We start from the raw sequence: 72,089 nt of genomic DNA on the forward strand, positions 1-72,089 counted from the left end.
TTAAATTAAATTTCCTATATAAAATTTTCTCTAGTAAATATTTTCGAATAAATTTCATTAATTATTGTTAAGATTTTTTCATTAAATATTTATTGAACATTTATACTGATATTGAACTGAAAATATTTCCGTTCTATTTACCGTTATTATTTTTATAATCATTTCAATGCAACTTATGTGTGAGCAGAGTGTGTTTATTATTTTGTAAAGGTCACTGTATATTTCTCGGCTTGAAATCAATTCGTTTACCTTGTAGCAATTTATCCGCAGGTGTGAATTCAAGCGTACACAGGTATGAATGTTGTTATTTGGAAAGGATAGACAGAAAGAATCAGAACGAGTATGCCGTATTTAATACACTAAGATTTAATACACGATGTGAATAAAGATAAAATAATTAAATTGTGGAAATTAATTGAAAATAAAATTCAAACAGATTCGTAATTCCGAAAGTGTATAAAAATAAAATGAAAACATTTTTGATTACTTTCTTAGCGGCAATTACCTTAAAGATTCAAATATGAAGTGAAAAACAGTACGTTTAATCTTTAATAAAAACTGTATGTAATATTTCCCAATTTGATAAGGATATTTATCGGTCGTCCAACTGTCTATATCAATCTGCTCAGCTCTTAATAAAACTACATATCACGGTTTTGTGACGTCAAATACGTTGACCTGGCCTTAATAACTTTGCACAACTGTTTGATATACTTTACCGGAACTTCTTAACCTGTAGTCGAATCTGTGTTCAAATGCCAAAAGTCGTCAAACTATCGCAATTTAAAAGTTTTTAATTAAAAAAAAGTACAACATACAACATGCATGATTTGTTTAAGTTTCTTTTAAACATTTCATTCTTACATAATTGAATTCATTGGACAATCATTTACACGAATTATTTATGAAAAGAATACCAATGATCGTTTTTTTCAATAATGGATATACTTACAATATAATAAATTTAAGCTAATAAATTATTTTGTTTTGAGGAATTTTTAACATTTTTTTTTTAATTCTATGATAATATTTGTGCAATGATTATGTTGAACATGATAGCCGTCATTAATCAAAATAAGTAATACAGTTGTTGTAGTAAAACTTATATTTTAGTCATGCATAACTGATATTGACGAATTTAGAAATCAATTTAGAATAGTTCGTCCCTACATCGTTGTTCTTGAAACAATCTTTACTAGTATACATGTAAGTTTCCTGACATCTAAGCGCCATAGAGGATACGCTCCAGAGGAAACAGACTAGTAGCGTTTCGTTAGTTTGTTTGTTTGGAAAGGAGAGGACATGCAACCACATGTACAGATAAACGAAAAAATCACCTTACAAGCATTTATAGTCAACACAATCAGAAACAGTTCCCATTTTGGACGGGGAATATGAAGGTTTCCAAGAATGAACAAGTGACATGTCTGACTCTGAACAGTTAGTAAACGGACTATCGACATCGATCGCTTGTTCTTGATATTTTAAAACTGCATGCATATAAGTATACGTTTATGATAGTGATGAGTTCTTGCTTCTGACGATTGCTAAATTCCTGCATGGTTATATCTTGCCATACGTTTATATTGGTTTGGTAGGTGATCACTCAAAATCGTTATTTAAAAATCCTGTTTGTGAGATGTAGATTCTAATCAATACCGAAATTTCGGCTATATATTAAGTGTATAACACGGAAAAGCTCTGAAGGTACATCACTCCCCTTTTGTTTGTGTGTGGACCATCGATGTTTATAGCAATATCAAAAAATAAGATGATGATGGTAGAAAGAACTATTGGCGACATGTGGCAAATATTACATGCATATCGGACCATGAGTTGTCAATTTATATGAAAATTTAAGATTTCCAATACAACCATGTTTGAGATGGAATGTTTACATGCTATACTCTCGTACTAGTATTACATGGTTCTTGTGTCGTTTACCTTAGACATACATCTTTTAAACGATGTTTAAAAAAAGACCCTTTTTTAATATGACTATAAGTCTGTTATCTGGCAAAAATATCCCATAAAGCGGACAGGCAGATTATTATGTTTTCTGTTATTAAATACCTAGAAAGAAAATAAGTCCCGAAATTAATTTGAAACTTTGATACTCAATAGTTTTCTAGCAAAATATTCACATCCCTTGGGGATATTAAGTGTACATCCAGTGGCATATATATAACATGCATGTCGGAACAGGAAATGTGGCATACAGTACTTTCAGAATTATGTTAATTTTATTATACATTATACCAAACAATTGTGATGATGATGAATTCCTTCCTTTGTTCGAGAACAATCTTATTGAAATATAAATCTGTAATTTTACTATGTCCATAACTTCTATGAACCAAAGCAAGTTAAATATCGACCTGTATTTAATTCAAATTGGTTCTCTTCTTCTTTTTCTTCTTTTGTATACAATAGTCCATCGCCATCCCATGACACCTATACTGTTGTTATTTATATTTACAAAACTTTTATCCCAAATTAAACAATGTGTATGTTTCTTTCTTAAGTTCAATGTAAAAATGTATATAATTTTAAATTGCAACTATCTATAGTTCCCTAACTTTCTTTCTAGGCCTATAAACGAATGGTCGACAAGTGCGTACATTTTTGTTAAATTGATATTTCTTGTGTGTTTCAAACTGTCCTTCACTTTTGACAACAAGTACTCACATTTTCCCAAATATACCTTTAGAAAAAATGTGCAAACAGATTTTTTATTTTATCAAATCTTTTTGTTTGTTTGTTGTAATTATTTAGATTTTTAAAATAATATTCTTTACACTAGAAATGTTATTTATAAACAAGGGTATGCGTATTAGTAATGAGTAGTATATCACTATCGGACACGCACGACAGAGCTGTATATTATACACCTGATAGTTAAAAATGGAAAGTTTCAAGTTATCGGCCGTGTACACTGATCAATACCCTCAGAAGTGAAACGATGCATGAACTTACAAGCCCGACAGGAAATCGCTTGAATACCTCGACGTGTCACCTCGCAATACCTTTGGGAGTAATACCTTTAGCCATGCTGATGATCAGATAAGGGAATGTCCGAATTTATTTAAATAAGTCTATTACATAAAAGAATCATGAAGAAATTAGATTTTCGAAAACAATTTTCACGGAACACTTATTTATGATCATTTATGACTTTGAACTTTGACTTTTTAACTAATTCCTATATAAACAGTTTTAAAACGATAGACCATTGTTATTTAAGAATTAATAACTTTTTTACGTATCAAGTTAGTTAGTCGGATATAACAACCGTACGATATCATTGACAAGATATCGACACGCAATTACGACTACATTAGGTTACTATGGTTTTGGTCCTTTGTGGTTTATTATAGACATATCGTGGTGTCTAGATCGGAGGAGATGTCAAAATGGCGGCACGCAGAGAAATGATACTCTAAATTTAAAATCGATGGTGATCTATAAATTTGAGCATTTTTATACAGAATGGACATAATATCAATTTTTGATTTTTTGCGGAGTTTCCTTCAAACATGTTTGTGAGATCTCAACCCTCCCCCTATACCTCTAGCCAATGCAGAAAAGTAAACGCATAACAATACGCACATTAAAATTCACTTCAAGAGAAGTCCGAGTCTGATGTCAGAAGATGTAACCAAAGAAAATATAAACAAAATGACAATAATACATAAATAACACCAGACTACTAGCAGTTAACGGACATGCCAGCTCCAGACTTCAAATAAACTGATTGAAAAATTATGTCTTCATCATATGGATATCAGGCACAATCCTCCCCGTGAGGGGTTTAGTATCATACCATCATGACATATATGAGAAGAACATAACCCGTGTCATGCCAACGACTGGTTTATAAATAATAAATGTGTTTAGTTCCGATGCAAAGACCCTATAAGTTAATCAATATTAACGCCAAAATATGCAATCTTTAATGATCTGACAACAGTATCGTAACTATATCCCTTCTTAATAAGTCTATTTAAAGGTTTTGTTAGCTTCTGAGGTGAATACTGACATTTTTGTGTTTTATAAAGAATATTTCCATAAAATATTGGATGTGAAATACCTGAACGTATATGAAGTCTGCATGTTGAGCTATATTTCCGAATGATGTCCTTATACCGATGATAACATTTAGTAAATGTTTTGACTAGCTTGTGATATCGTGTATAGATACATTTGATTTCTGTTTAATATGGGCATATTACGGAAAATATTGTTCCGAGCCGTGTCAAAAGAGGTATGAACAACTTCCACCCTCTTTTTTGAAACTGGCTTAATCTGCTCCTGTTTTTTGCATTATGGTTCACAGGAAGATTAATAATACAACTAAAAATAAAGGTTAAATTAGAGTAAACGATTTTTGATTAAATAATTAAAATAAGTTCTCCTTCATTTTCATTTTTAGGTTATGCTGTGAGGATGCCTACCCCACGAAATTTCAGTTGCATTATATATATGTTAACGCATTTAAAAGAGACAAACCGACGAGCAATATTTAATTCTGGATTACGGAACTATGTAGAGTCAATTTTAAAAAGACATGTGTACGAACATGACACAATTTGCTTAAAATGCAAAACAAGAATTCAACGAGAAATTCAGGCTAACAAATTAGTTCACAATGTGAGTGTTGCAGAAAAAAATAAAAGCAATGAAAAAAAAAACAACCAAGCTTTGGAGGCGTCCTTAGTAAAAAAAAACATACAACTTCCAATATGTTCTACCACAAAATCACACCGTATGTGTATTGTTTGTAAGAAGCAGACTTCAAATAGGCATAAACTTATTGTTGTTCCCGATAAAGCCAAGACACAAACATTTATAGACAAGGGTATCTTTATTTCCACGAACAGTAGGGTGTTGTTCTGATCACCTTGTTGGTAAATACTTCAAGCAAGAGGCCATGAAAGCATTAAAGCATACTTCTCCGTCGACATTCTTCAACCGTACGGATGTAAACAACTTGTTGGATAGAACCAGGTCAATGCTAAAAGATGTTGGAAAACTTAATTTCGATGTCCAGTTATCTATGTCAGATGACGATTTTGTTAATCTCACTGGACTCACCAAACAACAGTTTGACGTTGTCGCCACACACGTTACAGACTTGAAAAACTATGAAGTACGCTCAATAATAACATTTCTTGCTATTCTCCTTGTAAAATCACGCACTGGATTATCAAACACGATCTTGGGAACTCTTTTCAGCCTTATGTCCTACAATATACGGCGAGCCGTACACTCAGCTCGAGAATCTTTAATTAAAAATTTTGTTTCAACATTTTTAGGATTTAACCATTTGACTCATTCCACTTTTGTCCAGAGTCATACAACTCCAACTGCCGAAACATTGTTTACAGGAAACAATGAAGACATAGCTGTTCTGATCCTAAATGGGACATATATATACATACAGAAAAGTTCATACCAGAAGTTCCAGAAGAAAACCTACAGTATGCACAAAAATCGACCTTTAGCCAAGCCCATGATTATAGTTGGATCTGATGGCTACATTTTGAGTGTCTTGGGCCATATTATGCCAATGCCCACAACAACGATGCCTCAATTACCAAGCATTTATTTAAAACCAATGCTGAAGATATAAAGCAATGGTCAAAGGACCATGACGTATTAGTAGTCGACAGAGGTTTCAGAGATGCTCAAGCTTTCCTTAAGAGTTTGAACTTGAAAGTAGAGATGCCTTGTTTCACCAAAAAGGGACAAAAACAACACACTACCGAGGAGGCAAATTCTTCACCACTTATAACAAAAGATCGGTGGGAAGTTGAAAGCGCCAATGGACGCATTAAACAGTGGCGCTTTCTCGACAAAGTCGTTTCAAACCACTTCGTTCCTAATATTGGAGATTTTGTCAGAATTTTTTCTGCATTTATTAATTGCTTCCGGGCTCCACTAATTAATGATTTTTGCAATGAAGAGATTGGCCAAACTATTTTGGATAAAGCACAGCTTGGTAACCAAGTACAGAAGTATGTGGAGGACAATAATTTAGTTCGCAAAAAGGCTATTTATTCTGAAGTAAATGGCACGGAAAACGTTTTAGATTTTCCTAAACTTACTCTCCAACAAATCAGAGATATTACTATGGGAGTATATCAACTGAAGCAAGCCCCAAGATATACAGAAAGCCATCTATCAGATGACAATTACATGCTCCAGACTTGCCGTGACCGTCCTAATCTATTACGAGTAAAACTAACATCCAGACATTCGTCCTCAAGAGTGTACAGTCTACGGATTGAATTTAGTGGAGATGAAGTCACTGGTTGGTATTGCACATGTAAAGTTGGCGCCCGGGTGGTTGGTTGTTGTGCGCATATTGCATCTACAATGTGGTACCTTGGTTATAGCAGGTGGGAACTAGAGACACCAAGCACGTGTAAATAATTATGCAGATTTAATTTTGTATGCAAAAGATGTGCCACTTGTAACCGATTCCGATTCTGATAGTGACGATTTCATTTAGGGGTGAATCTCTTACACTCATATTTATTGACAGAGGTTAAGATGTAAATGCACAAAAATAGTGAATTTATTTAACAGGGGGTGGTTTTTTTTCATTGTTGTCTTAACAACCAATTTTTTTTCGGAGATCAGCATTCGATTATAATTGTTCTTGTCTTGCGGAATTCTTTTAGATTTTAATGTTGAATACGTTTTTTTCTTGCTGATCGTACATACTCTACTGTTAATTATCTGCTATTTAATTAAGAATAAGAATATGTTTGTACACATTTTTAGTCACATGTCAGATATATAAAAAAGAAGTGTTATGATTGCCAATGTGTTTTAGTCATATCTTAGGTATCAGTCTTTTTACTCTTACTGAACATACTCTACATTAAACAATATATAACTCTAAATAATTAACTACAATTATACTGAAATAAAAGATAGTTTGGTATCCCTTGTCAGCAAATCTGGTTAAAGCTTTTCCTCCAAGGATCTGATTGACGTGTGAAAATCACGTGTGATGCTATGTGTCTTTAATAAACAAGACTTTGGTCACTTGGGAGATTACCCTGTTTATGTAGTATTACGTACAAATATACCAAAAGGAATGTGTTGATATATGATTATGCACTATGATAGGTTTATCTAATTACCTTCACTTTTAAAACAGACATCCGACAGTTTTGATTCAGACCAATGGCGTACATTTTGTTGTCTATGTTACACTATATCTTAAGATGCTTTTAACACGTTTGTGCGTAATATATACTTAACCTAGTAAGTTATACCTGTTTGGCGGTTTATACTCTATATTCAGATTGTTGTCTCTTTGACATGCATATTCCCCATTTCAATTTTATCTATATGCAGTGAAACATTTTACAAAGGATGATTTTCATTTGTTCCACGAAAATTCACAGAACATTGTGTAATTTTGTCAAAGCAAACTGCTTGTTATTTCATTGTTTATATAATTGTTTGATTATTGAATAAATCAATAGTTCCAGTAATGAATTCTGTTTTTTAACTTAACTGCTATTGTACAAAGGTATAACATAATACTTATGATATAATGATGAGAAGGCCTTGAAGGTCATTGTTACTTTGATTTTTTTATTTTAACTTTTTCGTAAGACTTTATTATTTGTTTTTTTTTTATGGGTTGGAGGTTTTTTTTTCGTTTAGTAAACACCAAGCTTCTTCAATCCATAGTTGGATAGTGATAAATCTACAAAATATCAATACCGTATAGATGACAAATTAACATAAGAAAAGTAAAATATCAGCGTAAATCATATACAGAAAGGTCGTTGCTATGCAATGGATACGGTTGCTAGGTAGTTTCTAAGCATTAAAAAGGTAACAAAATGTAAGTTATTTACAATTGTCATGTAATCCCCTAACAATAGATACCTAGCTTTGGTTAACACATGAGGGGTTGCATAAACCTGGAAGAGATATTAAAGGCTGTGGTTGCTTAGTATACAGTGCTGTTGCTAAGGGTCATTCTGGTGGCTAAGATATGATAAATACTCGTATTTAATAATTCTGATATATAAGACATTACTGTTTGATATTTCCATATATGTATTGTACAATAATACATTTTTATTCAAATAAAAAAGACACATTTTTAATGAATATGGTTAAAAATAGCGCATAAAAAGCAGATTTTAAATATGTTGCTAGGCAACCAACAAATGATAATTACAAAAAAAAATGTCTTTTTTTTAAGCTTCTATATTTAGTCTATTAAAATTATAAAATTCAATTCATTTGGAGAGGGGGCCAAAAATGGCCCGTATTGTACCTTGTCCTTTGTTTAATACTATCCTCATTCATCATCCGTGTTTTATCTACAACATAACAATAAAAATAATTTTCCATGGAGAAAGATAGAAAGGGTCTGATAATTTATAGATTCATGTCATTTTTAGTGAATAACAGAAGGATTCAATCTGAGGCATCTTTAGTCTACCAGTATCAAATGATCCAATTAGAACATTTCTTTTAATTTTATCTGGTTTACCATTCCATAGAAACCTAAAAAAAATATTTTCAATTTTCTTAACATTTTGAAAAGAGGGATTTGGCAATATTATTAATGACTGAATGAGAATTGGCAATATTATTAATGACTGAATGAGAATTGGCAATGCTTAAGACTTTATGACTGTAATTTTTCTTAGGTAAGAAAGATCTTGGTAAATCTAAGTATTTAATTATGCCTTTTTTCAAGTTTCTCTTCCAAAATTTTAGACAGTCTTGCCGACAGCAAAAAGATCAGAGTTTATACATAAAAGTTTAAATTTCCCTTTCTGATTCCAGTTTATTCTTTCTCCTTGCTAAACATTCCCTTGAATGGGCTTTTGACCCAATCCAAATGGCTTCCGGTTTTTTTTTCTAAGTTTGCTTGCAAATCAGAACACTCAGAGAACTTTTCTAAAATATATAGATATATAAAAGAAGATGTGATATGATTGACAATGACAAAACTGTCCACAAGAGACTAAAATGACACAGACATTAACAACTATAGGCCATCGTATGGCCTTCAACAATGAGCAAAGCCCATACCGCATTGTCAGCAATTAAAGGCCCCGAAATGACAATGTAAAACAATTCAAACGAGAAAACTTACGGCATAATTTATGTACAAAAATGAACGAAAAACAAATATATAACAACAACCACTGATTACAGGCTCAGACTCCTGACTTGGGACAGGCACATACATACATAATGTTGCGGAGTTAAACATGTTAGCAGGATCCCAACCCTCCCCTAACGTGGGACAGTGTTATAACAGTGCAACATAAGAACGAACTATCAAAATCAGTTGAAAAAGGCTTAACTCATTAGATGGACAACAATACAAGTGGAAGTGGTCGGGTACTTGTATATTCCAACAACAAAATGACACTCGGAGGAGATCTGAGAGTACTCGCAGTTATCTGACATCTAGTTTAAAGCCACTAACAACTAATAAAAACAAATCATGCATCTAAGACTAAAATATCAAACCATACACATCCAACATCCAATGGATTTAGTGTAAAGACGGCATAAACAGTCAGAGAAAAAACATGACTTTGTGCAATGCGTAGATACAGGTATCGACCGTTTGTTTATCCATGAATGTGTATATATGTATATAGCATATTATTAATATTTAGTTTGCTTTTCATTTATTGATAAGAAACCTAATATTTATACCAATAAAAACACTATTCAATGATCTTAGTACAGTGTTGAATTAGTAACCTTTCAGATTAAGTTTATCTTATCGTTTAACAACATTTCCGTGAAAGTGAGGATGTGCTATCCCGTTTGAAATACATTTTCTAAGGGTAAAACCAAACCTCAAAACCAAATCTTTATTTCTATGGAAAAATTTAGTAAAGGATTTTAGTAACTTATAGTAACGATATCCCTGGTTTAATAATTTACCAGTAATACATAGATTACGTTCGCTTAATTCAAAAACGTCACAACAGACACGGGCATAGCGAACGAGCTGTGAAATATCAACATCGTAAGATGGTGCCAAAGGAACATTACCATCTAAAAATGGAAAATTAACAATAATGAGCGAAAACTCGTCCCTTTTGACGTATATTTTAGTGTGGAGTTTCCCATTTGAAACCGAAATATCTAAATCTTGGAAAGAACAGTTATTACCGTTTTTATTTGATTTATTTAAAGTAAGTTCCTCGGGGTAAATTTCAGCAGTATATTGAGAAATTTCAGACTGTTTAAACGATTTTTAATCCTCATTTAAAAGAGGATCGAAAGATGCCAGGGACAGTCAAGGTTATAAAATTAAGGTTGAATCATATGCATATTGACTAAGCTAATATTCAGAGTTGTCTATCTTAATACCATAAATATCTGTGTTAATTTGCATTGCTACACCCGTCAGTTCCGAAGCCAGTACAAAAAGTTACGGGGATAAAATGACGAAACCCTATTTTTATATTAAAAAACTAGAGCCATGACCATTATTTATGATACAACTTTCGATATTGAAATATACAGATTTTACACAATCCCGTAAATCAGGACCAAAACCTAAGAATACAAAAGCTTTATGTATGAACTACCATTCAAGAGTTTCCCATGATTTTTTCAAAATCTAAAAGGAGTTAAAGTTCTGGAATATTTTCTTCTTCAGTTCTTTCTATGAAATCAAAAATAAGTCTTGTAATTCCCTAATGTAACTACATTTAATAAATCCTAACTGTGTTTCATTAATTATATGTTTGAGCAAAGGTTAAATTCTATTTGCAAGAGAGGCGGAACATATTTTTATATCAGCATTTAAAAAGTCGCCAGTTCTTTAGAAAAACTTAGATTTCCGTCTTTTGGGATACATGTAACAATGCCTTGTCTTTGCGAAATTAAAAAAGATCCTTCTTCAAAGCTAAAATTAAAGGAATAAGTAAATAGAACTTAAGGTCATTCCAGAAAAATGTATAAAACTCTGCTGTGTACCTATCTAACTCTGGTGATTTATTATTTTTCATGTTTTTAAGGCATTTAGACATTCTTTAAAATGATAAATTCTTTGTTAATATGTAAAAAGAAACATACAAAAGAAACAGTAATATTTAAACAACTAAACGTCACCGTACGGCCATTTAAGATTAAGCAAAGCCCATACTGTCGCGAAGGACGCGAGTTTATTTTATTAACTGACATTCTGTGAACAATACTTTTCTTTATGGACTATTAATAATTCAATTCAGTTTAACTTTACATTTAATATCGGAAATTTGTGATACTTATTTTAGCAAGTTTTTTAATAGAAAGAAATTATCTCCCTTGAAAACGTGGGCTGAACAAAAACAATTTAGAACTTTAAATCAGTATCAATGTGGACTGTGTATTGTTGTAACATCTATAATATTAATAGAACATTAATCAGAAACTAATAGTTTATTCTTTCGCCACACATACCGCATAGCCACTTATTAATGGTATAATTGTATAACATTTTTATCGAGAAAACTGACGACCTAATTGATGAACAAAGAATTGAACGAATAAAAAATATATAAACCTTATTATATTGTGCTGTATTTGTGTTCTGATATGCATTTTTCTATCCCGAATGTCTTGCATTTATTTGTAATGTATTCTTGTCATGTGATGTTGTCATTTCAGTGGTATTTGTAACATTGCGATATAAGCTGGAGGTTTGTCTAGCCACAAAACCAGGTTCAACCCACCAATTTCTTTAAAATATCATATACAAAGTCAGGAATATGGCAGGTGTTATCAAATAGTTCGTTTCTATGTATGTTTGCGTTTATTCTTGTTGCCGTTCAGTGTTCCTGTTGTTCCTGTTGTTCCTTTGTTTTCCTTTTATAGTTGTTGTGTTTCCCTAAGTTTTACTTTGTATCCCGGATTCGTTTTTCGCAGTCGATTTTTAATTTGTTAACAGTGGTATATTACTGTTGCCTTTATTTAACACAGTTACAAACGATAACAATTACAGGCTTTTGACTTGGGACAGGCACATACGTTCAGAGTGTGGCGGATTTTAAACATACTAGCGGGATCCAAGCCCTCTGCTAATCTGTGAAAGTGGTGTAAAAGAAAAAAATAAGAATGAACTATCAAAATCAATTAAAAAAGCTGCACTCTATCTGACGGATACGAATAGAAATGTATCTAACAAAATACAGAATGTACTTGGCTGAGTACTTGTACACCCTAACAACAGACATATATATGCTGAGTACACTGAATACTGAGAGTTCTCGCAGTTGACAGCTAGTTGGAAGCCTATAACAACTAATTATAAACAAATTTGATATCTTAGACTAAATTATCAATCTTTACACCTCAAAAATCCAATGGAGATAGCTAAGGCGTCATAGAAAGTCAGAAAAAAACACGACCTTGTGTAATGTCAAGGTACGGGTATCGACAGTAAACTTTTAGAATGAGTTTATCTAGGGTCGTTTGTATACAAGGTACAACGAAACTTCAAAATCAATCTTTATATCTCTGGAAGAATTTAGTAAAGGTTTTAAGTTATTTATGGTATCGAAATCTCAGACTTAATAATTTACCAGTAATACATAATTTACGTTTATTAAAATACAAACCTAACAACAGACAAGGACATATCGAACAAGTTGTTATATATAAACACCGTAAGATGGTGACAAAGGAACTTCAATATCCAAAAAATGAATCGAAAATAGAGAACGAAAATCGTCCCTTTTGTCGTAAATTTATGTGTGGAGTTAATATAAATATCTAAATCTAAGAAAGGACAATTATTACTGTTTACATTTGATTTTTTAAAATGAAATTTCCTTTGGGTAAATATCTAAATCTAAGAAAGGACAATTATTACTGTTTACATTTGATTTTTTAAAATGAAATTTCCTTTGGGTAAATTTAGGCAGTATATTTAGAAATTTCTTGATCATTTATATAGATAATATGATCAAGATAACGGTAAGGGTTACGTTTAACAATTAAATGCACTTTAGACGAGTCTTTACTGACTCTACCGAATAAGACTATTGACCGGATTTGTATTAACACAAGCAACACGACGCGTGCTCCTGGAGCACCTGAGATCAACCCCAGTTTTTGGTGGGGTTCGTGTTGCTAAGTCTTTAGTTTCTAAGATGTGCCTTGTGTACTGTTATTTGTCTGTTTGTCTTTTTTCATTTTTAGCCATGGCATTGCCAGTTTATTTTCGATCTTTTGAGTGACTGTCAATTTGGTATCTTTCGACCCTCCTTTACTGATTCTGTCATAAACTGTGATTCTTGCTAATAAAGAGGCGCAATAAGGGCCAATAGAAATACCTACAATCTATCCCAAAGGAACATGGAAGATAAAATATACGAGGGCCTTCGTTACATATCGGGATTTGTTATGAAAGGGTACTTTAGTAACTATACCGACACGACAGCTTAGAATTAGTGTAAACAATCTAATGTGACATTAGAAATATCATATCATAAGGAAAATGTGTACTAAGTTTCAAGTTGATTGGACTCCAATTTCATCAAACACTACTTTGACTAAAAACTTTAACCTTAATCGTACCGGCGGACAAACGAACGAAAGAACGGACGCACAGACCAGTAACCACAATGCCCATATATGGGGAATAAAAATTGCTTTTACGTCATTTGGTGTCCGGTAGAATGTCTTATTTTCGTATTTGTATATTGCCACGTGATCATCCAAGGCTCGAGAAAAAACAATGGGTTCTTATTAAAACATTACTTTTCTATGTTTGCACAACCTCTTCTGTAGTAATTCACGAATAATCAGGTACAAATGTAATTTTTGTGATTAAGGATTTAGTTATGGAATGAATTATCTACATATTAGATATATAAAAACTAAAACAACGTTTTAGTTTATATATGTTGAATTAATATTGTTAATTGATAATTAGTTGTTATATAATAAATGTATATTTCATTTAATTGTTTTACCAGTGTTTCACTTTATTTACAATTTGCAATTAGGAAATTCATGTCTCGTTTAACAAACAATAAAACAAATACTGTTAAGCATCGGAGTACAAGCTCAAATAGATAAGCTGGAAATGATTAGTTAGTATAGTCTAAATGGTTAGGGTAGTGTTGACAGTTTAATTTCATAAAGATATCAAATTTTAGCATGATTTTTAAAGGAGAAGGCTGGGTTTGGGACTATTTTGGTCAGTTTAGCTGATGACATATTCGTTTTAAACTTTTTAACACTTAAGGGTCTATGTCAGTCGATTCGATTAGTTATATACAAGATTTTAACTGATTTGGTCATAAAAGACGCTCAAATTCCAGCTTATTTATGAAAAATCTATCAAATATGCCATAAAACGTCACTTTTCAGATGTTTTTTGTCTGAAATGTAATTGGCCACATTCATGTTTCCGTCTCAATCGTTTTTATTATATGTTATGTATTATTATCAAACACGACATAGATATACATCGATCATTTCAATTTTAGAAAGAAAATAAATTGTGAAGATTTCAGTAATTTTGCATAAATTAATGATGCTAGATCATTGTTTTGTCAAACACAGCACATATTTATGTAACAAATTAAAGTATTCTCCTTTTTAATAAGTGGCTAAAACAAGTAAAAACTGCTATATTTTGGGGCTAAACAAGGGTTTTAGCGGGCTTCCTCCTAAAATGTGCCTTCAAATTTAATTGTTTCAAAATCTAGAGAACTCGTCAGTGTGAATAAACTCATCAAAGATGTGAGACACGTTTTAAAAAGTGACCGTATAGCGGATTATTTTCGCGAGTGTAAAACTTCGCGATTTTCATTTGATTAGGTATACGAAATATTTTGGCGGTTATTATCTTTAGCGGATTTAAAACATTAATCGATACCTTTGCATTTGCACTTTTAAATTGGCGATATTGCGTTATCTGAAAAAATAACCGAAAATTTACACTCCGTGAAAACAACCCGCTATACGGTATGTCGACATTTAATCAACGGCGTGTAAAGGATTACGTTTAAAATAAATCAATGTTTAACTATTATAAGTTATAGGGTTCGCGCTGACACCCTACGGATCCAAAGTGGGATAGTTAATCCATAGCGTATGAGGCAAAAGACCGAATCTTCTATGGATTTTATTCATCCTCTATGGTATGTAGGGTCTCATTATTGTATCGCATAACGCATTTATCGCACGCGGTACTTTTTCTGCTGGATTTTGTAGAAAAAATAATAATAAAACACAACATTAATAAATGACCTATCGAAGATTTTTTTCTGAATAATCAGTAAGAATGTGAAGTAGTTTACATTGTTCCTGGGATGAATATGGCTGAATTTTATTTTTGCCTTGCAATTCAGTTGTTTTGTTACACATTTGATTTAGTAGTCAATAGTTTAGAAGTGCGCAATTCCAAAGATATAACTGATATGAGAGCTTTTAATCAAAGGACTTTAAACAGCAAGAATGGCGTCTTTGTATTGAAATAAAACAGTATTGTGTTCAAATATTTATTTTGTTTAAAAGATCATGCAGTAGATATTCCATGCACAAGTAAAATTGTAGGTTTAAATAGTCATCTCAAGTTACTTATTGTAATAACGGATCAATTGGCCTCTTTTGTATCTAAAGTACGACACATCCAGTCTAGTTCCTTTTAGAGTTCAAGCAAATTCCTTAGTTTTTCTGCTTACTTTATATCTCCAACACAGATTTAATTTTGTGGCCTTAACATGCTTAAGATACAATTGAATCAAATAGTAAGGTATTCTACAGCTTGTGTATTGTAGTCAAAAATATGTTGGCATTCTAAAATGAAGGTTGACATTTCATTGTTAAATGAGTTACCTTTGTTAAATAAAGAATTTTTTATTATTTTAATACAAGTATTGAAAGGACCTTTTAGTTTGAACATGTTTAAACGATTGAAGAATAAGTTGATACATGATAGTTAATATAACAAATAAACGGGTTGACCCTTATTTACAATCTGTAACCAAGAAATAATGGAACAACTTACATATAAAGAAGGTTAGTTTTTTATGTATCGAAGTACACACTCAAATATATCAGCTGTAAAAGATAGACAAAAGTCTACCGTTTAAGTATGCCTGGAAATTCAATTGTTTCCAAATCCTCAGTGTCAGATATTTTTCAAACAATGGTATCAACATCTAATTAACGGCGTTTATGTGAAAGCTTGTCAAATGATTCAAGGTTTAACCTAAATGTTAAATGTGTATTTTTAGGATTGCAAAAGTTGAGTTATCATTGGCATTGAAAGGAACGGATGTGAAAACAATACTAGGTTGGTGCTTGTATTTGATCAATCTGAAACGTCTAAAAACCTTATGAAAAAATTCAGGAAACATGAAGGTTTTTTTTTAAACATACAAAATGAATTGTTTACAAGGTGTGATTATCCGGTCTTTACAATTGTATGGATAGGATTCAAATGAGTTTGATTAAAAAGCTTGATTACAGACCGTATTTTCAGTATTTCCTAACGAAAGACAAGTTAAAGAAACCGAAGGGACATTCAAACTTATAAAATATTAAATAACATGCGCAAGTATATATTTGTTTATTCAGCATATTGGTAGAATGCCAGTTAGCTGACTTTACTATTGTACATTAGTCCAAAGTTTGATAGTTCACAATTTCAAAGATACAATTGATATAAAAGCTTTAGATCACATGACTTCAACATAATAACTGTAAGTAGGTACTCTTTGTATTTTGACAGAACAACACTGCGTGTAAACATTTAACAAAGTTTGTTATAAAGTTTGTGCATTATATATGGTCATTCCACATGAACAATATAACTAAAGGTTTAAATCAAACAACGACAGATCTTAAATTACTCATTGTTATTGGCCTCTTTTGTATTTAAAGTGATACAATATTTGGTATATATTATTACTAACATTTCTTTGTGCACAAGTTAGAGACGATGGTATATTAACAAATTAATTATTCGACTGGCACAAGTGGAACAAGAGGTCGAGACATGAAGTCATTAATATCAAGACATGTGTTTTGAGTTGAAAGTTTAGTTGCAAATGGTGTAGTAACGATATAAGAAATGATATGTACAAACTGAATTTCAAAGCAAAGAGTAAAAAAGTATAGCTAAATACTTAACTCTAAATGTTTCAAGATACATTTTGAATATCTTGTTTTATATGCTAAAGATGCATTTGATGATCTTATAATTGCTAATGGAGATAGGAAATAAAGTTAAAAGTCAAAGATATTTTAAAAATCGCTTTTGTATTACTTTTCAAAGTAAACTTTAAATAATGAAGATACACATTTTCATGCAATTTACTATACTTATCCAATAATTTGAATAGTTAGTATTGGATCCATCAAAATTTATATATTATTTGGTTGTCACATTTAACGGCTTAGTAATGATTACGAAACTAAGGTCCAACTCTCCCAGGCAAGTTGAATTTTTCTATTATATTTCAGTTTTTATTTCTTAGTATTCAAGTTTGTAAAGTTGTAATACATGTTTAAGTTGGGATGTTCCTGATGAAAGTAATATCAGAAAACCATCGCGGACGCATGACATTATAAACCAAAGGCTTTCCATGTATAAAGTACATTTTAGTCTTTATAATTATGTACTCACCTCTTCAAGTGTCTAGCTATATTGTCAACTACGTTACTAGCAGTCCATAGTTCGGTAGTGAATAATTTCAGGTATACAGTCTGTATATTCTGATTGTTACCTGAATGTCTCTCAGTTACGTTTATAGCAGTCCATAGTTTCATTGCCAATTTCACTCATACAGTCTGTTTATTTTGTTTGTTATTAGAATGTAACCCAGTTACGTTGCTAAACCATAGCTTAGTAGTGCACCATATATCACTTATGCAATTTATTACAAAGCTTTTAATCAACTAACTTCAAAATGAACACTATGAGTATTCCGTCTTTGTATTTAGATAGAACAGTTTTGCGTTTAAACATTAATCAAAGTGTGTGAAGAAGTATAATAAGATCAGATAAACATCTTAAATAACTTATTGTAACTACTGCTCTATTCGTCCCTATTGTATTGAAGGATATATGATATTGATATCATTGTCATTATTAGTATTGCAACAGTTACAGATGGTTCATTATTGACAAATTGACAAGTTAATGGGACCACAGTACAATATTTATTTAAATGGGTAATTGTATTATGCTACCTTATTCCTTATATTACAGTGTACTTAAGACTGTTATATTTAGGGATAGCTTATAATGTTCAAAAATAACAAAAAAGCACTCAATGATTTGCATGCATACGAAGTAATATTATAAGAGTATTAAAGGTACTACAGATAAAGCAGATCACAAGTTAACATCTTTGCATTTTGTATCGGTCTAAATTCCAGAATTGTTTGATCATCGACTTCAAAGTAGGTATAGTGTCCGGCTAGAATCGTGGTTTTTCGAGTGATTTGGTCCGTTTTTTTAGTGTAGTTCGGGCTTTTCGAGTGAAACAACATGCGATAAGGTCAATTAACTGCTATTTCGTAATTATTTCAGTTTTGTTTTTATGACTACCCAACTTATTTTGGTTACTATACATGTTTTGATAAGCAAAGAAGCACAATTTCCTTGTATCTAACAAATAAAATGAGTGTTTGTTATTGTCCGTGCTTTTTCGAGAGCAACTGTGAAATCGTCCGGATTTTTAACAAATAATCCAGGTTTGTTTAAAAGAAAATTGTGACAAAAAAAAGGTATTCTTGACTTGAAAAAAATACTTTTTTCTGGTTTATAACTGTAATCAAGTGAAGGACAATATCATATCTTCCCAACAAATTACAACAAAAGTATTACTACAGTGATTAAAATTAAACTTTTTCAATTCTGATCGGAAAACGTTCTACAACAACTTTAAGTGTTAAGTAAGAAATTATTGGTTCCTTTATAAAAAGGTCTTTAGAACATTGTGCAGGGGACTGATAATCTTTTCAACTTTATTTCATGGTTCGTTTGTTATCATAGTCAATTACATTTTTAATTGTAGTTTTTTGAGGTATTCACTTTTTCGAAATTCATAGGTTTTAGATTTTACGTTTCCGAGTTATTAGATTTTATTAAACAAACTAGAGCATGTGGATGCTTTGTAGGTGGCACGGTAGTATTTGCATTCCAGAATTTAGGTTGCTCTTTTGTGTACCCTACTTAGGTAAATGTATCTAAACAGTGTGATTGGACAAAAAATACAGTATCAACTGAACATACTTTCCCAAACTGAGGAATGAATCAGGTGTAGAAAAATATGAAATAATTTTACAAACAGATGAAAATGAATTTTTTAGAATTTTTTTAAATTTTGTATTCACTGGAGGTGTAATACCACCATTGATTTTCCCCTATTAGTCTTTGTTAAATTTGCACTTTTCAAAAAATTGTGTAGAATTTATCTTTGTTTCAAATAAAGAAATACTTGGCATGAGTAAAGTTTTATCCTGTCCAGTTCTATAGAAAAAGTTTCACATAACATTTCATTGCATATAAGAAAATAACCATCATTGGAAGTTAACCAATCAAATTTCTCCCCTTATTCTATCTGTGTACAAGGTTTAGTCACCATGTAACCTCAAGATTACAAAATTTTCTATAGAAATCACAAATAAAAAATAATGGTGTTTTGAAATACCCAAGACATATGATTATGACTCAGAAATAGTTTTACTGCAATAAAATGTAGGATTAATTACCTACAACGGTCAAATTCAAGGGAATATTTTTTTAGACCTACTTTCGTATGCAACCGGATGTGCCGTACCATGATTTGGTGGTATTACACCTAAAGAAGACCTTTTTGTTCAATAAACTGAATGTTACTTTTTCCCTTTGTAATACTGGTTATTTCAAGCATTTCTGTCAAGTTTTGTCATAATCAGTTCAATAGTTTGAGAAAAATCTAGTATATTGAAAGACGACATCTACAGCAATTCGATGAAAATTTCTTCGACAAATCGAAACCAAGCCGCATCAAGATAGAATAGAGTGTGGACCAATAAATGATCAAATATCTATCTTATCTGCCTACAAACAGTTGAAAATGATACACAAGATGATTTTAGGAAGATAAAATACCACTATAAACCTCTTTATCTTCTTTATAAGGTCTCTTTGGGTCAATTTATACCTCTCATTTCCTCAAAATTTTAACTTTTCAGGCCAATAAATAAAAATATTGGGGTAACTTTCACTCATTTATGGTAGAAATGTTATAAGAAATGAGTAATTGAAGGCTTTTAGCAGAATGAACAATCCATATAAAAGTTTACTGTCTCCAAGGCGGTTTCAATAAGTCCTTACTTAAAAATTAAATTTACGCCGCGTTCCAAAAAGGGACATAAAAGGCTTCTCTTTTAGTGAATAACTTGTCGTTACAACATTAAAAATAATTTCATCTACTTATAACTATATATTTATTTAAGTATTACCTAGGAAAATGTTATATCATAGCAAAATATAAGAAATAAGGAGAAAAAGCCCACCCCCCTCCAAAAAAATAAATATATATACTTAGTATGGCTTGTTCTGTCAACTGAATATTCATGGTACAGTCCTATTAAAAGACAATTTTCTCATAAAATGTGTTTTAGAGACTCAATCCACTCAGAATATTTCATTTTTTGTATTATTTCACTTAAATAGCAAGAAATTTTAACACATGAGATTACACACAAGGCCATAGGTGCATGTACAGCTTCCCATATTAGGTGTAATACCACCATTGATTTTCCCCTATTAGTCTTTGTTAAATTTGCACTTTTCAAAAAATTGTGTAGAATTTATCTTTGTTTCAAATAAAGAAATACTTGGCATGAGTAAAGTTTTATCCTGTCCAGTTCTATAGAAAAAGTTTCACATAACATTTCATTGCATATAAGAAAATAACCATCATTGGAAGTTAACCAATCAAATTTCTCCCCTTATTCTATCTGTGTACAAGGTTTAGTCACCATGTAACCTCAAGATTACAAAATTTTCTATAGAAATCACAAATAAAAAATAATGGTGTTTTGAAATACCCAAGACATATGATTATGACTCAGAAATAGTTTTACTGCAATAAAATGTAGGATTAATTACCTACAACGGTCAAATTCAAGGGAATATTTTTTTAGACCTACTTTCGTATGCAACCGGATGTGCCGTACCATGATTTGGTGGTATTACACCTGCACCTTAAAAGACCTAAAAGTACTAGTGGCCTTAGGTTTTTAAAAATAGCAAAAAAAGTAAACGGTCATGATACATATTCAAATTCATTTCTGAATAGTAAAATGAAAGTACTTCAGTTTACTGTGAATGTAGAATTTTTTGCAGTGTTAGAAAGTGGTGAAAATTCTAAAAAGGCTATCATTATCCCTTATGGGCCAGGAAATACTACCGTGCCACCTATAGAGCATGTGTCAATCACCTTGGTCTATGCCCTGCAGTGCATATTAAACAAAAGACACTTTTCAATATTGAAGACAAGAAAAGAATTCATGACAAAATTCGCTTGTTATTGCTTGTAAATCGTACTTTACTGAACATTATTGCTTACCAATTAACATGAAAGTTCAGAGAGATGTTTATATCTTTTGATGTATTCACCCTTTCAGAATTCATAAGTTTTAGATTTTACGTTTCCGAGTTATTGGATTTTATTAAACAAACTAGAGGCTCTACAGAGCAGGTGTCACCCACCTTGATCTATGCGCTGCAGTGCATATTAAACAAAGGACACTTTCCAACATTGAAGACAAGAATATAATTCATGAGAAAATTCTTTTGTTATTGCTTGTAAATCGTACTTGACTGAATATTATTGCTGTTTACAGTTATTTGTATCTATAATAAACTTGGTCCAGTAGATTCAGAGGGCATGATTTTTGTAAAAGTAAACGGACGACGAAGACTGAAAGCGACGATAGCCAAGTGATTGTAAAAATATCACTTGACCCTTTTTGGCCAGATGAGCTAAAAGGGGTAATTTAACAGTTTTCCGACAATATTTTTTATGTGAAGTTTTCACGAAATTTTGGTGACTGATTTACATAGACTAAGGTAACCTCCCTTGAGTTGTTCATAAATTTGTGATGTGGCATTGATAAATCATGTATAGGTTTCATAACAAGTTAGAACGGATATCGCTTGATATCAACTCTAGTTATTTAATTTCAATATAATACGGCTAGTTTATTCTATTTGTATTAAATAACGAGAGTTGATATCAAACGGTATACCATTCTCATCAATGACCTAACGAATAGCCAATGAGATGTCGTAAAATCATCTGATGGATGAGCATTTCAAATTAACGAAGATTTTCATATCACTTATGGACCGCTCAGGATAAAGTTCGAATATCCCGGCCCAGGGCATGTGTAAATTTCAAACAAATCTATGGCTCCGATGACTTTATCCTGAGCGGCCCAAGACATGTGTAAATTTACAAACAAATCTGTGGCTTCCATGAATTATTTCGATTCTAATAGGACAAATACGGTCATTTAAAAACTGAAGCGAGGGAGAGACTGCCGTGAATGTTGCTGTTATTTTTTACTCCCTGTTAGATAAAGATTTAATTGTCTAATAAATCTGCAGCTTGCATGAATTATTTCGTAAATAACTGCTAGAAAAAATGAAATTTAGTCTCATGATTCACAAACCCTACATTTGCCATTATTAATCTTCAGGTTTTTCCCGTAAGCTACCATTTGATGAAGAGTCAACTACTAAATTTTAAATAGTGACATATTTTGGCCTCACCTTGAATTTTAAAGTCGAACAAATCATTTCGTTTTTTGTTTGTTACTCACTGTGTATCATAGTACAGCGGATATATGTACTAATCAAGCGGGCATGATCGATTTTGAACGGACACGGTAATGAACATCTTTGTTCTGTTTTATCAACATTCAGTGTACATTTCTCAACATCTGAAATTCCTGCTCCAAAATAATTCTCGCATCGATTTTATCCTATTTATAAGACAACTTTTATATTCTAATAAGAACAATTAACTTGTAAATGTGCAAATAGTTGTGCATGTCAACACCAACTTTCAATTTCGATACAATTGTAGAGACATTTACATGTTTTACCTGAAAGAAAGCTAATACAGGGCACACGTAATAGTTATCAATCATAAACCTACCTGTGAATACTCTTTTCTTGAAAATTTTTGGGTAATAAACGAGTATGAAAATAAAGTTTTGGTGTACGGTGTACAGCAACTTAATTATGCACCGTACAGAAGGATTTATGTGGTCAGCTAAACACCGTACACAATGCTTCTTTTATGAATAAAATAATGAAAAAAACATATGCATCATGCCAATTATTGATACAACTATACTTATTACACACGCACAGTGGCCTTCTATCAGAACATGAGCTGCGATGAATATAGGATAATATCGGATGAGACGAGTGCCAACTTCTTTGACAAGTATTTTTACATGTTTTTAGTAATCGTTCTTGTTTTTGGAAAATGATGAGACATCTCTAATCATCAACCTACGACCAAATCATTTCTGAAAACAACAATAATGTTTAGATTGAGATACACATTGATATTATGTGAACAAAACACAGATTTTCGTTACCGTGTGAGGTCAAAATCGATCACTCCAGCTTTGTTAGTACCTATATCCGCTGTACTGATGATACACGGTGGCTACGTTCAAATCCAAAGATGACGTTTCGGAACTAAGGAGCCGCCATGTTGACTTGCTGAAATCAGAAAATATGCGAATACTGCATTATAATAGAAAATAAAACACCTACCTCAAAGAATCTTTGTAATGAAATTGTAATCGAATTTCAATGGTTTACGTTTAGAAAAACATTTAGCTTTAACGTTTTCATTTGTATGACGTCATGTTTTGAAATGACTTAAAATGTGCCAAAAGCATTCACGAACTTTCGCGGAATTTTATTTTATTTTGATTGATAGATTTCTCCGATCTCTCTTGTGCATTAAATCTTTTGATATGCAGTTGAAAAAAATAAACGTTCTGTAGTCTTATTACAATTTCAGGTTTTAAAACAAAATATCGACATATAGCGTTTGTAAATAGGTTCTGATTCATGTGGATTTACGTAGGAGGTATATTGTAACATCCATTACTGTGTATCTCTCTGATTCTGCGCCAAGTATAGATATATCGAGAATTTTATCACGGTGTTGTTTACAAAGCGAAAGAAGCACGTCATATTAGAATTTTTCGTATCACACTCTGTGCTGTTTGCTACGAGAAATGTCTATTTATTTAAGATATAGATAATAAGAGAACGAACTTTATTCCTTGAAAACGCTACGGGCGTAGCATACACTCATTGCACGGCTATTTATAAAAAACGCAGTAAGAAACCTACTGGACAGCAGATAAGAATCATAAAAATGCTATGTGATAAGAAATATTCTAATGAAATAAGTCTGCGGCTGCCTCTACAAAATCAAATCATTAAAAACTAAAACAAAAAACATACACTCACTAAATCTGACTAAATTTTATTCCAACTTACAATAAAATTTAAATTAAATTTCATAATAATATTGACAGTTAACAAAGAAATGAATACTAGTTCATCAGCTCAACACACTATATATTCGTACGTCTCATTCCAAATTGTCTATACTTTCATTAGATTGGTGGCATCATGAATCTTTAATGAATATATTATTGATGAAAAGTGACAACCAACAATAGATACAAATGAACGATATTTGTTTATAAAGTTTAATCATAGTATACCGTTATCAAACTGATGAATGGATTAGTTTAGTGCCTTAAAAAGTACATAACTTAAACTCTTTTCTATTGTTTTTAAACGTAAATACACTGACATTTAACATTTTAAGCTATTGGAAATTTGTATAATCACTCGAAAAAGCTCGGAGTGCTCTCGAAGAAACATATAGAAATTAATTTAGTCTCAGAATGACGTTTTCAATGCAATAACAAGAATTTTTGTAAAGTGTTTGTATATCTAAGGATATATTGTTTCCATGAATGCATTTTTACCGAAATTTGCATTAGAATATGTATAAATTGGCTTTATTCTTTTGTTTTTGAATATAAGCATTGTAAGGCTAAATTATACTTTTTTAACAAAAAATAATATCGGATTGATAACATATTTTTTTTTATCTTAAATACTAAACCACCTTGTATATCTATGTATGATACACTCAAACGTCTATATCACGTCTTGTGAGAAAAGAAGTATATTTGTTTACATGTTTGATCATAATCACTCGAAAAAAATTGGTCACACTAGAAAAAGCCCGATCAAATCACTCGAAAAACCACGGTCCTAGCCGGACCTACACCAACCGTTGCCTTTTTCTTTTAGGTTATAATTTACAATGCATATCGTTTGTATTTTAAGGTTCATAAATAACCGTACATTTTCTATCGTAGTTGAGGTTGCAAAACAAAAGAGGGCATATTTACCAGAATTTTAATATTTTTGTTTTTGTTGTCAAACGTATATGTAAGCACTCCTATCTTTATCCTGACGGTCATTTTTTAATTGTCCAGAAAGACGGAAAAAACGAAGGTTCTACCAACCCTTGCACACAAAACAAAACGTTACCAGAGAACAAAATGTAAAAACACGAAAAGTTGTCAAATTCAAATGAAAATGAAAGCATCTTAAAAACTTTTAAAGTGACTACCATTGCCATGGAAACTGTCCAAACGTGACAAAAAACGAAAATAAATCCTTTATTATATCATAGCTAATCAACCGTAACAGATACGAACCCCAAACCTAACACCTGCGTAACAGTAGAATGAGCTGTAGAACTGATAGCTATTGGAATTTTTAAGATTGCTGCTGTTACAACGCAGCTTGTTTTTCGGTGTGAGCCAAGGCTCCGTGTTGAAGGCCGTACCTTGACATATAATGGTTTACTTTTTTAAATTTTTATTTGGATGGAGAATTCTCTCATTGGCACTCATACCACATCTTCATATATCTAAGGCTAAAAGTGTAATATTGACCCATTTGGAAAAAAACTAATATTTCCGTACAAATATTAAGCTCAATCCCGTTAAAAAGCTATTGAAATGTCATCTGTCTTTTAAATTTTTGAAATGGACGCCATTACCATGGAAACAGCAATATAAAAAAATATAAAACACCTCGCATATTTGAGGCACAATTATGTAAACAACAGTTTGTGCAAAATACAAGACAATAATCCTGGATATGTAATGACATGTTGAGAGTTAGCTTAGCTGAATCGAGAAATTGTCATTGTTTATGAGATTTAAGATATAATGCGTTACTGAGTTAAATAAACACAACAGTAGTATACCGATGTTCAAAAGTTAAAAGAAAAATTGGTATGAGTGCCAATGACACAACTCTCCATGCAAGTCACAATTTGTAAATTATTATAGGGCTTTAATACGAAGCCTTGAATCACACCAAACAGCAAGCTATAAAGGGCCCTCAAAATAACATGTGAAAAACCATTCAAATAGGTCAATTAAAGGTCTAATCTATATAAAAATGAAATACACTTATTGTCCACATCAACGCACGAGAATCACTGAACATTAGGTTCCTGACTTATGACAGGTGAAAAAAATGCAGCGGATTTAATCGTTTAATAAAATATTACCAACCTTCATCCTCACCTGAAATAATAGTGAAACATCACCTCATAGTACGAAACACCAAACAATATCAATTGAACTGGCTTAACTCATCAAGAGACATATTGAAAAAAACAAGTGAACATTCACTGATCAAATAAATTTGATCTATGACACAATGTAAAACCAAAATTAATGAAAACAAAGGGCTGAGATGTTAACCAATATTAGAAAGACAATTATACCTTGGACAAACTGCCTTTAAAGACGATAAAGTACACAGGTAAATACAAATAATTTTGTTGTAACAGTCATAGAATACAGAAATATTTTTTACAAAATGAATTATTTTGTTGTTGACAGCACGAGAATATTTATGGAAATACTAGTAACAAACACTACCATGGATTTGATACGACTGACTTATACGTTTTCAACATAAGACTATGCCTGCACTGAGTCAGGAATATGACATTTGTTATCCATTCGATTGATGTGTTTGAGCTTTTGATATGCCATTTGATTAGGGACTTTACTTGTTTAAAATGTTCTTCGTAGTTCACAATCCAGGGATTTAGTAGTATAACGTCCGTCGTAGAAGGTCAAAGAAGAAATATAGTCATAAATCAATTAAATGAAAACCTATTCGGGTTACAAACTAAAAGAGAAGGAAACAAATAAAACGTTTTGCATGCACAATCATACATTGGCCTCTACGACATGAAAAGAAACAAATGTTACGACTTTAATTGACAACAATTTTAAAAGATGTAGTCCTGTTCAAATGAGACATTACATATTGAAAGCAACATAAAAATTAAGTTTACCAGGAAAACTTAGTGATATGATTAAAACTGGTGAAAACTGATGAAACCTAATCTTATCAGGTATATTGAACTTCATTGATCAAAACCTTTTTTAAAAATTCACGGTTATTTAACAATATACAGTCATAGGGCAAACGTGAGTTATCACTCCAAAAATGTCCTATCATTTCAACTTAAATCGATATTTTTCAAAAAATTATTACCAAATAAATCTATGAGCGATTTTTATAAAATAGATATTGAGGTCTGGAGTGGCATGTTAGTTAACTGCTAATAGTCTGTTGTTATTTATTTATTATTGTCATTTTATTTATCTTCTTTTGTTACATCTTCTGACATCGGACTGGGATTCTCATGAACTGAATTTTAATGTGCGCATTGTTATGCGTTTACTTTTCTACATTGGCTAGATGTATAAGGGAGGGTTGAGATCTCATAAACAAGTTTAACCCCGCCGCAATTTTATCCCAAGTCAGGAGCCTCTAACCTTTGTTAGTCTTGTTTGATTTTTAATCTTAGTTTCTTGTGTATAATTCAGAGATTAGTATCACTGTACTTAGTACTACTAGTATAAATATTTTTAAGGGGCCAGCTGACGGACGTTTACGGATGCGGCATTGAAGACCCATGTGTAGCCTTCGGTTGTTGTCTGCTCTATGGTCGGGTTGTTGTCTCTTTGACACATTGCCCATTTCCTTTCTCAATTTTACTATAACATGCAGGAATGTCTGATGCTTTTTTGTTTATTTGACCATACATTTGGTGAGGTTCGGTTTCATTATGTAAAGGATTAAACCACATGCAACTTTTTACGATTTTAATTTGGTTAAAATACATAGCAAACTTTTCAAGAAATGTTTTTCTTCGTGTTAATCTCGTAAGAAATATGACGCTAGAATGACATAAAGTTAAAAAAAACCAAATAAATCATTAAAACACAATATTGAAGAGCATTGAGGACCAACCTTAGTTTTTCAAATTTTCAAAGTTTTGTTAACAGTTAATTTATAATTATGAACACATCAATGATAACTCAAGTCACCACAGAGTTGCTGACTACAGGGCTGGTGATACCATCGGGGAATGTAAACTCTACCAGTAGTTGCATCGACAAAGTAGTTGTAAATTAACTTACCATAAATCCAGAATTGTATTTCTTTATTTGCAAAATGAGTAGTTTTATGTTTGTCATCTTTATAGTGTGTGCATTTGAAAATCATTGCAGTCAAAAAAGAACAGCCATTAAAATTTAATTAAATCATCTTTATAGTGTGTGCATTTGAAAATCATTGCAGTCAAAAAAGAACAGCCATTAAAATTTAATTTTTGTTATAACATGAATATTGAAAGCAACCCAAATTAAAGCGGTTCCAGATTTATAAACACATATACTGATAAAAGCGAAATAAATAGTTGATACACTAAAATTAGTATCAAACCTAAACCGTAGATCATATGAAGTGGATGTAGGCAGTTATAGGTAAATGCACCGCCTACGAAAATTGTATAATTGACTATAGTCACTATAAAGGCCCTGACATAGAATATTAAATATAACAATCTTAACGCTTATTAATAACATAACAATTCACAGAACACAATATAAAATACATAAACCAACGACAACTACTGATCTAGAGACACATAAAGGATTTGGCGGGCCAAAACAAGTTCCTACTTGTAGTTAAAAACTTTAAAAATAAAAAAAATAATACATGGCTATAATGAAGGCAGTTAAAAGAAAGTTGATGAGCAGCGGAGGAATAAAATGCTTGCTCAAATGTAACTCGATACCAAAAGCAATGATTTTTTATGTTTAGATCTTGAAAAATGAAGAAATTTTAAAGCTTATTCAGAAAAGCGACAGGACTTAGTATATCCGACCTACATAACGGCGTTATATATACAGGTCTTGAATGACTGTATTTTTTTGTTTCATCATGTTTTAAATTTGTAAATAATTTTACTTACCTTATTTATATATTGTTGATATATATTTGTTTTGGGGCCTTTACTTTTTTTTTTATTTCAGTCAAATATGCAAAAAAAAGCTTGTTATATTTTTAGACACATTTTTTTTAAATAAAGAGATTCGGGATAAGGTATTTGCCGTATAAACTTTACGCAACAAATGCTTAAACAAAACAATAATTGGCACGTTCAATCCGGTGCATTTAAAGTAATATGATCTTCTGTGTATATTTTTTTTATAAATACGCTTTGTTTAAATTGATATACGATTGTGTATTTGTGATTAAGACAACAATAGTGTACCGATCTGCAAATTTGATACATTGAATAAGAGGAAAATTCAAGATCACTATCAATTACTGAGGGAATCGCATGAACCTCCACATGCGCAAACCAAAGTGCATGGACAATGTAAGCGTTTTACACTTTTAAACATTATTGGGTTACTGGTTTCATCGATCTAGAACATTTAACCAAAATATTAATAACATACTGTACACCAATACGTATTAGATAGTAATGGTTATGCATTGTGTATATATATAAGTAAATATAAAAAGTATTACCCAGCAAAATTATATAGCCAATACAATACCATACAATATTTGTTTAACGTCTCACCTTTAACAAACCAATACATAGCACATTGATTAAAACAAATTACACATATGTAAAAGCCATTCAAACAGAACAATGTGAGATGATACCTTACAGTATTTCTCGGTATATCATTAATACTACAGATTTATAACAATTCACTTACCACTCCAAGGAAGTGTCTTTCTATATTGAGTTTAATAGCAGATTTTCAGTTAGTTTACATTCATAGCAGTCGATAGTTGGGGAGTGCGCAGTTAGAAAAAAATTATAATAAAGCGTTGAATCAATTGATTTATAAACTAATACTGGTAGCCTGCACGTCTTTGTATTTAGATAGAACAATTTTGCGTTTAAAAAACTTATCAAGGTTATGCAGTAGTTATAATCATTCAGCGTGAACAAGTTTAATAAAATCAAACTGACAAACATGTTAAATATCCTATTATTATTACTGCTCTATTCATCCCATTTGTATAAACGATATACAATATGTTATATTATTATCACGATTTCTTTGTGCAAACGTTATAGACGGTTGATTATTGACAAATTGACAAATCAATTGGACAACAGTATATATGTCTAAGGTTTATTCTATTATGTTTAATATTTTTTTAATTAAACTTGTACATCGCAGGGGTGTTAAGGTCGTTTCAAGAAAATTTCCATTTTTATACACAAAAAAAAATCATATTGTACTCAAAGTGAGTTTTCTCTGCCTAAAAGCCAAAATACACGTTATATGAGTAATCGGGGGGAAAAGGGTCTATTCTTATTTATATTACAAACTTTTATTTTTAGAAAAATATAAATACACTAGTGTCACGTGACTTTAAACTGAAAGTAAAGACATTTCCCAAAAAAGTCAAAAGTGCAGGTGCAAGATGAAATCGGATCGCCCTGATTTTGGGCTCGTTGTAATCAGGATAACTTGTTTTACTGGAAAAGTGCTGCCACTTAATTTTCATTAGAGGTTTTGTAATTAAAAAACAATAAAACATGGAGAATTTAATCGATTTATTGATTTTTTGGCACTTCGGGTTGTGAAATTTCTTTTACACGAACGCTATATAACTAGTAGCAGCACTTTTCGAAAAGTTTGAAATGTGGCCTTTCTACCAATACCAGCATGCAGTGGGTTGGTATAGCTCTTGCACCTGCACTTTTCAATTATTCTAACATGTTGTAGCATAATCGCCCTAAAATGCACGAAAAAAGCGTTTGAAAGACCCTCTAGTAGTCGGATCGGCTGACGGGAAAACTACGGTATATTTTGTTTTCACCGGCGTTTCATTTGATAATATGTTTGTGCGAAGTTTGAAACAACTATTGTCTTATTGCTATTTAAATTATTGAAGGCAAAAAACATAATTATTCAGGTCATTATTATACACCCCAAACGTGGGTTACATGCATGTAGTGTTGGGGCATGCAGCCTTCCCCCCTTTTTTGTTCAAATCCGGAATCGCATCTCGGGTGCTTGTATAGTTCTTGTTCTACAAATCAAAGTTCAATATATAAATTAATTTAATAGATAAGCCTACAAGGTCATTATTATACACCCCATACGTGGGTTACATGCATGTAGTGTTGGGGCATGCAGCCTTCCCCCCTTTTTTTTGTTAAAATCCGGAATCGCATCTCGTGTGTTTGTATAGTTCTCGTTCTGCAAGTAAAAGTTCATTATATAAATTTTAATAGATTAGCCTACTAGGTCTCTTCTAGTGTTTGTGTATTGTGAATCATTAACATTTTAATGAAAAAAGCTGCATTAATAAAGAAATTGGGTGTGTCATTGGTAATGTTTAAATTATAAATATACTTAACTCCTACCTGCATCACATCAATAGATGGAGATTTTATTTGTTGAATATCTCCTGCTTATCAAGTGTGACTGGTATCAATTGTAAATCATGATTTGTCACTTTTAGATTCATTCTGGTGATTCTTTTGCATCTATTTTCACCAGCTGCTATGCCAGTTTTTTTGTATGGCTTGCTTTTTTTTTTATTATGTCGGACTCCATAGTTATTTCCTGCGTCTTATTACACAGAATATTCCCTTTCAACCAATCTGGAGCAGTATTTGACTTATTCTAATATCCTTACAGTTACTTGGTAAAATTATTCTGCCCTACTTTTACTGATTTTATTATGTTTGTAATTCAAAGGCATACATTTTAAAATTTGTACACCAGCATTAACATTGGGGATATAATTCCTTTTTTCATAGAATGTGCGAGTTTCAATATTTGCACAAACTACCTTTTGGAGTAAAGATTAAAAGATAAGACATAGAGTACCCCAAATTTAAAAAAAACAAACTTTGTGCTCTATAATTTATGCTTCCACTACATGTATATACCAGTTTCAAAAATTATTTCAGATGCATACATTGTATACGACTTATTTTAATCTCATCTGATTTGTTTCAGATTTAGGTATATATGTACAGTGTACATTGTACCTATGATTCAATCTGCAGCCTTGTAAATATATCATCTTAATTTCTCAACCTCAAAAGACATCAAAGAATACAATTCTATCATGAAGTTGGAAATAGGGACCTATTTTTTACTGCCGCTCATTTCATATTAAATTCCTGCCTTCTGTGCAAAGTGTCCACCAATACAAATGGACAGCAAAGAAATAGTCGTATGTGCTTATGTGACATTCAGCACAATCAATCAATTGTGTTTTCATTATTAAGTGCCATAATATTTTAATTCAGGTTCATGTTCATCTCAAAGATGTTAAAATCAGAAAACTTATTTCTTATCAACTGCTGAGATTGGAGTCAACTGAAATGGTCTTTCTTTTCTGTCCTAATAGAATAAATTTTATGTACCAGAATATACATCTAAATACAGAATTAACTAACTTAATATAATTTATACATAACCACAATCCCGAAGTGTCAGATCAATCAGAATGAATCCATTTCCATGATATAGGGGAAAGGACAATTAGTCAGACGGAAACTCATAAAATGATACAATGTACATTTTTGTATGTACGTGTTAACCATGGTAACGGTTATAGAACTACAATGTACTGCCTACCAAAAATCATGGGTTAATCTTTACCTGACCCAATCACAAAAAATAACACAACTTAATTGTTAATCAAAACTTCATTGGCAATTATACCACATCATCTTTTTTTTAATGAAATTCTAGCTGTACTACATATACATACATGTAATTACATGTATGATGCATTCAAATTTAAAATATATAGAAAGTAATTTCTGTCTGTGTGTTGGAAATGCCATGAATGCTGTCTCATTGCCATACAAATGTACATGTAAAATGTATTATGTATGCACATGATGCATATGGTAATATAATGCTGTACATGTATATCTAACATCAGTTGCTAATCTTGCTAGATATAAGAATTTTTTATACTGTGGAAATATTCCATCACAAGTTTCCAAGTATACCATGTATACCAGTAGAAAATTAAATGCATATGAACATGTTAATGTACATATGTACAAAAGAGCAGCTACATGATAAATGCAAGCAAAGAAAAATATCCAACATTTTTTGGTTCAAACATTCTGTGGATGTTACATTTGTACATTTGTACAGAGGTCTTGCTCAGTATTGAAGGCCAACATCAATATGACCAACAACTGAAATCAAAACACTTTATAATGCTTTTGAACATTTTGTAAACCTGTATAGTCTGTGTTATGAAATGAGATTGAAATATAAACTATGATTGTCTTGTTCTCTGGTGGCTAATACATGTATATGACTAGTTGTTCTCTGATTGAGAGTTGTTTCATTGGCAATCATATGTCATGTATGTCATATTCTTACTTTTATAATTACATGTACATGTAACTACATAGGTGGTGCATCAGTGAATTGCATGCTTACATTTGTACATGTACAATGTACATGATGTAATTTGTATATGTCTGAAATGTACATATGATATCTGTAAGTTTTCTGGTAGGATTAATATCTATATTGAATTACTTTCTACATCGCTTTCCTGTAATTGCCATAAAAATAACAAAACACTCATAGAAGTCTTACAAATGAATATTTCAAAATTCCCCTTTACCATGTTTACAGTTCAACTGAATATCATATGTCTATCTGTAGATCTCTCACTCGTCTTGGTTAGATATTGCAGATTTTTTAAAACATTTCATGAAAGAGACATACAATTACATTTCTGACATCCGTGAAATACAATATTTTAACTGAAATCCTTTTTGAAACTCCTATTTTAAGACTATTCACAAATCTCCAAACGGCCTTTATTATGTATATTTGGTATTCCTTTTAACTGTCACATGTGTCAAGTAAAAACTTTTTAAGATGGTATACATCAACTTCAATAATGATGAAAAAGAAGTTAAATTGTCCAATTAATAATATTCCTCTCTATTTCAGCATCAATACACTAAATTCCAATTCATTTGGTTTAGAAACAGTCAATGCTTCTACTTAGTACGGTGCATTATGTAGAATTGCTGTCATTTTTCTATTTTTCATGGACATATTTGGTGGCTTTCTAGACAAATTTTAATCAGATCTTCCATAATGGCCATGATGAGTTATAAGTAACTTTTAACTGGTGTCTGACTGCAGGTCTTCATCCCTGAAATATGAAAATGCAAATATAATACAAGTACAATGTATATATCAAATGAAATTTTCAATATGAGAAAAGTAATCAAAAGTTAGTGCAAACATACTTCTTCAAAAAGTACTGTTAAAATGCTAACAAAATAATTCTCGTCCTTTTTTACCAGTAGTAATGTCTTCATTCAACATTTGAACAAAAAATAAATTTTCCAAACACATTTTAATAAGGCGCACTATGTAAAATGTAATAAATATTTAAATATTATGTTGAACTTCATTATTTTGTATCTCCTTTTCCAAATGTGAACAGTGACAGGAATACTTCAATATCAACATGATCAATATCAAGAATCCACAAGAAATTTTAGCTAGCAAGTTCAGTATATTATCATGGTTATAGGCATATCTGTCATGTCTGTGTAAATAAATATTACTGCTCGTACATATATATACAGACACTGAAGGACGCCTCCGGGTGCGGGAATTACATGTTGGTGACCTTCTGCTGTTATTTTTTTTTTATTTGGTCGGGTTGTTGTCTCTTTGACACATTCCCCAGTTCCATTCTCAATTTTACTTCATTTTGACTTCAGAAATTATCATGATTTATATTAAGTACATTAATTATTGTATTGCAATTCTTGAAGAATGGAAAAAAAAGTGAATTTGTAGGATACTTATACAAGTGAATCTACATGTTGTATGGGTAAACCAAAAAATGGCATAGTTATGTCCCTTACACATTCAGAATGTTTTACATTGTACTTGTTTTACATCCTTTTTTCTTTCTTGTATTCTTGAGATTTCTTTGCACTAATCGAATTTTAAATTGTGTACTCTCTGCAGATGTCTTTACCAATCATTTAAGTGTAATTTCATAGACAATGAAAATCCCATTTGTCTGTTATCTTCACAACACTGCTCATTTACAAGCCTCAAAGGAGCAATTTTTGAAGGCCTTGCACAAATATACAAGATCTTTGCTCAATCAATTTCTTTGATGGATTCATATAATGAGATGAAACATTGAACTTAAAATAAAAAAAAAATTGAGCTAAACTGGGAAAAATCACCATGATCATTAAAGGCATGATTCACATCTCAAAACTTGAGGATTTTTTTTAGGATTGAAAGAAATGTTTACATGGTTTACTTGTACAAGTAAATTTTTGAGAAAATTAAGGCTAGATTATTCAAACATTATCTATTTACTTATACGTGTTATGTGTATTTTTTTTACTTCTTCAAGTAAATAAAATAAACTTGTACAAATACATGTAGTACCCCTGACTATGTATGTGTCTGTAATATTTAATTGAGCACTTGTTTGTTGCTGTTTGTTTGTTTGTTTGTTCATTCACTTTTTTCTCACATAAATAAGGCCATTAGTTTTCTACTTCAACAGGTTTATTAATATTATGATTTGGCGCCTTTTAGAGAAGACAATGTGGCAGAATGTGTTTTTCTCATTGTTGAAGGCCATAAGGCCTAAATGATGACATATATATAGTTTTTAATTTCTGTTTAACTTGGGACCCTTCAGGTGAGTCGTCCCATTGTACATGTATAATAGTTAGATCATGTAGATAATTGCAGGATAAAACAATTTACCTGTCTATAATACATGTAATGAAGCTCTCCAAATTCAAACCATTACTTTATATTTCATCACAGCTTGAAAGGCATACTGTAACCTCAATCCTGTTATTGTCAGGTGACCTAAAAAAAAAAAGAGAATGTAATTATATACTTTTTTTTTAAAATAAAGGAGCATGAAAAATTGAAAACAGCAGGTTCAATAATTTCATGCGTCCATAGCACTTTTCTGGCTGAGTCTGGATTTACCTTCATCAGGAACGCTCAAAGCCAAACATTTAAAATCAAAAGATGTACAAGTAGTGAATAAAATTACAGAGCTATATATCATGTATGTCAAAAATAGTATGAACCTGTGTATACATCGTAACATGTATAATCATGATAATGAATCATATATTTTTTAAAATAAAGAAATCACTTTTGCCATACAATAGAAATACAATGTAGGAAGATGTGGTGTGAGTGCCAATGAGACAACTCTCTATCATGTCCATCCAAATAACAATTTATAAAAGTAAACCATTATACATGTAGGTCAATGTATGGCCTTCAACACGGAGCCTTGGCTCACATCAATAAACAAGCTATATAGGGCCCCAAAATTACAAGTGTAAAACCATTCAAACAGGAAAACAAACGGTCTAATCTATATAAAAAACAAGAAACGAGAGACACTTATAAATTACATAAACAAACGACAACTACTGTACATCAGATTCCTGACTTAGAACAGGTGCAAACATTTGCAGCGGGATTAAATGCTTTAATGACAATGTTTATATTAATGCAAATTAAATGAACCCAGGATATGCATGTTGCTAATTTTTGCTCGTCTTAATGTAATTTTTATGATTAACTAGAAGTGCTGAGAACACTGCTCACAATAGCCAGCCCCCTCCCTCACAAAAAATATAAAATACTATAAAACAAACAAGTGAATCTGTGAGCTACTGATCACTTTTGATACCCCCATACACTTTAAGAATTTTAAGGTACACAGGAATTTGTTGAGTGATGAATATGAAAAAGCATCACACGGTATTGCTGACTCATATAAACCCTCAAACCAAATTTAAGAAGTCCATGTTATTTTCCTGAGAAAGATGCGACGAAAAATATTCAATTCTGGAACAGACAGACAGACTGACTTTAATATACCGTCAAAATTGACCGTTTCTAAACAGGCTGTGGCCTTTTCCATTTAATAAATGATATGATTTGCATCCGTTCATGCTTGTACACAATTGTCTGTTATAACAGAATACACAGCTTTATTACAAGTGGTTTTTTTTCCTGCCTCTTGGACATGAGGTCTCGCAATGAAAATTTTAAAAATACCATTATGGCTCGATTCTGTTTACTGGGGATATACATGTATATAGCTGAACACTGAACAGGGACACAGTTCAGATATTTGATATCATCCATGTACTCTAATTTTAGAGGGAAAGTGGATGCAGTGACTATTCAATTTTAATACTGATTATAATTATTATATATACTGTATAAAAATAATATGTCATGTACATGATGTATGTCAAAAGCACGAGAAGTTAAAGAGTATGACAGGAAACATGGAAAATAAATAAGGGGAAACATGAAGCACACATCAAGTCATGCTACTAAACACGAAACATAGAAGATAAAACGTCTGAACAGGAAAACAAGTTGGTGACCTTCTGCTATTGTCTGTTCTATGGTTGGGTTGCTGTCTCTTTGACACATTTTAATACGAAAGACACCGAACATATGTTCTCATAGTTTATGACTTTATTCATTATAGGTTGAAAAATACACAGTGAAGGATCCAGGAATTTTCATATGTGGGGGCCCACTGACTGACCTAAGAGGGGGCCCGCTTCAGTCACGCTTCAATGATTCCCTATATAAGCAACCAAATTTTTTCTCAAAAAGGGGGGGGGGCCGGGCCCCCTGCCCCCCCCCCCCCTAAATCCGCCTCTGATACAGGCAAAGTTTAGATGTTTATGAAGTGCCCTATATTTTGACTTTAGTGGAACCTTATTATCTGATCTCTTAGTGCACAAGCCATTCCCTCTGCATTTTAGTATATATCTCTAGATTGTAATACCTGAAAGCGATAAATTACACCTAAGTCGTGTTTTGTCCTGACATTGGATCATATTGAATAAATTTTCCATTTGTTCTCATCAGTTTCTTCAACCAGGTCGTTATAATCTCAACTGACAAGTGCACGGCAAAATATACCCTGTACGCTGTACTCGCTGCCAGTGTTAAATAGACGCTCCAAAAAATTAAACTTTAGTTATTTTCAATTAACCAACTTGCAAACTGCAAGCTTCGCAACTACATTGAATTTCCAAATAAGGTAAACAGGTGGGCGGAGCTTAAACTCCGCTTGCTATTTTTCTTTTGATAAATACAGCTTTCACTCAAATTATTTCCATTTCTTGATGTGAAAATACATTATAATATTAAAAAAGACACCATATGCCATATATTTCATTATTCATGGGATACGCGTACCTTACCTATTGCTACATTTGTTACTGTGTCTGCAACGTCAAAAGTCGCCCGCTATTACACATTCTGATCTAGATAGGGGAAATAACTCCTGCACTGTTTTTTTATTCGGTTTTGCGGGAAAACCACCTTAATGTCGCTGCGATGACAATGTACTTAAGACTGTTAAAATTTCCGATCCTTTAAATTAAAAAAAAAATAAAATGTTAAAACTTCTGGTGCGCTTTTCTGGGTTAACTCTCATCAGGGTACTCAAAATAGAATATTTGAAACTGCTAGAGTACTTAAGGTAATACAGAAAAGACGGTTCCCAGGTTAAAATCTTTGCATTTGATATCCGTCTAAAATAATTGCTATTTATTTCGTTGATATAAAAGTTTACAAATAATCAATGCTATTCTATCGCAGATAAGGTTGCAGAATAAATACAGGAGAAGAAGCTTTCTGATTTCCTAAAATGTAGAAACTATTGTTTGTTGGTTTTTGTTCTGTTGTTGTTCTTATTAAACGTCAATGTAAGCACTACTGTCTTTATCGTGACTGTCATTTGTTCCTGACGAGGGAGTCTGGAAACCCAAACGGAATACCACTGTCGGTGCAAAAGATTAAAAATAGTTATCATAATAAGATCTGATTTAACACATCTCGTCATGAGGGTGTTTCAAATTTAAATCCCCATGGTTGACCGGCTAGATGTGATCACTGTTGATTAACCACTTAGACCACTTAGCCACTGAGGTCTTTAGCATTATTATTATACTACCTTCTATGTTCAAGATATACATATGTTTTGAATTATTATTGTTTTTATGAGAATGTTTTTGATTTCAAAGTTAGTTTTTTTTTTAATATTTAGAACGATTTTCTCCTTTTCCGCTCACATTAACTAATTTTATTAATGTAAAGGAAGCCGATGATAGAATGTGTACCTTTTTTCTTCATAAGCTTAACCTGGTCGTCATGATATAGTAGTCAGCGGTTTCGGGTGTTGATTATTGTCACATTAACCAATTACGTCTGAGTATGTTTTTCATCTAATTTTGTCAATATAACGGAACTATAAACAACTGTCATAAAAATAGAAGGTTTATCTAGCTATTAAACCAGGTTAAACCAATCGTTTCCTTTGAAAACTGGCTTTACTAAGTCAGAAATATGACATTCCTTCCGTTGGTTGATATAGTCTAACGTTTGATTTTGTCAGTTTTCGTGGAATTCCTTTATGTTGTTATTTAACTTGGAGGTCGTTAAGTTTGTGAACATTTTGATGATAAATGAAAGAGTCAATATTAAAAATTATTTCTAAAATAAATAAAACAAAAAATAAATGTTCTTATTTATTCTTAGTATCATATACTTATTATCAAAACAGATAGATTATCAACTATACCTAAACAAATCATCTTTAATTGACTTCGTTGATTCTGTCAACACCTTGATGTTTTATGTGTTCACTCACATTTTGCATTTAATCTTTATTTTGAAATAAATGTTGAACCCGTTGAGTTTATATCCTAAACAGTGTTATAAAAAGATAAGAAAAATATCAGTTTGCTTGATTTCAATTCAGACATGTATAGTATATGTTTACTCTGTGTACACTGAACATTTAATATAAACCTGTAAACATCTACACTACACTGAATTGTTTGAAAAGCTGAAAAAGTGTAATACATATTGACCTATGACATAAATGATGCAACACCTAAGTTATGATAAGTATATAACTCATGAAACAGTATACAGGGATACTCGGCGTTTGTAACAGAAATTACTTATCTTATATTTTTCATTGCCCCTTGATGTAATCTTACTTCTTTTATATATTCATAATTAGGGGAAAACTATTTTAGTCTTGAAAAAAACGCACAGTTACTATTACAGTCTTAGAATTATAACAATCTTATCCGAAATGTCTCGCATTCTTTCATATCCACTGGTATTATGTTGATAGTCCTATATAAAGCTTCAAATAAACTCAACATGATCCCAAACATGAGGAAATATTAATCAGACCAGAAATACATATAAACCCTACAGTTATCAGTTTATTTGATTTATGAATGTCATTTTGGTATCTTTCGCCGCTCTTTTACAATCTTTCAATACATTAAATATAGTTGACCTATTGCTAATAGTTTCTAAGAAAATGACTTAACCACGAAAACTAAACATTGTCCAATGAACCATAACCTTACTTAGGTTAAGGTCAGATGAACACTGCCAGGCAGACATGTACAATCCTTCAATACAACAAATACAGTTGACATATTGCTTATAGTTTGAGAAAAAACTGACCTAAACATAAAAACTTAACACTGAGCAATGAACCGTGAAAATGAGGTCAAGGTCAATTAAACCATCCTGAAATGCACATTGTAACATATTTCCATACACCAAATACAGTTGACCATACGCATATAGTATTAGAAAAAAGACCAAACTCAAAAACTTTTCATTGACCACTGAACAATGAAAATGAGGTCAAGGTCAGATGACACCTGCCATTTTGACATGTACACTTACAATCATTCAATACACAATATATACTAAACGTATTGCTTACAGTATCTGAGATATAAACTTGACCATCAAAACTTAACCTTGTTCACTGATCAAGAGACAACTGGCTGACGGGCATGAGGACCTTGCAAGGTACGAATACACCAAATGAAGATATCATATTACTTATTATTTGAGAGAAATGAACATTACTATTATATTTTACTTTTTTTCAATTAGTGTCACTGAACCATTGAAGGATAATAGATATGGGGCATTTACTATTATATAAGTATGAAGCATCCATGTATTCTACCTTCTAAAATATAAGGCTTTTAAGAAGTTAGTTTACGTCGTTGCCGCTGACGCCACTGCGGGTAAATGCCTGCAGCTATACCCGCAATCGGGTCACACCACAGATTCAGTACAAGGAAGCCATTAGGAGAAAATAACAATATTCAAAATATATAATATATATATAGTTGTTTGGATATATATTTGATTTTGAACCATAAACTTCATTTATTTCAATCAAATATGCAAACAAATCCCAAGCTAGTCTCATTTTTGACAACATAGATGTTAATTAGTGTAGGGATAAGGTCTTTGCTGTATAAAATTTAAATTAAAAAAATTGAGAAAATTGTTACTATGTTCATAAAAGAGGGACGAAAGATACCAGAGGGACAGTCAAACTCATAAATCGAAAATAAACTGACAACGCCATGGCTTGAAATAAAAAAAGGCAAACAGGCCAAACAATTTGTACACATGACACAACATAGAAAACTAAAAAATAAGCAACACGAACCCCACCAAAAACAAGGGGTGGTCTAAGGTGCTTTGTATGTTAAATTCTTAGTTTACTTTTGTGTGATCAACAGTGTTATTATCAGTCTTCAGAGTATCATATAATTGTACATACAATTATTATAACACTTATGGTGTTTGATATGAGTAAGCATGTATAGCCTTAACTGATAGACAAGGATAAATCGATAGCCCCTTTAAATAAGTATGAAGAATATCCAATTTCCTAGAATAATTTGTGATTCAGATGCGCCGCAAATATTTGTCAAAGTAACACTACAAAAGTCAAACGTCTGAAAAGACCAGTTTTTGTCTGAATTTGCATGAATTTTTACTCGACATTCTTAGTTTGTCTGAATAATTTTTAAAAATTCTTGACATAGTAAGAATTTGTTTAATAAGGTTCTTGATTTTTCTTGACAAGTGTTTTGACAGTATGAACATTGTCTTAAAATTTCTCGACACTTCATGTGTTATCTGATAAGAGTCTGGATTAGTCTTGACCAATTCTTAACTTTTTTAAATTTGTCTCGATCTGTCTTGACATATTCTTGACATTCTTAGTAATGTCTGAATATGTCTTGGCAGATTCTTGACATTCTAAATAATGTCTGAATATGTCTCGACACATTCTTGACAGTCTTAAATATGTCTGGACACTATCTCAGCAGTATAAATTTCGCCTGAAATGTGAACAGACCTATTCTGCACTGTTTATGACATTCTATTGCTGTTATATACTCCTATTTTATTATGACTAAACTGAACTTTGAAGAATCAAGAATTAATTAAGTATAGTAAGATACCCTTTTGGTGTATCTAAGTTGGAATTCTATGAATAATCCCCCATGTAGTTTAATTTTGATTAACTTTTAATCAACGTTTAATTAATTGTTTCACTTGGAATATATGTTGAAGTTACTGAGAAACAGCATTTAGATTTTTGCCGTTCGAAAAACTGCCAGTTAAATTTGCTTTTCTAAAATAAGTGTCTTGTAAGCAGTTTTAAAATGTGACCATGTGTCTCTTTCGGACCCCACAATTCATCTTTTGGCTGTGTTGAATTTTATATCTTTTTTATCAAAAATAAATATTTGTGACAACTCCTTCCGGAAAAGTAAAAAATGTTTAGATCTATATTATGCATGTCTGTTTGAGATCCATTTCATAAGACCAATGATTTCTAAAGAAAATGGACCCATTATAAATAATTTTCTTTTATTATTCCTATAGTAGATAATAATTTTCTTTTAATCTTTGGGAAATATTCATTTTGTTTTATGTTAAAATAATTAACTTTATAATTTTGATGAAGAAAATCCATTTTAATTCATTTTTTTCCCATCAAAATGATGATTTTCATTTTCATCTATGAACAAACTTTTTAAATTGTAGTGGCATGGTCGGTCAACTGATAAGTTGTATAGCTGATTACAGGTAAAGCAGTAATTTCTATTTGTCAGTTGCGTGTACTCTGGGGTGTGGAATACCTTTAATTTTTTGTGGAACATCCTGTCCATGTGTAATACTTAATATATATTCCAACAGATGACATCACACAATGTTTTCTTCTGTTAAATGAATGATTTGTATATCATCATAATTTGCTATTTATATAAACCACATTTTGGTACAATAATTATTTACCATATAAACATTGAATATTATGAATGTAGAATGAAATATGTCTACAGTACGATTGGTTTTAATCATTTAATTTGTAAGATTTAGGAATCAAAATTTGTAATTATTTAAAAACCTAATTTTAAATTGTTTGATATAAAAACACACCCACATTTGAATTATTTTATACATTAAATTTCAAAGCCATATTTGCATTTGTAAAAATATTTATATACCCAAATTTTCAAATATTTTACATGCTCAACTTTTATTTTTGTTATAAGAAGTGTAACTTGAAACAACAGTATTTTATATAAAGAGAAATAAAGATTAAAGTTATATCATGAATATTGGTCATGATTTGAAAAACTCAGAACTGTTAAGTAAATTTAAGACACAATTCAAACTGTTCAGAATATGTCGAGCCATACTAAGAAAAAATAGGAATGTCGAGAACATGTCGAGAAATTTCAAGACTGTATTCAAATGTCAAGAATTTGTCAAGAAATGTTAAGACCAAATTCAGAATGTCAAGAATATGTCAAGTAAATTTCATACAAATTTGATGTAAATGAGAATTTGTCAAGAAAAATTAAGACACAAGTCATACAGAATGTCGAGTAAAAGTTCATGCAAATTAAGACAAAAACTGGTCTTTTCAGACTTTAAGACTTTTGTAGTGTAATGAAGGTAATAAATGTGTCTGGATCAATGTCCTTATCATTTCAAACATGAATTTAATGAAGACAGTTTTAAAATATCAGATAAAAAAGACATTTCTAGAATTTAAGAAAAGAAGACGATGCATGGCCATTTTATAAGAGGAGATAAAAGTATGCAGTAAACAGAAAATTGGTGAGAGGCGGACGAAACTTGATACATGATGTATGAAATTTATCATTTGGAGATCCTGTAGAAAGAAGCGACATAATTCATTCACACCAGACTATCGTAGGTGAAAAAGTATACCTTCTCCGTCAGAGCAGGGGTATAAATAAAATATCTTTGTGGTTATTTTTATGATTATACTTTATAATATATATATATAATTATAAGTTTAACTCACCTAATTAAAACAGTTATCTGACAATTTAGTCCGATTAAAGCCTTTCATAAAGTTTACACAACAACTGGAATGTAAAGTTGTGCTCACTTCAGTGGGTACAAGTTATTGAAAGATTTTAATCAAACGTGTTCAAAACAATTATCAACACGTTAACTCCGTGCATTTAAGTTATTTAATCTGTCTTCGTATAGATCTTTTACAAAAATGCTTTGTTAAGGTTGTCTGTTGATACGATTGTTAATTTTAAATTACGTCAACAATAGTGTACCGATGTTCAAAGTTTATAAATTGACTAAGATAAAAATTCAAGCAATAACTGAGAGAATCGCATAAACTCCAACAAATGCAAACCAAAATACATGTACAATGTTCTTTGTAAGCGTTTCATGTTATGTGTATTTAAGAAATAATTCCTTCATGTCATGCTCTATGCTCATTTTAACATGGGTAGGCATTATATTTATCGATATCTTTAGAGCATCTAGTTGGTTTGTATGAACGACTGTTAACGTCATTATCAAAATACGTTCCTAACGTCTATATTTTCCCTGAGCATCGGATTTTAGCGTAAGGAAGCATAACACTTTAGCGCAGATCATCGCACTTTACCGTGACCATCGTACTTTAGCGTCCCAATCGCACTTTAGAGTCTTATGTGATTTAAGCAAATCTTCCAAAGTCCATAGACCCTGACTGTTTGGGCGGGGCAAAATAATCTCCATGGAAATGAGATAATCCAATGCTTTTACAACTGCATACAAAATAGCATTGACTCACTAGTAGTGGTTCCCCATAAACTAACCTTTTCACAATCTTATGATACGTGAAAACTAAGAACAAGATTCAAAGTCAATAGACCATAACGGAGGGTGCAGGGCCAAATAACCCTCATGGTAATGATAGGTGTCAATTAAAATACCCCTGCATACCAAACATCATCGACTTACATCTAGTGGTTCACTATAACATATTCCTTATCACAAATTCTAATATGACGTGCATCTTTCGCTTTGTGAACAAACCCATGCTCTAAATCCAATAAAATTTGTTTGCACATGCATATATTGACTACTGAAAAATAATGAATTTTAACAAATTGTCATGCATTTAATACTTTTCATTAATTTTATACACTTCCAAACTATTAAATGATGCACATTCATTTTGACTGCCATGTGTTGCCATTCGAAATTTACAGTTGTTCAATTTCCTCCCTCTGCAACATCACATCGCCAGTCGTTTCCTTGTTTACAAACAATAAAAGGGGGTTCATGGAACAGCCTACACAAACCCTTTTCACTTATAAACATCGGACATAGAAAAGTACCTTAATTGTCCAAATTAGAACCGAAATAATTGATGCAAGCTATACGTTATTGTAGTTTTAACATGGTTAAGCATTATATTGGTGTTCTTTTAGCCTTCACTATCGCTCGGGAAAAATAATCACGAATATAATGCCTACTTTTGTTATAACTACAATAAAGTATTGCTGACATCAATTATTTCTTAACTCATACATTGTTGACCCTGCTGACGCTGACGTCACCACCGATGCCGGAAGCAGCCTACCTATGTCTCGCTTTTGACTCCGTCAAGCAAGACAAAAAGCAAAAAAAAAAAACCAATCAACAAAGATAACTTTACTCACCCTCTCTGTGTATAAAAGTAAAATAAATAAGTTATTTCAATCTATCTCGATGATAGAAATTATCGCAACGTAAATGAAAAACGCACAGGTTTTTGTTGTCAACATCTATATGTGAATATATTATGCCAACCATATATATGCTAATTGAAATTGAACTTGCAGTTGTAAAAATGATACATAATATCTTTTTATATCATCAATAGTGTTAACTGTTCCAGTCTTTACCTACAGTAAAATATCAATTAATTAGATTTCAATCGATTTCAGTCAGAAATAACTTTCATTGTAGACATAAACAGTAATAAAAACTCGAAGGCAAATCGCTGGCGAACCATTTAAAGGCATACAAAACTGTCTAATCACCGAGTGATTTTTAAAGAAAATTTGTTAACAACCTAGCTAAAACTTATATTTGTATGACAGTCGTATACAATTCCATTATATTGACAACGATGTGTAAACAAACCAAACAGACAATAGATAAAATGTCCATGGTAATTAATCAGATTTCACTTAATCTTTTACTTTGATTTGTTTGTTCTAGATGGAATTATGATATATATGTATATATCTAACCATCGACACACTATACACGGTAGATTTTTTCTCAAACTTATATGCAATCGTTGTTAGCATTGGAGATTTAAAAGTACAGATTTGAGTTGCAATTTAAAGATCATGATATTATGGCAGATGTTTCCAATGCGCTTTTCCGGATTTTAAATCATCCTTATCCCTAAAACCCAGTTTTTGAAAGGGATAATATATACTTAGACACGCGAGGAACTTTGAGACAAATGAGATTGAAAAAGTATCATCAAATGCTCCGGCCTGAGAGAGTAAGGGCCTTTTATTGGTCATGTTTGTTTCGAACCAATTTTTTTTTATCAACGGAAAATTTATAACAAGTATATAAAAGGTTGTGAACACGAAAATGGAATGAAGCGGTGCGTTTGCTTCTAAATTTTTTGACAAGACATGTCTCTCCAGACACTACGTCTTCCTTTACCAATCAAAGCAGTCAAACATCATACAGACAACAGGCTAAAAGTTGCATTACACATTAATCAATCAGTCGTAGACCTTTAATATGAAATTTGCCTATACTAAACAATTTCTCCACTCAGTAAAATCATTTGCATGATTAAGCGTGTCACTTGTTTCCCACTACTTACAATTTTTTTTTTAAAAGGACCTTAATTACATATTTATAACACTAACAGTACAAAGTTTTCTGCACAAGACGCGCATTTCGACGATAAATTTCTCTTCAGTGATGCTCGAGACCAAAACATTTTAGAATCAAAAGAGGTACACAAGTATAGCAAAGGCCGGGCAAGGAATCAGAGCTTTGCAAGAGGTAAATACATTCTGTAACAGCAAAATTTAATAACAAAATTTCCGTTTCTTATCGAAGTACTGGCTACTAGGCTGGTAAGGAATATGTTATACAAGAACTTTCATCAATCATTTTAATCTTTATTTTAGAAAATCAAATAATAAGACATTGTCAACGCATCCGATTCCAGTCTAGTTTTGACAGTTCATGCGATTTCCAAATATTTGGTGTTTGTTACCTGCATTAACTTATTATTTTAGTTATAAACTGAAAACTATAAACTAGTGTTGCGCAATAATTTATAGCCATCATTTTATGATTCTTTATCAATATCTCTAACATCTTTTAATTGAATGCAATATTTTTGTTATGCAATCATTATGTAATCAATTATTATGCAATTAATGGCAAAATCTTGGTCAGTTCACTTGAATGAATTTCGCTCTAACATCTCTATAACTACACAAAAGTTGTTAATGTTATCCTAATCAACACAGCAGGAGCAACAAATGGGTGTCTCAAATTATCGCTCTCGTATTTTAATCTCTCGTAGATCTGTAGTTAGTGTAAAATTAAGGCAACAGTAGTTTACCGCTGTTCAAAACTCATAAATCGATAGAAAAGAAACATTTCCGGTTTACAAACTAAAACTGAGGGAAACGCATTAAATAAAAGAGAACAACGACACATCATTAAAATGTAACACACACAGAATCGAACTAAGCAGTAGATAGAATCCGATGAGAAAATACATATAACATCATAACTATATACATAAATTTGGGATTGAAAAGTACCGTGACACGTCTTACAATAATGTGAATGCACACTCAAATATAAAAGTAAAACAAACGACACACAATTTTTAAATGTAACACACTCAGTAACGAAATATAATATAACAATGGCCATATTCCTCACTTGATACATGACATTTTTAAAAGAAAATAAATGTGGGTTAAACCTGGTTTTGTGGTATACCAAACCTCCCGCTTTAATAGCAATGCAAAGTGTAACATTAAAATGACAACACAACATAACAGGACTACAATACAAAAAAATTGGAGAACATATTGGACAAATAAAAACAATCGAATAATAGCTAACAAAAGGCATCAGATTAAAAATTTAATACGTCAGGAGTGTGTTTCGTCCACACAAGACTGACTTAGTAAAGCCAAGATACAAAAGTTCGAAAGCCAAAACAAGAACAAAGTTGAACAGCGAAAGTTGAAAAAAGTTGATGAAAATACGGCCAGGGTTTTCTGCTAGGGATAGTAATATCCTAATTATCTAGAATAATATATATGTTCCGGACCATATGAGTATTTGGACCATACGCGTATGGTCATGACCATATGGGTATATACTCATATGGTCCGACCATACGCGTATGGTCCGACCGTACGCGTATGGTCGGGGTAATTAACACTATGTTACAGTTTACTTTTAATACTTCTAAACTCTTCATATGGTATGACCAATCATTAAAAAGACGCTATCATATAGGTTATTTTATTATTATATAATAATTAAACGATTAGCTAAATAAAAATAAAGAAGTTTCACAAAGTTAATTTTACTTACTTGTCAAAACTATAATAAACACATTTTATACCGATGGTCATTACCGATTTGTTATTACGAGTGACTTGCAATATGTGGACTTAAAAAAATAAATTCCAAAAATTTCGTAATGAACTGTTTATACACAAAAAGTCACTGGAAAGTAACATAGTTTATTCAAGTTATCTTGTGAGTATGGTGTATTGCAGTCATGCTACGATATTTGAGATCTAGTCGACATATCGGATTAGCCAAAGACCTCGGTATCACTGTACGCAGCTACAAAAAGGCTAGCTTTTCACTCGCAAACAAAAGGTGTAAATGAAAAGGATTGAGCACAACCAAGACTTGCAAATGCAAAACCGCCATGATACCGGTTGGAAATAAATGTCACCCCAAGTCTACATGCAAGAATGTAATTAGCGATGTAAACTAACTATGGCTTCAATATCTAATTTTTACGTAGTATTTGAATTATAAAAATAATACATTGTCATGTAACCATCATTGTTTTTTTAGATTAAGTTTTTGTATTATTGAAACTTTTATAATGTAATTTAAAAAAAACCATACCTATATGGTCCAAATACTCATATGGTCCGGCCCGTTAATAACCAAACGAGTATTATACTCATATAGTCCGACCATACGCGTACGGTCGGACCATACGCGTATGGTCGGACCATATGAGTATACGCATATGGTCATGACCATACGCGTATGGTCCAAATACTCATATGGTCCGGAACATATACGTTTGCAAACAGTAAATTTTATAAAATGACTTTGTAAAAGATATACATGATAAAACTGAAGAATTAACTAATTACAGGAAGAAGAAAAAAAACCCGGATACAGTACATAAACCAACATAATCGAACACCAAAAACAAAAGACACCCGAGTTAGTCAAGGCCTCATCCTTACCACATAAAAGTAAATTTTACTTGATTAAATGTTAAATTTGATCTATACATTCTATCCAAATTTTGAGACACCCTTTTGTAGATAATGGTTATAGGAACAACATATTATAAAATGAGATCGCCATCTCAAATGTTACCTTATTCTGTATTTGTTGTAACCAACATGTACCAATTGGTCAAGATTGATGCCAGTTAACATACTCGATATGCTTTTAAAGATGGCGACTCTGCTATAAGACAATCCCATGGACATTTTAACGGTACATGGACCGACATGGCAACAGAAAGGACCGTTATAAAAGACACACAGGGATCATGTGGCACTATAGGCATAACATATCAAAAGTCTGCATTTGTTAGATGGACACTTACTAGACATTGCCTAGCATTCCTGTGGCCTGCAATGCTGAAAAGTGCTGAAATTGCTGCAAATACTAGTAATGCAAATTCACACGAGAAAACCAAACCAACAGCAATGAAAAGATATGAAAAACATGTCATGGCCGTTATGACCTATCTGAATAAAACCATGACTGATCCCTTAGATGTCGAATCCCATCCTCCATGTCTTATCAATTCAATATTCGTTGATCACAGATGTCAAGGAAGGCTTGAACATGTCTAGATATTTCATCACTAGTCCTTTTTTCTGTAGGTCAATCAAGGAGTTTTTATAGTCCAATATCAAAATCAAAACTAAAAACGTTTGAAAACATGACTTCAAAAACAATCCTTAAATGTAAATCGGGGGAAATAATCTCAGGTCAAGAAATTGTATTCAGACGTGCAAACTGTAGAGATTATGTTATAATAGAAAGTGTAGGTCCCACTTTTTAATTTTCGTTTTTCACGATGATGTCTGAGGTGGTGAACCAATTCGAACACTTTCCCTACCATCTTTTGACTCATCACTAACAACTTACAATAAAGATTTTATGGCATTAATTCAATGTATATATGTTAAGAAAAGTAAAATATTCGGTGACCTTGCAGCTGACTATTATTATTATAAAAAGATGTCCCAATGCTTGTCTGTAAGTGCACACAGTAGCATATGTGTTTGGCTTTTATGACATGAACAACTCTATAAAGTCTGCTGAAAGGGAACGCCGCACAACGACTACAGCTTCCACCAAAGTGTATCAGATTATTGAAGGGAGACGTATTCCTGATTTGAAGAAGTTTCTTTCTGTTAAAGAAAACAAACAGGCTCTCCTAACATTATTTGTCAGTTTTATTCTTCAAAACTTTGACAAATCTCCTATGAGTCCACCTGATTGTGAGCTTTACTTAGCCGGAACTTTTGTCAAAGTTATTTTAACCAACACTTTCAATGACTGTCGTAACTTGTTTAGCGCTCAAGAGGAGGCCTATACTCATATGTTACTCAATGCCTTAAACTTTGACATGAATTCGAAGTTTAGAGAAATGGGAAACAGCTGCTGAACAATCTTACGGACCTCTAATACGAATGTGATTGTTCTGTGTATGTACTTCTACAAACAGATGATACACACAAGCGATTTGTAGGTGCATTTTGGGAACATTAGCAGTGTAAAGAATGGGCGAAGAGTTTTACCCATTTACCAACTATTTGATTGTCTTTCCTAAGTATTTTGTAAACTGTTGCCTGCTGTACATGCACTTACCAGATGCGTCACAACTTCGTCTCTGTTTAGAGTAGGTAAAACAACTGTCTAAAAGACTTTGAAGCTTTGAACTTATTTATGCAAAACTGTTACAACATTTCTTGAAGACGATATCGATATTCAAAAAGTACTCATCTTTCCCAATCAAATGATATATAATATAGTCATATAGTATGTTTGAAGATACAATCTAAAACATATTGCGTCAGGTCACCGCACTAATACAGTTGATTTAAACTAAAATCTTAAAAATGAACTGCGTGGTTAATAATCTTTACTTTCCCACTTTTGCTTAGTTCCGAACATTCCCAATTATCACTGGTATGCAGAGTGTATTTTTGTATTGACATACGACATGGTATTTTGTGATGAAGTTCTTGATTTGTTTTAGCTTCAGATTTTACCGATTGATTAAGAACTTTCCGTTTTGAATTAACATCGGTGTTCAGTTCACGAAACTTTATATTAATTTTGAAGCATAGATGTCGTGGCTAAAACGACATCATACCAAAAAAATATTTCAAACTAAAGGTTATATCCGTTAATTCTACAATCCAAATTTGGATATAAACCCATTGAACGTTCGCTTTTGAATCTGGTTTTCAATTGTTGATTTTTATGAAGTAATCAGATGTTGTTGATCGAAGTAATTCAATATGGCTGATGACGCCTAAGTTACGATATGTTAACTATGAATTTGACAATAAAATGAAGTCAAGGAAAACATCGATGTTATATATAATTCAAAATGACAATACAATAATAAATTGTAATTGACAATTCTTCAAAAAGAAGACCTAACAAAGTTATTAAACTTGTCTCAGGTCCATTTGTCATTTAAACAATAATATTTGTTTAATCTAATTCTTCAAATAAGTTACTGTTGTTCCTATTTTAATGCAATAACTGTGTCTGTAAATTTTTAGATGAAATAATTTGAAACATCCTAGTGCCTAAGACAAAATAAGTGTGAGTACGATTATTGTACCCAGACTCTAAACAATGGAATCAGAGTAATCGATCACACATTTTGGACTATAAGTACAAAGAAAAGCTTAATGACCGAAAAGCGAGATATATTCAATGTTATTGTGTAATGTTGTGGTCCTTGATTCGGACAGTCAACCATGGAATTGTTGGAAGACGTCATCAATTCCAATTAACATAAAGTTACTTGACATATTGCATAGAAATAACGCATTTATATTTTTTGTGGACGGTGGAAAATTTTATGCAAGTAGCATAACAATTACAATTCATTCAAGAAAACAAATCAACTGTGAAATTTATTCCTTTCAAATTCTGTTTTGATGAGTGGCAATTAGAAAAGAGTAACACATGTGAATTTTAATGACATTGATCTAACCAGTTTAGACGAAACATTGAAGGATTATTATGTAAAATTCAGAAGAACAGACGGCTATTTAAATTCAAAATAGCATTGAGAATGGAAAAGACCAATGTGTCAAAGAGACAACAATCCGACCAAAGAGCAACAAAAAGACGAAGGACACAAATGGGTCCTTAATACAGCGAGAAAATCCCGCACATGTAGTAAGCAGAAAAGTTCGTTGGTGAATTAAGGACATCTGACGATAGTCATTTGAGAGCTACCCCGTATAATAAAACTTGTGCACTGATGAGCAAATTAATATTGATAGCTTTATTATGAGAGTTGAGAAGATCTTTGGTAAAAGTTGAGGTACATGTACTAGTTGAAAATACTAAAAGTTAAGTTGTAAAACACTTTCTGGAGGAGAATACGAAACGGTTCCTAACGAGGAATATATGAAGTGTTGGTAACCAATACATAAAATTGAGAAAGGAAATGAAGAAATGAAAAATGAAGCGACAATGGATACTATGGATCTTTCAAATGTTTAGAAAAGGTTAAGCTGCAATGTGGTAGTCATATTATGGTTAACCTGTGACTCTGTTGAACGCACGAAGTTGAACGCAGAATAATTTATAAATTCATTTCAAGAACTTCTGTGTAGTATTAACGTCATACAACCATCAAATTAGAGGCTGATTTGTCGACCGATAAGTACACAGATCGCTCTGTAATTAATGTGTTTCTTTTAGGAAAACTGGCGTATTATGTAACCTTTATTTATTTCTAAATCAATTTTAAATTGTGATGTTTTAATATCCACATTATTTATTTCCGACGCGTGTGCTGTTGGTTTAATTCATGGAACCCTTTTAGAACTCTTTGACGAAATAAATTTTAAATGAATGGTTTACTTTAAAACACAGAACATGCATTTTATAGAATTTGTGAAAAATACACTTTCAGACAATGTATTAATTAATATTGTTTCTTCTAAATCCATATAAGACTATTGCAAACTTCTTTTGCATTCATGTGTAGGATACACATAGATACTTCTATACATCTAAATTATATAGCAAATACATGAACGTATTTCGAAGTTTATCCTTACACAATAGATACAGAAAAACAGGTCATTATCATGACATATGGACAGCCCACATGCTAGTGATATTGACTAAGACAGCAATAGTGACTTAGCCGTAGACGATGTCAGTATCGCTGTCGCAGTCAATACCACTGCCATACAGGTAGGCCATATATCACAATAATAAGCAGTACTTCAATCGATAGTATGTTTATTACATTGAGGAACCATGTTTTAGAGAATTCTCATTAATATTCAAACTATTCAAAGCAAACTCGAGTTATTGTACGAGTTTTACGGAAAGTAACGAAGACCAGGGATAACCATAAGTCACTGTCATTCATTTAAGTGCAATATTTTCAGTATATGAATACAAAATAAAGTCTATAAATCTATAATTAAGGAAAACATATGGTAAGTAATTAATTAACTTCAATGTAAAATTGAAAAAAGGAAAATATTTCATTAAAGAGTCATCTCTCTTATCAGAGAAATCACGTCCCACCTGTCATGAACATGTAAATGTCCGTTAACGACAGGTATTCTGATTAGTTTTTTCCTGGTAAGGACCGTTGGAAATTGTTTCTGAAGCACAAAGAATGTCATGTGGCTCCTTGATATCCAATAAGAGAAGCTAATTCTTAACCAAAACAAAATATAATATAATACAGTCTTTACAAAATGTCGACTCAACTGGTCTAAAGATCTATTTGTTTATCCAGTTGATAGCTTGGTAGTGTATAATTTCGACTATACGATTCATATGAAAGCTTTAAATCAAATAATTTCAAAATATATACGACTGTATGAGTGTGATTATATATTCCTCCTCTCGAGACAGTTTAATATATAAAATATAAATGTCGACAATTGATAAATATCATACGGTCATCTCTTATGATTTTTAGCCGACATTTGGACAAAATGAATCATTCACTTCGAAAATTCAGGAAAGAAATATGTTTTTCTATGTGACGGCATTTGGTATGGTCGCTTTTTTCGCAAGAAAAAATCAAATATTGACATCATAATTTTGACAATTTAACATTCACAGAACTGTGACGAATCGAACGTTGATTTAATAACATAATAAATAGGTCAGCAATAGTGTACATTGGTAAAGAATAAAAAAATAGTAATTCATTACATTTTTGTATATGGTCTTATTATCAAGCTTTATTTTTTCAAAAACATAGATGTTTTTTACTGACAAATCTAATAATAATGAATTCACATTATTAACATATTGGTCTGCATCAGATGTAATAGGATCTATTCACTTAATTGCGAATTCATCTTTATATTTGAACTTGAAATTATTTCAATTAACACATTGTTAAAATTTTTAAAATGTCAAAAATGCGATTTATAAACTTTGTAAAGTATGCCCTGAGAGGGACTTGTATTTACCTTTTAAACTGTGATAAAAACTGTTGCATGTGCAAACAATAGAGAAGCACTTATCAAGATAAGTTTTATCAAGAAAGCTCTGTAGAGTTTCAGAGAAAATAATCGTTTGAAACTAACAAAGAAAAGGTGAAAAAAAAACATAGATATTGGAACCACTAAAAAAAACAAATTTAAAGTTGAAATAATAAATTTTCAATCCACTAATACTATTATTTATTAATTATTAGTTGAACTCCATCAACTTAAAACATTAATACAACCTTTCCCAAATTTGAGTGTTGTATTCCGTTGATGGTCAGCTTAACAAAGCATTATGATACATGTATCCAGGACACTGTTTTACAAAGTAAAACAATAAAAATTATAAACGGAAAGTCCTTTTATCAAGGGACAAATTCAAAAGCTCAAACACATTCAAACCATAAGTACAATACATAGTCACTTGTCTTTTCTAAACGTTATAAATTGCATGTGTCCTAATCGCTTTCCTTTTTTTGCCGTCCTCAGTAACCATCAAAGTCGAATATATGAAATCCAATGACATTTTGGAAACATAACATGAATATTAAAACACAATATACGGTAGTGTAAGCTCACATGAGGCTAAAAGTTAATACAAAAATCACAAATAGATCGGACATTAAAGAATTCGATAAGCATGATGTAGTTTTACTGCAATGAGTCGATACCATATGTATTGAGAATTTGTAATTACAAAGAAAAAGAGCGACAAACCGGACGGCAGACGTAGGAAGATCAGTATACCGTCTCCTTCTTTTTTTTAAAGACAGGTTATGCCGAAATGGTCTTACTTGACAATATTTACATAGTACTCACCTTAACAACACAATTTTCTGACCACCTAGTCCAATTTAGAAATTTTACAAAGAAAATTAACAGAATGTGAAGTTGTGTAAAAGAAGAAAACTAAAGGTTGAAAAAAAAACGATTATCAAAAGTGGGTGCACCGATCAAATAAGCGTCAACTGTTATGTGTATTATTAGTAATTATCTATCTTACAAATGTTTATTTAACAAAAATGACATACATATATAACCGCAAAGATACCCGAATTTCAACACATACATACATAGACAATGCACTGTGCAAAGGGAGATAACTGTAATACATTTAACAATCAGTTATCATGGCTATGTCAGATAAGTATGGAACTGAAATTCAAAGATCTGTTTTTAAATAATGGGTTACCTGATATCATTGAACGATGATGTCGGAATATAAGCATTTTACGGGAAATGCACGATTGTTAAACCGAGTGTCATCAAATCAAGGAAACATAAACGCCTTGTCTTATTTTAATGCAGTGTCATGTTTAAGTAAGCAAGATGGAAAAGCTTAATATTAATGAATTTCCCATACTTAGATTACGCACTCTTTTGATCGACCTGCATCACAATTGTTGTATTTACCTATTTATCCGGCATTGTTGTGCACCTTCGGGTATGTCAAAATTCATAGAGATGAGTCAGGTATTTTTGTTATATGCAGTTGCATCTATGAGACTCCAATAATTTTCACTAAACGGGTATATGAGCCGTATTTGGTAGTCATTGCTATTTTTTTTATTATCTATACTATTAAGCGAGAAGACCTCACTTTGTGTGTTGCCTCTCTTCCTTCCACAATAAATTAATCACCATGCGTCTTTGTTCTATAGGAACCACACATAGTCGCACTTGTCATCCTCGCTTATGATTATTCCTTTTGGGTTATTTTAGGAGAAAAACGAAAATAAAGGCAACCGAATATTGATTCCGTCATCGCTCACCTTGGTCGATGTGTATATCAAACAAAGGACATGGATGGATTTATGACAAAATTGGGTTTTTGGGATGGTAATGTTTTTGGAGATTTACTTTACTAAACATTCTTACTATCTCTTTCAATAATGAACTCGGCCCAGTAGTTAAAGTGGAACATATTTTGTAAGTTATTACAAAATTTATGAAAATTGTTATACAATTAACTATTTTCTGGTCTTACTTTGCCGTACAAAATTTAATCAAATTACCAATTCAGGGGCAGCAGCCCAACAATGGGTTGCCTGAATTGTATGAAAATGTTAGGGCATATAGTTGTTGACCTAATGACCAATTTTACCTGGTTAGATTTGCTCCGAATGCTTTATTTTTAGAGATATTAGCAAAAAACTCCGTTTCAACCTTTGTACTTTTTTTAGCCATTTCGGGCATCTTGAAATTTCTATGAACATTTTTTTATTGTAACATGTTTAAATGTACTATAGATACAAAATATCCGCCCTTTTAATGATGGATAGCTTTTAAGGATCGGACAAAAGTTAGCTTCATTGGTATTCTATCTCGGATGACTAGTTCAAAGGAAAGAAGAATCAACATGTGTTGTCCTGTCACAGATCAAGTTGAATTTGATTGGCGTCTCTTTTGCTGTTCTAGAGTAATGATCCTTAATAAATGGAAAAATGCTGAATATTTGTTTCTGTTCTCTTACTTTCTTTGCCTCAGCTAAATATTAGGCAACTTATACACAATATTTATTACAGTAAACACAGACCAAGTTTAAATTTTAGTGGCATTACTTTAACTATTCTGAGTAATGATCCTTCCCTTATGGACATATTGCTGAATTTGTTGTTTCCGTTTTTTAACTTTAGTTTGCCCAAACTAGATATTATAAAACGTATAACAAGGCTTAATACCACAAACATTCAGATCAATTAAAGTTTCTTAAAAGTTGAATATATAATTTCTCCTCGATATTAAGTATTTTATAATACCTATACTTAATCAATATTGGATATTCTTGGTAACTCATATTTTTGTATTACGTTTGTATTTCTCGGTAATATTTTTCAAACTTTGAATATGTGTCATTTATGAAAATTTGTTCAACTCAAGTTTCCATTTAATTTAAAGTTTGTAATTCTAAACAGTTGAACAATATTTAAAAGACAGTATTTCAACGCGGTGATGAACAATGAATTATTCAGACTTTAAATAACGTCACGCACATTTAGTCTTAGTGAAATATGATAGTCTTGTCTATATTGTATGACATACCATCCCCGTTGTCATCAATCATTGCTACAGGTCACACAAAAGTGAAAAATTAAAAATCATTTCTAAAGTTATGTCCTCATTTGAAGATGAACAGAATAAATAAAAAAAAAATTATAATAATACATTGTACACTATGTTTCATTGAAAAACGTAATATAGACTGGTCTAGTGTCCAGTTTGAATGTCATTTATTTTGCAGAACACATTCCTGCACGGTGTTATTTAATCATTTTACTCGCAAGAAAAGCATTAACAGTTTGAAGGTCATCTAATAATATCTTAATCCAATCATATAAAACGCATTACGTTTGCGCGAAATTTACCTGTTGAAAAGTTACTACATTTGCGCTGATTAATACCAAAACATTTAACATGTTAAAATAAACTGAAATTAATTTGAACAAATTTTATCGGTCATCTTACGCATGTTACATACACATGTTAATGATTGAGCAGTACACACCTCTTGTCCACTCATATACAAGTTTGGAAGTCTACTAACAAGATAGACTTTTTTTTCTTTTTTTATCTCTGAGTCAAATAAAGGGAGAAAAATCTCACCAGTACCAGGCAAAGACTGATCTATAGATGCGTCTCGTATAGACATCATCTGCATGTCTGCAGCGTTTTATTCATGACTATATACTTTAAATATTCTTTTCAATGATAGTCGCTGTATTTTATTTTAAACTTTTTTTTTACAAAAATGTAGTGCTTCTTATTAATGTTTATTAAAATAAATAAAGGCTTGTCTGGTATATGTTAATCTTTTTTTGAAATAACAAGATGTAGTAATATCGCCAATTTATGTTCAAAACATTAATAGAAAAACAAATTACAAGTAAAAAAAAACTCAGGTAATCTACAGATATATTCGCGCACACGTAATACCATTTTTCCGCGCAGATGTAATGCGTGTCATTTACAAATCCACGCAAATATAGGTCGCCCCTTTTCAGTATAATTGCAATAGATGTAAAGTCATTATAAAACGTTATTCTGATTGGCTACACTGCAATATCGCGTTATTCCTTAATCAACTTCATTATAAAATTGAATATATCACTCATGGTGACACGAGGTCCAACAAAAAAGTGCACAGGTGAATTGAATAGAAATTAAATAGAAATCATGCTTTCATGATCCTAGCTGAATAATGTAATGATAAGTATCAAATGCTTCTTTTTGTAACTTCATAAGGTTATAAAAGCGATGACCGTGCGCTTTCTCGCTTCATATACCAAATAAACTTCGGTCAACACTTTTACACCCCAATTAAGTTACAAAAAGAAGCATTAATTTCCTAAATAATGTACGTATTTTTTTTTATATAAACTGTATGGGAATGTTTTCGTCGTTGGACACTTTCGATACTTGCAATCATTTTATAAATGAAAATGCAGCTAATGTGTTATTGTTTTCAACTAAAGGTTTCTTCTAGAATGCAAAATTCCCCAGCAATAAAGGTACAGAGGAGATAACTTCAAAGCTCTCATTAGAACTGTCAGAATAATCTGTCATAGAACTGACTAAAACTAATATAAGTGATATATCATGCGGCTATATATATATCAATTATAAGATTTACATAATAAAGGTCCAATATGGTCAAATTTGGTTGATGCTGTCATATATGGTCAGTTTTGGTTGATGCTGTCAAATATGTTCAGTTTTGGTTAATGCAGACAAATAATGTTGGTACACGAGTCATTCTGAGGTATGAAAACTACTGATATTTGTTTACGATTCAATATTTTGAATAAAAAGAGAAAATTCTGGCAGTCTCAATAAATGCGATACAACAATTCATTTCCAATATTGTGGTTATGTTTATACTACAATCCCTCTTGACCTAAATTATTACTGAATTATTGTGCAGCTATATAGATATATAAGACATTTCATATCAATTAATTTTAACTAAAATGTCTAATTATCTCTAAATGAATCTTTTTAAAAAAAAAATGTCGATAGTTGTCTCCCTTGACATTATAGTCCATTATTTTTTTTTTGTTACATTATTTATGCGTAAATACTGGTAAATGGCTGAAATATATTTGATATAAAAACAACTCACCTTATTACTGTGATCAGTTGATATTTTAGTATGAAAGCGTATTAAAATGAAAATATTTGAATAGACTAGTGTGGGTAATTTGCTTTGTATTAAAAGGGGGTGGATAAGGTGACTCCATCGGTTGTAATGTGTAGTATGGAGTCAAATACTGATACAACCACACATATTTGTATTCAGTGAACTTCATTACACATCATGTCAATACGAATCTGTTTTTTTAAATAATAACAGTGTTTATTTATTCAAAAGTAACAGCTGTCGAATGATCCTCGTGAAAAGAGGGGGTGTACATGTTTGTTTAAAATATAAATTGTTACAATAACAATAATAATAGTACATGATGTAAAGATTAATGAATGAATAGATTTATTGTGAACGTAATCTATACAAGAATGGACCAGAACTGCAATTGTTATCTCCCTTGAACAAGCTTGTTATTTCAATTTTATACGAATAATTATTTAACTTAATATTTAATCATGATAAATTACACAACAATCAATAAATAGGGTCCATTTAAGAGCGCTTCTCAGTGGTTGATTCTAAGGAAAAAAGGGGGCGTAGACGGGACGTTAAACGCGGCCTCCCGTTTGATCGTCAAATAAATAATAAATAATTGTTCACGGTATTATAGATTTTTAGTATAAAAACGTCCAAACATTTTTTTATTTAATTGTCTTAAAAACTGGTCCGAGTTGTCTTAAAATGATTTTGAAAAAAAATTCGTTGTTTTATTCATGAATGTCTATAAAAAATAAGTTAAATGGAGCCATTGATTCACATAAATTTGCCAATGAATATTGACTGAAGGCTACCATTTCCCCAACAGCAGAACCTTTGCCTTTGTTACCTCCGTTAGGGTCTGGGATTTAAGGAAGGGGTGTCAGTCGTATCTAACATGACTGATTTACCTCAGTGAAGGTCTGGAATTGAGGGAGGGGTGTCGTATTTAACAACTGATTCACCTCAGTGACACATGCATGTAATTCAGTACAAAGAGTCACATTTGCTTTCGTCAACTTTGTGACACATGTAATTTCAGAAAGTAAATTGGCAATATTTTTTTGTAGAATAGTATATTTGTTTTGTGGTAGACTGTATCTTATAGGTTTTACAGTAATTGTGTATATTTTTATATTTAGTTTATTGTGTTGTATTCTGTATATTATATGATTTATATTGATCAATTGAAGCTATAGTATACCAATTACAGATTGTTATTAGTTGGTTAGTCTATATATATGCTTTGTTCATTACATTTACGTAATTGACAGTTGGACTTATTGACATACGACATTTTCTACTGGTTTGAGTTACTTTGGTTTGACTGTAGTTTACTTCAAAGGTTTTCTTTTTATGCTTCAGTGGACCGCACACTTTCTTTATTTCTATTGGTCTGAACTTATATTCTTTCTTAGTTTTCTATATTCTGTATTCAGGTCAGCTATATTTCTCTATTACTAATTATACGTTAATAGTCCAGATATTTATTATTTTACCTAGAATGACTGTTTAGAATGAAAAGGCCGATGTGTAAATGTTGAATGCGAGATGAATGCTTTAAAACGATATAACATAGATAACGTACAGTAAAGTATTATCTGTTTGATTAAATTGTTTAAGAGACGTTATTTTCATAAATAAAGTACTTTAAACTAGTTTGGTAAATTATTAATCTAATACACATTGTATGAGAATTCGAGTGTTCCGAAATGAATGTGTTAACGGGCTGCTTCATTTGTTCTAGGTCGGGCTATGCCCGGTTCGCCCTATCACGTGACCGGGTTAAATATAGCTGAAAATAAAACGAGTGGAAGCGGCTGATATAAAGATGGCGACAGAAGTTCAAATTTATACTGTTTTGCTCTCTAAGCTAGGGAATATAAAAAAATAATCTGTTAACAATATAAATATATATTTTTAAAATGCAATCTTTTTTCTTAGACCATATTCATCATAAAAACGTTTCTCCGACATAAATTTTATAAACTAGAAAATAAAATATGATAGCATGGCAATTTATTATCGTCAAAGTTGACCAATGCAGTATCATATAAAATAGTATGATTGAAAAAACATTAAATCTTCACCTTTCAAATTCCGACAATTTATCTAAAATTACGCTTCCCGCCATACTTTTATGATCGGCTGATTGCTTGCCAGTGGGTGAAGACCGGTGAAGGCGGCGTATGCCTATTTGCGCCGGCGGCTGATTATACAGCAAATGAAGCGACTGTGTCTGTACCGGAAGCGTCGACCGGGCTAACCCGGTTTAAGCCGCTGTGGCAAATCATGTGTCACTTGCAAATCAAGTACTACCACTTTTAAAGGTAAAGATATAAACATAATAACTGCAGTGGGAAAGCCAGTGACATTGAAGAGTTACTTCCGGTGGTCACGCGGGAAAGGAGACATAATCTCAAATGTTTGCGGTGGCGCTGTTAGCAGCATGTAAACAAAAACGATGCAGGTCATTCAGACAATAAATGTATCAAAACGACTGACTGATCATTCGACAGTATTTGCGGTTCAATTTTCATCCGAATAGATTTTGTTAAATGACTGTAAAAAAAATCATTAAAACAATTGTTTCGTTATTTAAAAATGACAGAAAAGGTTTCGACCTCCTCTGACTTCCAAAAAACCGCGGGTAATTCCTCCGTCTAGAAATATCTGACACACTTGCATCCTAAAGCTTTTAATTGGTTGAGATATAAACACATGTGACCTAGATAGATAAAGGCATATGGCAATACGAAAAACTTCCCGTCACTATTTGTCTTGTTTACATAATTAACGCTTGAAAAGGGGGGTGTGAAAAACGACATTTTTCAGGCATTTTTGGAGTTATTTCTTCGCAAAATTGTTCCGTCTTTTTTTGATCTGTCCTTGTTGCTCAGACTCTCAAAATCAATTACTTGTTTTTGATATGTAATTATTATGCAGTATGTAACATATTTTAGGTACTACACTGAGACTAGTTTTGTTTTTCACAGTTAGTTCAGTAGACTGGTGCTCCCCTCCCCCTTTTTCCTACTTTCAAGGAAACAAAAAACTTTAACACATGCCAGATGAACAGTTAATCTCTACATCTCTACACAACGGACTAAAACAAGATATATACATGCAAGCCAGGAAAATCTTTAGGGTAGTTGTGTTGTATACATAAATATTAAATAAAAGAATTGATCCAGCCTTATACTGAGTCTCCAAAATATTTAAATGGGTCTTATTGTTCTGGCACTGTGTCTTGGGGAACCAACCGATGAGTCAATCCCTTTTCACTTGCTTTTTTAGGGTATGTTCTTGTTTGAACAAATCTGCTGTACCAGACTAGTGGGATGGTTACACCCCCACATTTGTTAATATGTGCCTATCCTTATTAAGAAACTTGTTGGACAGTAAATCATTTATTTTGCGGGTGTATATATAAGCCATCTGTAACTATTGAAAATCAACCAGCAGGAATACTTAAAGCCAAGAACACTGCCCCATAAGTCTCCGCTCATGTTAATATATGACTAAAATTGGAACAAAACAAATGCCAAGTTGATTGTAAGATCAAACTTGAAGATGCCTTGTATATGTCTCACTGATCTTGGTGGTTCTGTTTTATAATATTGAAATTAATGTTAAACCCCACACACCTCTTATTTCACACTATTTTTTCTACAAGTCTCTCACAGTGGACATTTTAGGTACTGTTAATTCAAGAATTATTGTGAAGTTTTTATTTATGCAACAATGTGACTGGATGGACATCCCATCAAAAAGAACTTATATTCAAATAGTTATATAAATCTGATTAAAATACAGTGAATCTTGCATTTCAGGTCATTCTTCAAAGATAGCAATAAAAATGCACACAATACTTTTGAATTTACAGTATTAAAAAACCAAGGTTTTACACAAATCATGTGATCCAATGTGGGAAAAGAACACTTGGGCATATAATTCTTAATACTACATGTTGAGCAGGATCAACTTTCTCATTCAGAGCACCTGAGATCACCTTTATTTTTGTGCGGTCCATGTCGCTTAGAGTCATGTGATCCATGTCGTAAAGTAGAAACATGATTGTCTTGTGAACGTCATCGATATTTTTTGTGATGGTTTTATAACTTACAGTTCATTGTCCTTTAATATCATCCACCTATATATCAGTAATACATTGAAAATTGACCATGTAAATCCCCCGACTTGTGATTAAACATGAAATAACCATTAATATTGATAGATTGTCAATGTAAACAAATTGGAAAATCAATCAGTCTACATCCCACTGCAAATTTTTGCACCTGTCCTAAGTCAGGAATTTGATGTACAGGAGTTGTCGTTTGTTTATGTAATTTATACATGTTTTCCGTGGTTTTTTTTTTTGTATATAGATAAGAAGGCTCTGTGTTGAAGACCGTATCTGGACCTATAATGGTTTACATTTATAAATTGTTATTTGAATGGAGAGTTGTCTCATTGGCACTCATACCAAATCTTCCCATATTCTATAATCATTGAATACAGTTGTTTTGCACCGATTATTTTACCATTTATCAATGGTCTTTGTGGATGGTTTGGGTTTGGATATAGGTGATAGAAATTACTTTGTTAATAATTAGTTTATCCAAATAGAACACAAATGCATACATAAGATTTCATTTATATTAAACTAAAAAACAAGAGGATTTTTTTTGTAAATGAAAGAAAAAAAAATTACACCCGCTACATTATCAAGCTTTAACATATTTATTATTGGATCATGATCCATAGGACTGATACAAAAGGATATTGTCCCATTGCCAATCATATCAAATTCCATTTTTATATGGAAAATTGAAAAGAACTTTTATTACATTCTTTTATTAAATATTAAATAGGTAGTTACCGTCTTTCCCCAAAACATAGACAGAATGACTAGCATTCACAATTATAGGTACTTAGAGTGCAATACGGTCTTTCCATAACACAAAGACAGAATGACCAGCATTCACAATTATAGGGTACTTAGGGTGCAATACGGTCTTTCCCCAAAACAAACACAGAATGACTAGCATTCACAATTATAGGGTACTTAGGGTGCAATACCGTCTTTTCCTAAAACATAGACAGAATGAGTAGCATTCACAATTATAGGGTACTTAGGATGCAATACGGTCTTTCCCCAAAACATAGCCAGAATGACTAGCATTCACAATTATAGGGTACTTAGGGTGCAATATCGTCTTTCCCTAAAACATAGACAGAATGATTAGCATTCACAATTATAGGATACTTAAAGTGTAATACGGTCTTTTCCCAAAACAAAGACAGAATGACCAGCATTCACAATTATAGGTACTCAGGGTGCAATACGGTATTTCCCCAAATCATAGAGAGAATGACCAGCATTCACAATTTTAGGTACTTAGGGTGCAATACGGTCTTTTCCAAAAACATAGACAGAATGACCAGCATTCACAATTATAGGGTACTTAGGCTGCAATACGGTCTTTCCCTTAAACATAGACAGACTGACCAGTATTCACAATTTTAGGTACTTAGGGTGCAATACGGTCTTTTCCTAAAACATAGACAAAATGACCAGCATTCACAATTATAGGGTACTTAGGGTGCAATGCGGTCTTTCCCAAACACATAGACAGATTGACCAGCATTAACAATTATAGGTACTTAGGGTGCAATACAGTCTTTTTTAAAACATGGAGAGAATGACCAGCATTAACAATTATAGGTACTTAGGGTGCAATACGGTCTTTCCCAAAAACATAGACAGAATTAACAGCATTCACAATTATAGGTACTTAGGGTGCAATACCGTCTTTCCCATCAACATAAACAGATTTACCAGCATTCACAATTATAGGCACTTAGGGTGCAATACGGTATTTCTCCAAATCATAGACAGAATGAACAGCATTCACAATAATAGGTACTTAGGGTGCAATACGGTCTTTCCCCAAAACATAGACAGAATGACCAGCATTCACAATTATAGGGTACTTAGGCTGCAATACGGTCTTTCCCAAAAACATAGACAGATTGACCAGCATTAACAATTATAGGTACTTAGGGTGCAATACAGTCTTTCCCAAAAACATAGACAGAATTAACAGCATTCACAATTATAGGTACTTAGGGTGCAATACCGTCTTTCCCATCAACATAAACAGAATTACCAGCATTTACAATTATAGGCACTTAGGGTGCAATACGGTATTTCTCCAAATCATAGACAGAATGAACAGCATTCACAATAATAGGTACTTAGGGTGCAATACGGTCTTTCCCCAAAACATAGACAGAATGACCAGCATTCACAATTTTAGGTACTTAGGGTGCAATACGGTCTTTTCCCAAAACAAAGACAGAATGACCAGCATTCACAATTATAGGGTACTTAGGCTGCAATACGGTCTTTCCCAAAAACATAGACAGATTGACCAGCATTAACAATTACAGGTACTTAGGGTGCAATACAGTCTTTCCCAAAAACATAGACAGAATTAACAGCATTCACAATTATAGGTACTTAGGGTGCAATACCGTCTTTCCCATCAACATAAACAGAATTACCAGCATTTACAATTATAGGCACTTAGGGTGCAATACGGTATTTCTCCAAATCATAGACAGAATGAACAGCATTCACAATAATAGGTACTTAGGGTGCAATACGGTCTTTCCCCAAAACATAGAAAGAATGACCAGCATTCACAATTATAGGTACTTAGGGTGCAATACGGTCTTTCCCTTAAACATAGACAGAATGACCAGCATTCACAATTATAGGGCTCTTACTCTTAGGGTGCAATACGGTCTTTCCATAAAACAAAGACAGAATGACCAGCATTCACAATTATAGCTACTTAGGGTGTAATACCGTCTTTCCCCAAATCATAGACAGAATGACCAGCATTCACAATTATAGGGTACTAAGGGTGCGATACCGTCTTTCCCCAAATCATAGACAGAATGACCAGCATTCACAATTATAGGTACTGAGGGTGCAGTAAGGTCTTTCCCAAAAACATAGACAGAATGACCAGCATTCACAATTATAGGTACTAAGGGTGCAACACGGTCTCTCCCCAAAACATAGACAGATTGACCAGCATTCACAATTATAGGTACTTAGGGTGCAATACGATCTTTCCCTAAAACATAGACAGAATGACCAGCATTCACAATTATAGGTACTTAGGGTGCAATGAGGTCTTTCCCCATAACATAGACAGAATGACCAGCATTCACAATTATAGTGTACTTAGGGTGCAATACCGTCTTTCCCCAAAACATAGACAGAATGACTAGCATTCACAATTATAGGGTACTTAGAGTGCAATACGGTCTTTCCCCAAAACATAGACAGAATGATCAGCATTCACAATTATAGGATACTTAGGGTGCAATACGATCTTTCCCCAAAACATAGACAGAATGACCAGCATTCATAATTATAGGTACTTAGGATGCAATACGGTCTTTCCCCAAATCATAGACAGAATGAACAGCATTCACAATAATAGGTACTTAGGGTGCAATACGGTTTCTCCCCAAAACATAGACAGACTGACCAGCATTCACAATTATAGGTACTTAGGATGCAATACGGTCTTTCCCCAAAACATAGACAGAATGACCAGCATTCACAATTATAGGTGCTTAGGGTGCAATACGTTCTTTCCCCAAAACATAGACAGAATGACCAACATCCACAATTATATGGACTTAGGGTGCAATACCGTCTTTCCCCAAAAATATAGACAGAATGACCAGCATTCACAATTTTAGGTACTTAGGATGCAATACTGTCTTTCCCGAAAACATAGACAGAATGTCCAGCATTCACAATTATAGGTACTTAAGATGCAATACCGTCTTTCCCCAAAACATAGACAGAATGACAAACATTCACAATTATAGGGTACTTAGGGTGCAATACGGTCTTTCCCCAAAACATAGACAGACTGACCAACATTCACAATTATAGGTAATTAGGGTGCAATACTGTTTCTCCCCAAAACATAGACAGACTGACCAGCATTCACAATTATAGGGTACTTAGGGTGCAATACGGTCTTTCCCCAAAACATAGACAGAATGACCAGCATTCACAATTATAGGGTACTCAGGGTGCAATACGGGCTTTCCCTAAAACAGCCAGAATGACCAGAATTCAAAATTATAGGGTACTTAGGGTGCAATACGGTCTTTCCCCAAAACATAGACAGACTGACCAACATTCACAATTATAGGTAATTAGGGTGCAATACTGTTTCTCCCCAAAACATAGACAGACTGACCAGCATTCACAATTATAGGGTACTTAGGGTGCAATACGGTCTTTCCCCAAAACATAGACAGAATGACCAGCATTCACAATTATAGGGTACTTAGGGTGCAATACGGGCTTTCCCTAAAACAGCCAGAATGACCAGAATTCAAAATTATAGGGTACTTAGGGTGCAATACGGTTTTTCCCCAAAACATAGACAGAATGACCAGCATTCACAATTTTAGGTACTTAGGGTGCAATACGGTCTTTTCCCAAAACAAAGACAGAATGACCAGCATTCACAATTATAGGGTACTTAGGCTGCAATACGGTCTTTCCCAAAAACATAGACAGATTGACCAGCATTAACAATTACAGGTACTTAGGGTGCAATACAGTCTTTCCCAAAAACATAGACAGAATTAACAGCATTCACAATTATAGGTACTTAGGGTGCAATACCGTCTTTCCCATCAACATAAACAGAATTACCAGCATTTACAATTATAGGCACTTAGGGTGCAATACGGTATTTCTCCAAATCATAGACAGAATGAACAGCATTCACAATAATAGGTACTTAGGGTGCAATACGGTCTTTCCCCAAAACATAGAAAGAATGACCAGCATTCACAATTATAGGTACTTAGGGTGCAATACGGTCTTTCCCTTAAACATAGACAGAATGACCAGCATTCACAATTATAGGGCTCTTACTCTTAGGGTGCAATACGGTCTTTCCATAAAACAAAGACAGAATGACCAGCATTCACAATTATAGCTACTTAGGGTGTAATACCGTCTTTCCCCAAATCATAGACAGAATGACCAGCATTCACAATTATAGGGTACTAAGGGTGCGATACCGTCTTTCCCCAAATCATAGACAGAATGACCAGCATTCACAATTATAGGTACTGAGGGTGCAGTAAGGTCTTTCCCAAAAACATAGACAGAATGACCAGCATTCACAATTATAGGTACTAAGGGTGCAACACGGTCTCTCCCCAAAACATAGACAGATTGACCAGCATTCACAATTATAGGTACTTAGGGTGCAATACGATCTTTCCCTAAAACATAGACAGAATGACCAGCATTCACAATTATAGGTACTTAGGGTGCAATGAGGTCTTTCCCCATAACATAGACAGAATGACCAGCATTCACAATTATAGTGTACTTAGGGTGCAATACCGTCTTTCCCCAAAACATAGACAGAATGACTAGCATTCACAATTATAGGGTACTTAGAGTGCAATACGGTCTTTCCCCAAAACATAGACAGAATGATCAGCATTCACAATTATAGGATACTTAGGGTGCAATACGATCTTTCCCCAAAACATAGACAGAATGACCAGCATTCATAATTATAGGTACTTAGGATGCAATACGGTCTTTCCCCAAATCATAGACAGAATGAACAGCATTCACAATAATAGGTACTTAGGGTGCAATACGGTTTCTCCCCAAAACATAGACAGACTGACCAGCATTCACAATTATAGGTACTTAGGATGCAATACGGTCTTTCCCCAAAACATAGACAGAATGACCAGCATTCACAATTATAGGTGCTTAGGGTGCAATACGTTCTTTCCCCAAAACATAGACAGAATGACCAACATCCACAATTATATGGACTTAGGGTGCAATACCGTCTTTCCCCAAAAATATAGACAGAATGACCAGCATTCACAATTTTAGGTACTTAGGATGCAATACTGTCTTTCCCGAAAACATAGACAGAATGTCCAGCATTCACAATTATAGGTACTTAAGATGCAATACCGTCTTTCCCCAAAACATAGACAGAATGACAAACATTCACAATTATAGGGTACTTAGGGTGCAATACGGTCTTTCCCCAAAACATAGACAGACTGACCAACATTCACAATTATAGGTAATTAGGGTGCAATACTGTTTCTCCCCAAAACATAGACAGACTGACCAGCATTCACAATTATAGGGTACTTAGGGTGCAATACGGTCTTTCCCCAAAACATAGACAGAATGACCAGCATTCACAATTATAGGGTACTCAGGGTGCAATACGGGCTTTCCCTAAAACAGCCAGAATGACCAGAATTCAAAATTATAGGGTACTTAGGGTGCAATACGGTCTTTCCCCAAAACATAGACAGACTGACCAACATTCACAATTATAGGTAATTAGGGTGCAATACTGTTTCTCCCCAAAACATAGACAGACTGACCAGCATTCACAATTATAGGGTACTTAGGGTGTAATACGGTCTTTCCCCAAAACATAGACAGAATGACCAGCATTCACAATTATAGGGTACTTAGGGTGCAATACGGGCTTTCCCTAAAACAGCCAGAATGACCAGAATTCAAAATTATAGGGTACTTAGGGTGCAATACGGTTTTTCCCCAAAACATAGACAGAATGACCAGCATTCAAAATTATAGGTACTTAGGGTGCAATACGGTCATTCCCCGAAACATAGACAGAATGACCAGCATTCACAATTATAGGTACTTAGGGTGCAATACCATATTTCCCCAAATCATAGACAGAATGACCAGCATTCACAATTATAGGTACTTAGGGTGTAATACGGTCTTTCCCTAAAACAAAGACAGAATGACCAGCATTCACAGTTATAGGGTACTTAGGGTGCAATACCGTCTTTCCCCAAAACAGAGACAAAATGACCAGCATTCACAATTATAGGTACTTAGGGTGCAATACCGTCTTTCCCCAAAACATAGACAGAATGACCAGCATTCACAATTATAGGGTACTTATGGTGCAATACCGTCTTTCCCCAAAATATAGACAGAATGACCAGCATTCACAATTATCGGTACTGAGAGTGCAATACGGTCATTCCCTAAAACATAGACAGAATGACCAGCATTCACAATTATAGGTACTTAGGGTGCAATAAGGTCTTTCCCTAAAACATAAACAGAATGACCAGCATTCACAATTATAGGT

General features: G+C 32.4%; 1 long non-coding RNA gene across 3 annotated transcripts; it reads right to left on the reverse strand.

Moving 5' to 3' along the window:
- Nucleotides 1-34,076: 34,076 nt before the first annotated feature.
- Nucleotides 34,077-38,836, reverse strand: LOC143076447 (uncharacterized). Of its 3 annotated transcripts, none has more exons than XR_012978650.1 (3): nucleotides 38,754-38,836; nucleotides 36,256-36,363; nucleotides 34,077-34,657 (listed from the first exon to the last, which is right to left on the reverse strand). It is a non-coding gene; the product is annotated as an uncharacterized LOC143076447 (long non-coding RNA). The 3 variants fall into 3 exon arrangements; XR_012978651.1 differs by having other exon boundaries at nucleotides 38,749-38,829; XR_012978652.1 differs by lacking the exon at nucleotides 38,754-38,836 and adding an exon at nucleotides 38,333-38,460.
- Nucleotides 38,837-72,089: the final 33,253 nt, after the last annotated feature.

The sequence above is a fragment of the Mytilus galloprovincialis genome, chromosome 5 (assembly GCF_965363235.1).
Source record: "Mytilus galloprovincialis chromosome 5, xbMytGall1.hap1.1, whole genome shotgun sequence".
NCBI classification, from domain to species: Eukaryota; Metazoa; Mollusca; class Bivalvia; order Mytilida; family Mytilidae; genus Mytilus; species Mytilus galloprovincialis.